General features: G+C 38.3%; 3 protein-coding genes and 1 pseudogene across 3 annotated transcripts; 3 read left to right on the top strand and 1 right to left on the bottom strand.

Moving 5' to 3' along the window:
- Positions 1 to 3,659: 3,659 nt before the first annotated feature.
- Positions 3,660 to 4,613, bottom strand: Or10a5 (olfactory receptor family 10 subfamily A member 5). Its single transcript, NM_001000203.1, is given in 1 exon segment — positions 3,660 to 4,613. A coding segment is annotated over 1 exon segment (954 nt).
- Positions 4,614 to 45,992: 41,379 nt separating this feature from the next.
- Or6a2 (olfactory receptor family 6 subfamily A member 2) lies at positions 45,993 to 46,976 on the top strand. The gene has a single exon (NM_031710.2). The coding sequence runs from the start codon at positions 45,993 to 45,995 to the stop codon at positions 46,974 to 46,976; it is 984 nt and encodes a 327-aa protein (NP_113898.2).
- On the top strand, positions 49,520 to 50,150 carry Or6i2-ps1 (olfactory receptor family 6 subfamily I member 2, pseudogene 1; annotated as a pseudogene).
- On the top strand, positions 60,587 to 61,531 carry Or6b6 (olfactory receptor family 6 subfamily B member 6). Its single transcript, NM_001000553.1, has one exon. It carries the CDS (start codon positions 60,587 to 60,589, stop codon positions 61,529 to 61,531), a length of 945 nt encoding a protein of 314 aa, NP_001000553.1.
- Positions 61,532 to 72,089: the final 10,558 nt, after the last annotated feature.

Here is a 72,089-nt window from a genome sequence, read left to right as displayed (position 1 = left end):
GAAATGAACCCACACACCTATGGTCACTTGATTTTTGACAAAGGAGCCAAAACCATCCAATGGAAAAAAGATAGCATTTTCAGCAAATGGTGCTGGTTCAACTGGAGGTCAACATGTAGAAGAATGCAGATTGATCCATGCTTATCACCCTGTACAGAGCTTAAGTCCAAGTGGATCAAACCAGACACACTCAAACTAATAGAAGAAAAACTAGGGAAGCATCTGGAACACATGGGCACTGGAAAAAATTTCCTGAACAAAACACCAATGGCTTATGCTCTAAGATCAAGAATCGACAAATGGGATCTCATAAAACTGCAAATCTTCTGTAAGGCAAAGTACACTGCGGTTAGGACAAAACGGCAACCAACAGATTGGGAAAAGATCTTTACCAATCCTACAACAGATAGAGGCCTTATATCCAAAATATACAAAGAACTCAAGAAGTTAGACCGCAGGGAGACAAATAATCCTATTAAAAAATGGGGTTCAGAGCTAAACAAAGAATTCACAGCTGAGGAATGCTGAATGGCTGAGAAACACCTAAAGAAATGTTCAACATCTTTAGTCATAATGGAAATGCAAATCAAAACAACCCTGAGATTTCACCTCACACCAGTGAGAATGGCTAAGATCAAAGACTCAGGTGACAGCAAATGCTGGCAAGGATGTGGAGAAAGAGGAACACTCCTCCACTGTTGGTGGGGTTGCAGACTGGTACAACCATTCTGGAAATCAGTCTGGAGGTTCCTCAGAAAATTGGACATTGAACTGCCTGAGGATGCAGCTATACCTCTCTTGGGCATATACCCAAAAGATGCCCCAACATATAAAAAAGACATGTGCTCCACTATGTTCATCGCAGCCTTATTTATAATAGCCAGAAGCTGGAAAGAACCCAGATGCCCTTCAACAGAGGAATGGATACAGAAAATGTGGTACATCTACACAATGGAATATTACTCAGCTATCAAAACAATGACTTTATGAAATTCGTGGGCAAATGGTTGGAACTGGAAAATATCATCCTGAGTGAGCTAACCCAATCACAGAAAGACATACATGGTATGCACTCATTGATAAGTGGCTATTAGCCCAAATGCTTGAATTACCCTAGATGCCTAGAACAAATGAAACTCAAGACAGATGATCAAAATGTGAATGCTTCACTCCTTCTTTAAAAGGGAAACAAGAATACCCTTGGCAGGGAATAGAGAGGCAAAGATCAAAACAGAGACTGAAGGGACACCCATTCAGAGCCTGCCCCACATGTGGCCCATACATATACAGCCACCCCATTAGACAAGATGGATGAACCAAAGAAGTGCAGACCGACAGGAGCCAGATGTAGATCGCTCCTGAGAGACACAGCCAGAATACAGCAAATACAGAGGCGAATGCCAGCAGCAAACCACTGAACTGAGAATAGGACCCCCGTTGAAGGAATCAGAGAAAGAACTGGAAGAGCTTGAAGGGGCTCAAGACCCCATATGTACAACAATGCCAAGCAACCAGAGCTTCCAGGGACTAAGCCACTACCTAAAGACTATACATGGACTGACCCTGGACTCTGACCTCATAGGTAGCAATGAATATCCTAGTAAGAGCACCAGTGGAAGGGGAAGCCCTGGGTCCTGCTAAGACTGAACCCCCAGTGAACTAGACTGGTGGGGGGAGGGCAGCAATGGGGGGAGGGTTGGGAGGGGAACACCCATAAGGAAGGGGGAGGGGGATGTTTGCCCGGAAACCGGGAAAGGGAATAACACTCGAAATGTAAATAAGAAATACTCAAGTTAATAAAAAAAAAAGGACTGTCAGTGAACAGTCAGCTATTAGGTCATTAATAAATTATCTTAATGCAAAAAAAAAGAAACAAAGTTAAAATGATGTCCAGAGAATCAGATTCCACCAGAAGAGAAAAAAAGACTATGTGTTGCAAAGGAAATACAAAGAAGATTCTCAAACATTTATTTAGTACCATTCAAAGATATTCATTACAAGTTCAAAGAGCTTAACAATTGATTGCTACCAACAACATGCTAAGGCACAGGTTAAGGTAGACAACTTGAGTTCAAAGGATCAAGGAAGACACCAATTCTATCCCATTTCCAAGTCCTCCACCTGGCCCTCATCCCTGTTTTATCTCACTGCAACTTTGCCCTGCAGAACCTTCATGAGTAGTATGGTGTTTTTCGATCTTTTTAGTGGAACATACATTTCCCTAATATGTTCTAAGTAAACCTTTCACCACACTGCATATGACTTATGGTACATAGTGATGGCTTTTGGGCTGTCTTCACCTATACTCTAGTATGAGACTCTTCTGGTTTCTAATGGCTTTACTGGTTACATGCATGTTTGTGCAAACCATCATTTATAAATATCACTCCTCACTTGACCTCGTCCAGTCTTAAGGTATGTAGAGAGTATGATAACCTTTGTACAAAAGTTTTAGTTTATCAATGTGTATCTTAAGTGAAGGATGTTTCAAATTTGTCTGATCATATATGGCATATTATGAGGCTGTTTGTATTGAATTCTTAAAGATAAAGCTGTATTTTGCTAATTTGGTCTAAGTGTGTATTAAATGGATGCTCATCATGTCTTTCTCAAACATGATCTTGCCCACTCACTTCTCTCTTAACCCACCCTTATAAACTATTGTTTTTACCATGACTCTGAACTAAATAATTTTCATATATTATATGGCAGTGAAAAAGTATAAAACTAATATTCAAACACTAGGGGTTTAGAATTGTATTCCAATTATATTGTTTAAACATTTTTGGTTTCACTTCCTCCGCAATAACATTCATTTGCTCTTAGCAATGGCTTCATTTGAATTCCTTTGAATAAACTTAGTTAACTTCAATATGGATTAACTTATTCTATCATGGTACTTTTTTGCCTTTTCATGCTCACAATGAATGTAACTTTGAGATGCAAAACCACTGAGTGTAATACAATAGCATTCTTAGAAGGACCTGTACTGGAGTCCGCAAAGATCCATGGAAAGCCTTGCAGAGGAGAGTATCATGAAGTTAGTATATAAAATTTTGCAACTTTTAAAACAAAGGTTTAGAGCCTTAAAATGGAATTTGTAGAACTGTAGACTGGGATTATTCTACCTGACAAAAAGAGCCTGAGTAAAAAGACAATGAGACTTTGATGTTCTATAAATATGCTTGTGAACTAGTAGTTTGCCTCCCTCAGTTTTAGGTCTCGAACTACCAACCTATGGAGATTGTCAAATAAAATGAAAGAACACAAGAAACATGCAGTAGAATAGGGATGTTCCTTTGCACCTGGATTCAGACGAGTCTAAAGCCAGACAAAGGGCAAGGATGACTTTTGATGTTTTTTACTGTATTTTCTCATATCTGTCTACAAGTACACATTTGGAATTCCAGACAGTGCACAATGGATGCCATTTTCATGCTGATTAGCAAAATAATACCTTGAATAAATTTGTCATAGAAGCACCAAAAAATAAAAAACTCTGTTGAGAAAAATAATGTTTATATAATGAGAAGGCAAAGAAATACAGAAAGATATCGATTACCTCTCTGACTTTTAGTCTCTACTGAGCTTCCTAACAGCCATCTCACAAGTGGGTATCATTACAATGGACATTTAAGGAGGAGAGAGGATGTTGATGTTTAAGTAATATGATTTCTGAGGGCCAGCGCCTTGTAGAAGGTCCTGCTGAGGGCATTCTTCACCTCATTATTTCTCAGGCTATAGATAATGGGGTTCAACATGGGAGTCACAACAGTGTAGGACAATGATAACAACTTTTTGCTTTCAGGAGAATTATTTGATTTAGGCCTAAAGTAAGTGAGGCTTGAAGACACATAGAAAAGAGAGACAACAAGCAGATGTGAGGAGCAGGTGGAGAAGGCTTTGTGCTTCCCTTGTGCTGATGGAATCTTGAGGATGGAAGCTACAATGAGAGTGTAGGAACAAAGGATCAGCAGGCAGGGTATCATGACCACCAAAATGGTTCCAACAATGGCATAGACCTCAAACCGTGCTGTGTCTGCACAGACAAGCCTCAGAACAGGTGGGCTGTCACAGAAGAAGTGGTTCACCTTGTTGTTGGCACAGAATGGAAAACTGAAGAGCCATGTGGTCTGCACAGTGGCTACAGGGAATCCTGGAAACCAGGAAGCAGCAGCCAGTCTGGCACGTGTCCCTTGGTTCATAATGACTGGGTAATGTAAGGGACTGCAGATGGCTACATAGCGGTCATAGGCCATGGTGGCCAGGAGGAAGCACTCAGCTACTCCAAAGAAGAAGAAGAAATACATCTGAGTGGCACAGCCTAGGAAGGAGATACTTGTGTCCTGGGCAATCAGAGTCCCCAACATTTTGGGTACAATGACCAGGTTAAAGCCAATCTCTAAGAAGGCTAAGTTCCTGAGAAAGAAATACATGGGGCTTTGCAGCATGGGGTCAGCCAAAGTCACCAAAATAATGAGACTGTTTCCCAGCAGAGTGACTAAATAGATGCTGAGAAATGCCAGGAAGAGCAAGGTCTGTATTTCAGTAGGCAGGGAAGAGAAGCTCATGAGGATAAACTCAGTTACTCTTGTCTGGTTTCCTATAGCCATGGACGTGGTTATAAATAACCTGTGTGCTCATGGAGATAGATTTTTGATCACACAAAACAGATTCTGGATTTATTTTTTCCACTTCTGATAGTTGTCAGGGAAACCAGATCTTTTGAAAGAATAAGCACCATGTGAAGCCTAACAATGAAGACAAAGGTATAGGCCAAACATCTAATTGCACAACCATATCTGATGGAAACAGTGAAAATCATAAAGCTACCTTCTTGACAAATATTCAGGAAAGCAAGCTGAGGGATACAATCACCGTCATGTTTTCTTCCACTTTTGGCCTTGATCTCCACAGGTTGCATGCTCAGGGGTGCTTTTAATATTTGCACAACTTGGAATATTTGATTGATAGAATTTTTTATGAGTAACTCCCTTCTTCCAGGAGTATTGCTCATAAGCTTCCCCAGCAAATCCCTGAACCTATTGCCGCTCCTGCTTTTAGGGAGATAACCGTATGTGGCCCTACTCAAAGGTCTTCTTTATGACCTGGAGGTTGTGACTCAGATAAGGCAACAGAGATCTTCTTATGAGGCTCTAACTCCATGACACTCTTGGAACATCTGCCCCTGTGATCACTCAGGAACAAGATAATCAGAACAGAGTAAACTTACAAAGTTTTTTTTTTTTTGGTTCTTTTTTTCGGAGCTGGGGACCGAACCCAGGGCCTTGCGCTTCCTAGGTAAGCGCTCTACCACTGAGCTAAATCCCCAGCCCGTAAACTTACAAAGTTAAACAAGATTCAATTGGCTAGAAGATTTGGCAGCAGGTCAGGTTAGAAGTTTCTTCTTACAATTCACACACAATTATATGGCATATAAAATTGGGGGCCTCATATGTTATACCCCTTGAGGGAAAGATACAGCAACAAAGTTAGATTTGCTGGTGTTTTCTCTACACAGGGGCTTCTCAGGTGGACAAAGAATGGTGTGCATAAATGATAAAAGAATAAAGTATTAAGACTCCCTTTCTTAGAAAAGTTAACTCATGCAGGGTCTCCATGATGATCTATGACCAAGGAACAATAGAATACCAAGATTAGACATACAAATAAATTCTACAATAAAATAAAGACATTGTTTATGGGCAGAAATTTAACCGTAAGTGCAGCAGCTTCAGCCTGAAGATTTTTCTTGTGTCTAATGATAATTGGCATTCTGATCATTAAGAGCTAATAGCACACTGCTCAGGACATGACAGTTTGCCCAGGTTGGTTTGGAGATATTCTGCCTGATGTCCTTGAAATCACAATATTCATAAATGTCGGGTTACTGGGTTAATGAGGGAAAATGATTATAAAAGACAACTCTGTTCTGTCACTGTTTATCAGTGGTGATGAAACTAATGACCAAGAGAAGTTAAAACCCATGTCCAGGGACAAAAATGATGTGATCTATGTTTTGGAACAACATGAATCTATCCATGCCTACTGAGTCCTGTATAAATGAAGCACTCCAACAGGCAGGCTGTACCAAATGCTATGTCTGACTCACTTCTCCCTCATTGACTCCTATCTCCTCTGTGGGACCTGGCTATCACTGGGACAGGTCTCCAGCACCTAACCATTGATCATTTCTTTTATTTTTCTAAAAATTATTCATTTTATAAAAGAAATTAAGCATTTCTATGTATTCCTATGGTTCCTTCACATTGAAAATACTTCATTAACTAGGCTGAATGGATAGGATCCTAGTAAAAACTAGCAAAGGACTAGAATCAAGTAAAAACTGGAAAGATTCTATTTATAATGTATCCATATCTATATCTGTTTCTATCTATCTACACACAGAGACACACACACATCTTAACAAATGTGTCATTATTTCAATTTTCATCTACTCACAAAATTAATAGTTATCATTATGATTGCCCTAGGGCCCATGTTTCTACAACTTTGACAAAGGATGAAGTTTTAAAAGGTGATTGTTTTATTAAATTTTGGTTTTTTCAAGGTGCTTCATGGAAGGAAAAGGAAGAAGTAATGCCTAGAAAACTAATTTAGGGGATTAGATAAATGCAACCCCTTCAATGGAGGAATTGCGGGCTACCCCAACTTTCTTACCTGAGTAGGTAGTTCAATCCTAGGAACTTCCTCTCCAGTGTACCAGAACACAGATTGGCAACTGGTTATCAGTTGTTGCCTGATTCATTGTGTATCAAAATTAAGGTCCTGAAAATAATTTAATATAAGGAAGTGGAATATTAATGTGTATAATAGACTTCCAATAATTTAAACTTGGCAACCTCTAAGTATCCCACAAAAACAAGCAACACCCCAAATGACAGATTTCTGAATTTTTGGTTAAACTTCTAAGAAACATTAGCATGAAGTTTCAGAGGCAAACATTCATCAGTAGTACATCAACCACCTGAAGGAAGAGGTATATTCTAAATGAAACTTCAATATTTATTCAATTCCTTTAGAGTAACTGATGTGATAATGTATGAGTGATCTTTGCAGTCTAGATGCTAACAAAAGATAGAATTAAATAATTTTAAACAACCAGGTACAAAATAACTGGTAGAGATGGCAATGATAAAATAGTATTCATCTGTGAATAGTAAATAATTTTAAGGCTGGAGAGCTGGCTCAGAGGTTAAGCACACTGGCTGTTTGTCGAGAGGTCCTAAGTTCAATTCCCAGCAACAACATGTTGACTGATAACTATGTATAATGAGACCTGGTGCCCTATTCTGGTCTGCAGGCCCATATGCAGGCAAAACACTGAATACATAATAAATATATCCAACAAAGCTTCAGAAACATAATTTTAATTAACTATAAAAGAAATATCTTGAATAGTATCTTTAAGGGCACATAGGAAGAATAAGGACATGCAACACAATCGCTTAATACTTTTTAGGCACTTTGAAAATAAACTTGGCTAAGACATAGGCATGAAAACCTTTATGTAATTATGAGATTGTTGCATTAAAAACAAATTCCAAAAATAGAAACAAATGAATTGTGGACATGCTTCATTACAATAATTTATGTACAAGAATAGCAAGTACATGGATAGTGCAATAAAGTGCTGCTAACTTCTCAACTCTTAGCATGCATTTGATATAGAAAATTATTTAAATGGTGAAACTGAACTGTCGACAATTGTGAAGAAAATGCACTCTAAGTTAATCCTAGAATGCAGATGTCTAAGCAGTATACTAAAGTAACATTCAAAAGAACAAAGGTGACTCAGCCCATGTAAAATTAAATATTTTTGAACACTAAAATCAAAATTTGAATGAAAATTAAAAATCAGGAAGATAACATGGCTATATGGCAAATTTCCAAAAAATAGAAATAAACCATGCAAAAAGACGTAAAGACAGATTTAAAGGCCAAGAGAATAGATTAGATAGAGAATCAAGAAATCAACTCGTGTTCACATAATGAAGATATGTGAAGATGTGTCATGGAGAATACAGTGTCTTCAATAATGAAAAGTATTGTACTCAAGCAGAGATGGGACAGATATTGGGATGTAAAGTAAATAAATAAATACATTAATGAAAAAAATGTTAAGGGGACTACATCATAGGTCAAATGCCAAATATGTTTTAAATTATATAATTAGAACATTTTGAGCTATGGATGCTATACAATTTTAGCTTAAGCTTGGAGACTTTTGTTTTTTAGAATTTGCCTCTTAATTTCCATTATGATATTGTAATATTAACCAAAGAATGAAGGAACAGACATAGCAACATTTTACATAAATTGAATTTCTATGAACTCCCATGTAATCATTAGAACTATGAAATAAATGAAGGTTTAATAGCTCTAGAAGGTATTCCAAGTGTTTAGTTCAGTAGATGATGCAAATATTATGTTCATTTAAAGCAAATATATTTTTAAATACAAAATTCTATCTATGAATATCAAAACTGCCACTGTATTCATTTCACTATTTTTTAATGATGCTATTGCATTTTATTCCATAATTTCCACATTATTCACCTTGGTATATTTTTGTATTTAGATTAACATGTAAGCAAAAACTACTCTCTGTGCAATATTTAAAAGAGAAGTGACAAACTTGAAGCCACACTTGTGGCAATTCAACAAAGAACAAAACATATTTGTATAACCAATTTATAAAGAAATCATATAAGACAGTGGTTAGCTTCAATTGCTCTTATTTTATCATTCCAGATGGAATAATATACTTGTATAATTTACTATTATATTCCATTCACAAGCTTAGTAATTGCAGGATGAAAATTTAGAGCCATTGAATAAACTTGCATGGCTGGTAAGAATAATACACATGGGTTGGGGATTTAGCTCAGTGGTAGAGCGCTTGCCTAGCAAGCCCTGGGTTCAGTCCCCAGCTCCAAAAAAAAGAAGAAAAAAGGAATAATACACATGATGTGAATCCAGTCATTTTAAACTTCATGCACTTTGTAAAGGGATAAAATTTAGTATAAGTGAGTAGATACATAAAAGTTTAAACTGAATTTTGAGTAGTAAGCTAGTTGGACTTACATGGCACACTGAGACAGTGTTTTACTCTGAAGATGCAGGAACACACAAGAATTTTGAGCATAGTAATGGCAGATTACTTCAAATGACTTAAAAATAAAATTTGAATGCATTGAAAAGGTTTAAATAGAGTGAGACATGTGTACATTTGAATCTTCATCATCACTGCAGGTAGAGGAACCAATCAGGAGTCTCCACCACTGATCCATGCCTAGGTTTCATCTTTACAGGAATGGGATCACTGTGCTCAGTTGTCCCCTTCCTTCCACAAAACCCTTGGTCCCATCATTTTATATCCAGAAACATAGTCTCTGGGACCTGCAAGTAGCCTGGAGACTGGTGGTTACTGCTGAGAGAAGTCCACTTTCTTCACTACAATGTGCTGTGTGTGGCTTCAACTCTGTTGTTACTGACTTCTGTCCTCAGTTTTCTCTGGGGCTTCATTATAAATGATGTACTAATGGACAGTTACTGGCTGTGTCTTCATTAAAAATTTATTAATGAGTCACTCTGATGCCAGAGAGCCCAGATGATCAATGATCCCAGTGGTCTACACTGAGGACGTGGAGGGAAACTTAGGGAAAGATCTTGAAGTTGGGCAATGACCCAGGCAGCCAAGATTAACTTCTTGATAAACTCACCTTGCCAAGAGTTATGTCCTTGGCCTACAGGTTTAGGGGAATGGCTTTTGTGCAGAGAGGCAGTGAATTTCCCCTGGGCTGTCATCTCTGCTTAGCACTGACTTTTCTCATCCACTGTGACATAGTGTTTTAGAGTCTGAAATGAAGAGGTGTCTGTATGGTGCTTTGAATATTTAACTTACGGACAATGATCTCAGTCTTCTGACTAGTTTCAGCCCCATTGTGGGAATCCCATTGTTAAAAATTCTTCACCTTTTGGCAACAGCAAATCTTGTAGCATATGGCTTACTATTTCCTTTTATTAAAATTTTTTATTACATTCATTAGTGTATGTGTCAGTGTGACCACAAACAACCTCACACTTTGGGGTCAGTTCTTTCCACCATGTGGGTTCCAAGGATCAGATTGTTAAGTTTGGTGCCAGGCACCTTTACCCATGGAGCCATTTCATGAGCCTCAAAAGTTGCCTTTAGATAGGAAGACCAGGCTCCTGAATGGACAGCAGAGGGTGTGGCTGGTATATAAGTTTCTCATCCAGCCTCAACCATGTTTTGCTGAGTAGCTTCTGGCTGGGCCTTACATTTGGAACTTGGTCTTCTTCCATGTAAAGTAGGGGTAGTCAGTGACACCTACTTCTCATACTGGTTGGAAGGCTTGGAATAGAGAGAACCTGATAGCTGTGTATCCTTCCTTAGAACTGTATTGAACAACTTTGATACTCTCTTTGGTGTCTTGTGGCCTGGTTCCCTACTGTCTGTCTAATCCAATGAACAGTCCATGCATCACACATCCACACAGAGCAGTATGATGGTTTGTAAATGTCTGTTTAATGCACTCTGACTGGGAGAGGCTGGGCATCTAGGCAAGGGTGGAAGAGTATTGATGTATATGTGGGCCACTTAGATCAACCCCAGCTCTAATGGGCACACATATCTCAATGATCAGCACCATCATATTTTTAATGGTTATTGCCAAGGTTGGCCCCTGGCCATGTCCTGGCTCCTGCTTCTTTTCCATGTAGCCCTTTATCGTGAGTTAGTTGTATGGATATCAGGCTCTCAATCCTGCATCTATGTGAATCCCAAGCACAGAATCACATAGGTCACTGGAAACAGGCCTTGAAACTGCAATGGCGTCAGGCTATAGGGCTAGTGCTTGGAGACACCATAAGATACCAGGGTCTGACTGGAAACAGGAGGGAGCAGTTCCCCCAATTTCCTAACTTCTTCCCTCACAGCACCTTTTCCACTCTACCAAAGACTATATCAAATCCTTTACTTTCAGTCTCAGAGTTGTTTTTTAAAATAGGATTTTTTACATTTCAAATGTTATCTATCTAGTTTCCCATCTATAAACCCCCTATGTCATACCCACTCGCTGATCCTATGAGGGTGATACCCCACCCACCCCTTCCTTCCTCCCCAGCCTGATATTTCCCTAAATTAGGGGGGGATCAAGCCTTGGCAGGACCAAGGTCTTCTCCTCCTATTAGTGCCCAACAAGGCAATCCTCTGCTATATATGTGGTTGGAGACATGGATATGTCTATGTGTACAATTTGGACAGTATGTTAGTCTGCATCTTTTTATTGGGGAATTGAGTGCATTGATGTTGAGAGATATTAGGGACCAATGATTGTTTTTTCCTATTATTTTTGTTTAAACCATAAAACAGAATTTCCAGTTCATGATGCCAGTTGAACATACAAATTCATTATATTTATTTTTCAAAATCACAGTAAAACAACTTAAAGACTACAAAAATATTATATTATGTTACTTTGAAAAAATAAAAGTGTGAGAAGTATATGGCAACATGCCAAAGATATGTAGGGATAATAAAAATATACCTGTGAATAAGTAAAATGTTGCTAAAAAATAAATTATGTAAACTTGTGTGTTCAGAGAAGATCCTCTATTGAAATGAAAACTGCAAATCAACTTTATGCTGCTTGTGAAGTATATGAAGACTCCTGAGATCTCTCAGACAGTGAGCCAGCAACCAGGCAGCATACACAAGTTAGTCCCAGATCCCCAACATATATACAACAGAGGACTGCATGGTCTGGCCTCAGTGGGAGAAGACATGACAAACCCTTGAGAGAATTGAGGCTCCAGGGAGTGAGGAGTCTTGTTGAGGGGGATGTTCTCTTGGAGACAGGGGAGAGAAGGAATGGTATGAGAAAATATGGGAGGGTAGATTAGGATGGGGGCAATGTCTGGACTGTAAAAAATAAAAGTAATAAAAATGAAAGAAACAAACACCACAAATTCAATTGCATTTGAAAATCCAGGGAAGCATAGAGATATGACATGGAAATTTAGTCAGCAATTCTATTAGTAGTAATCAAAACTTGATGAGTAATTATCAAAATACAAATATACTAAATACATGAAATTACCTTTAGATAAGTATATGACGTCTATATGAAGCATGAATGAATTTCATATTCAGGCATGGGTCTCATCTCCACGTTATTCTCATTGTATGTTGACAGATATTATTAAATCTGAAAAATTCCACAAATGAAACATTTAAAACACCAAGGAGTTATAGAAACAATAACTGACATATACACAACTGACTTTTCTATGCAAAGCCACTAATAAGGTTATGAACTGTGATGGTTTGAATAAGAATGCCTCTCATAGGTTGATATGTTTGAAAACTTAGTTCCCAATCTGTGGAACTCTTCAGGAAGAATTAGTAGGAGTGGCCATGTGAGAGTAAGTTTGTCATGGTCATCAGACTTTGAAAAGGCTTTAAAAGAAGCACATCATCCCAGTGTCTCTGACACCTACTTGTGGATCAATATGTGAACTTTCAGCTGTTCATGCTGCTATGCCCATTTTCTGCCATCATGGACTCTAACCTTCTGAACCCATTTTGTTACAGCAAATGATCAGTACCTAAGACACACATTCCAAAGATAGATATTATATAACTATATGAAAAAGTTACTTTTGGTAGATGAGAATGTGGGAATCATTTCCATTTAATTTTCTTTGATTTCTCTATTAAGTGAAAGTGTTGTATGGTAGATCTGATTGACTGAAAATGTGAGCTCAAAATCTCACACTGACTTTGTGATCTTGAGTAAGCTACATATTATGGCAATAGATCTTCATCTATATTGTAATGTTAGTTTTTGCATGCTATTATTATGAGTGTTTAATTAGGTAATACAACCAAGACATGATTGCCTTATATATGTACTCTGTATATTGCTACTGTTTGATGAACTCATTAATTTTAATTCTTACATTGGCTGAATAAAACTTCCTGGTAAGTGTTCTACTTCCATTACATTTGCCAAGATAAAATACACTGACAAAAACAACTTAAATGAGACAGTGTGTATTTCAGTTCACAAGTCCAAGTTATAGTCCTTCCAAAAGTCAAGGCATTAAAGCATGTAGTCACATCATACTCAGATGCATAGGTATTTTGGCTTTCTATCTCTTCTTCTTATACAATCCAGGACCCCAGACCAAGCTCTGGAACTACCCCAATGGGCTGAATCTTCCCATGTCAATTAACTCAGTTAAGAAAAAATCCCCTGGAAGCATGTTTACAGGCTACTTTGATCTCACTAAACTCTTACTGAGATTTTTATTCCAGATGATTCTAGGTTGTGTCAAGACAGTAAAAACTACTGCAATGTTATTTTTGTCAAGTTTCTCATAAACAATTCTTCCCACCCTCTCTCTTCCATTTAACTCTCCACTAATTCCTATTAATTATTTTCTCTGTATTTCTCATATGGCCATGATTCCCCATTCTTTCGATTATATGAGGGTTTTGTCATTTTTCATGTAGACTCCTGCTGTATCCTCCTGTATTAAATGTAGGTTTCCACATGTAGGTAGCTCATTTTTAGGTTTCTCAATACATAAGGAACAAAATAATAACTGGTGGTCACAACATTATCCCATCCTCTTTGAAAAGCTGTTTCCTTTTACTTTTATGGTTCCATTTCCATTTTGTTTTCATATTTATAATTCTGAACTCTAGTGATACCAAGTTATCTGAAGCTTTAATCAATAAGACCTTGACCCAGTGTCTTGTTGAAAACTTAAATATATTCTAGGGGAGAAATATAGAATCAACAGTGTGATTACTGTGCTAGTGTAGGTGCCTAGACTTTAGTAGGTGCACATTCAGCCTGGCCTCTAAATGTAGCTTATTGTTACTTAGTATCAGTTAGAAAATATCACCTCACTTTCATTTTTGAACACATAGAATATACATATATATATCTACACACACACACACACACACATATAGAATTATTTGACCTAAATTCTAAAAAGTTAGGTAAACAAAATTTAAAATATTCACAATAAAAACTCAGAGTCCTTAGGAGGTAATAGTCATAAAATAGTAACATATCTTATTTCTTGGAAATTAATCTGTATCTGTCACTCTCAGGGTTTGTTTCTATATATCATTTCTGTTGGGATAGATTTGATAGTCTTTGAATTACATGTTAATAATTTAATTATTTATTTGTATGTTTGCTTTAGAGAATATAATATGCATCCTTAATATATAACAATCAACTTGGAGGTAATATTATTATTTTAAATGTAAGTAATAATCCTTCAAAATAGACTTTGATTTTTTTGCTAATACAAAAAAATCATTATTGGATATTCTATAAGCTTCATTGGGCATTATTATTTTTGCCTCAAAATTATTGTGTCTTTTACTAAGTCCATCTATAGCTAGAAACCTTGAGTATTATGCAGAAAAAATGTGGGCTCTGAAAAACAGAATAAGAAATTTTCTTATGAGGAACTTTGTGGTCCATGGAATAAAACTCTATTTTCCTTGAGTTTGCTGTGGCTTTATGTATCTTAAGTCTGCTGTTTAGAAAAGCCAGAAATTTGGGAATGCTAACATTCATAGTCAGAAAGCCTTAACAAAGTTCACTTTATCTAGTCAACAACCTACAAAGGGGCATTCTACTAGGACACTAGTTGGATAGTAGTCATTCTACACAAGCATAGAACAACGTGAAAGATAATAACCTTATCCCCACCCTTAACCGTCAAAGGCTGGGTGGGGAGTCCAGACTTCTCCTTTCACTATATTTATTTAGAACTGTCAACATCTCTGGAAAGAAGTGAGCTTCTCTGACCAATTCCACTAGGTGTCTCTGGAGACATGGAGAGCTCTGAATTCTGCTCCCATCCAGCAGTAAGGAGGTACCCTCTATTCTCCTTCATTCTAAGTTATATAACAAAAGACATTATGGAGACTCAGAACTTCCAATATCTTCTAGTAATGACAAGGCTATCCACTTGTGGAAACCACATGGGAGGTCATAACTGATTAGGAAACTCTCAGTGGATGATTAAGGGTCTGAAATTCATGTCCGTTCCAAGAAATAATTAGGAATCCCCACATTTTAAAACAGTAGAAGGAAAACAATGAACCTGGTTTTCTAGCTGTGTACTTCCTTCCATTTTAGAGCAATTTCAAAGGTATAAATTAGATTCAAGGTGAGTAAAGGAACATTCAGTATGTCTTGGCTTAATATAAAATTTCTCAACATATTAAAAATCAGGAAGAACTGAATGGGAGAAGACAGTCAATAGATAGCAACACTGAGATTATAGAATGACAGTTTAACAGAGAGTTTAAAGTGATCATCACAAAAATCACTTCAAAAATTATAAATACACTGTACAAAATGAAAATACAGAAAACATCAATAAAAATAAAATATGCAAACTAATTACAAACAGTAACTTTAGAGCCATAAATAAATAGAATAATCTATCTAACTGATCTTAGTAGCAGAATGTAGAGAATAAAGAAATGTGTCAGGGTAGTTAAAAACAGAATAACAGAAGCAGCACAACTAGTATAGAGGGAAAGTAGTCTAAAAATTAGTAAACAGACATTGAGAATGAGTGGGCCTGCTGAAAAAGTCTCAGTTTTCAGGTTATTAGAGCTGAAAAAGAAGCAAAGAATCTATGGCTCTAGCAGGATATGTACAATCCACAGCAATTGTCACAATAATATCAGAAAATTTATTTACTAGGTTGGCAACCAGCATGCCTGTTTCTGCCTCCCAGGGACAGGGATTACTAGTGTATACCTTTAGGCCTGGTTTATTTTATAACCATTCAGGTCATAAAACTCAGGTCACTCTGCTTGTGTCACAAGTAGCTAGTTTACTAAATGAGTCATTTCCCCAGCCCCAGAAAGCAGTTTAAATTTCTGTAAAAATATAACAAAATATATTTGTGAAGAATTGTGTTGGGGCTTTGATGGGGATTGCATTGAATCTGTAGATTGCTCTTGGTAAGATAGACATTTTTACTATGTTAATCCTACTAATTCATGAGCATGGTAAATCTTTCCATCTTCTGAGGTATTCTTCTATTTTTTCAGGGATTTGAAGTTTTTATCATACAGATATTTCCCTTGCTTGATACGTGTTTGTGAATGGTGTTGTTTCCCTAATTTCTTTCTCACCCTGTTTATTATTTGTATAAAGAAAGGCTACTGATTGGTTTGAGCCACCACAAAGCTCAAGTTCAAGTGGATCAAGGACCTCAACATAAAACTAGATACAATGAATCTCATAGAAGAGAAAGTGGGAAAGAGCCTGAACTCATTGGAACAGGGGGACTTTCCTAAACAAAACTCCAATGGCTCAGACTCTGAGATCAGCAATTGATAATGGGACCTCATAAAACTGAAAAGCTTCTGTAAGGTAAAAGACACAGTCAATAGGACAAATCAGCAACCCTCAGATAAGGAAAAAATCCTTCACCAACCCCACATCCAATAGAGGACTAATATCCAAAATATATAAAGAACTCAAGAATCTAACATCCAAAAAAACTAAATAACCCAATTAAAAATTGGGATACAGATCTAAACAGAGAATTCACAACTGAGGAATCTTGAATGGCTGAGAAGTACCTAAAGAAATCTTCAATATGAAGATTTCTTCATAATCAGTAAAATAAATCAAAGTGATACTGAGATTCTACTTTACCCCAATCAGAATGGCTAAAATAGAAAACTCAGGTGGTAACAGATGCTGGTGAGGATGTGACACTCCTCCATTACTTGTGGGATTGCAAGCTGGTAAATTCACTTTGGAAATCAATCTGGTGGTTCTTCCCCCCGAAAATTGGAAATAGTGCTACCTGAAGACCTAGCTATTCCACTTCTGGGCATATACCCAAAAGATGCTTCAACATATAACAAGGACACATGCTCTACTATATTCATAGCAGCCATATATATATTTTTCAGAAGGTGGAAACAACTCAGATGTCCCTTTACAGAAGAATGGACACAGAAAATGTGCTTCATTTACACAATGGAATACTACTCTGTTGGGAGCTATGCCTTTAAAACCCTCCATTATTGATGTTAATATTATAGTCAGAGTTAAGTAAGATGAAATGGAAAATGCTAAAATGAAAATATGATGACTGGGTTCATTAAGAGGTCAGGGCGATGGAAAATCCACAGCCAGCTACAGAAGGCTAATACAAATCTGCTGGTCAGGTTGCCAAATGATATGAAAAACTTGTGACCATCCTGAGAAACCAACGTCCTGTTGATGCCAGTCACAAAAGCACGGTGTCCTTGTAAAAATTTCCTGCTTCCCCATCTCTCTGTTACCTGTGCTATGGTATAAATTCAGCCTTGGGGAATAATAAAATTTGTCATCTTGATCAGATTCCTGTCTTGACATCCTTCTTTGAGTCTCTTGTCCTCCATTCTCTTCTAGGTTGTCCACAACCTCTGCTAACTGCCCTGCAGGTTGGGGCACTACTCAGCTATTAAAAATAACAACTTCACAAATTTTGCAGGCAAATGGATGGAATTACATAATATCATCCTGATGAATAACTCAGACCCCATGGGACACATATGGTATGTACTCACTAAGTATATAATAACCCAAAAGCTCAGAATACTCATGGTACAACTCCCAGACCATATGAAGCTTAACAAGAAGGCCAAAGTGTGGATGCTTAAATTCCACTTAGAAAGGAGAACAAAATAATCATAGGAGGTAGAAGGAGGGAGGGTCCTTGGTGGGATGGGAGAGGGGAGGGAAAATGGAGTCAGGTTCATGTATGGGAAGAGACAAAGACATTCAGAGGCCAGAAGAATAAACAGAAATATCAAACCAACATGGGGAACCACTAGAAAGTCTCAGATTCCAGGGATGCATGAGGCTCCTGGGACCCAGTGGGGATGACATTAGAAAAAAGTCCCAGCAGAGGAGTTAGAACCTGAAGAGAACACCTCTAGTAGATAGGCATGGCCCCCAGTTGAAGTAAGGGGCAACTTACTGATCTCAGGTCTCAATGGTGATGACCTTAACCGAAATGCCCAACAGTGTGGAGTTGGAACCTGAAGAAACCACTTCCAGCAGGTAGACAGAGCCCCCAGCAGAGGGATGGAGTCACCAATCATCCTTCAAAAATTTTGAACCTGAATTGTTCCTATCTAAAAGAAATGCAGAGACAAAAATAGACCAGAGAATAAAGGAAAGGCCATCCAGTGAGCAACCCAACTTGACTATCCCATGGGCAGGTACCAAACACTAACACTATTACTGATGCCATGTTGTGCTTATAAAGAGGAGCCTATCATTTCTGTCCTCTGAGAGACTCTACCAGCAGCTGACTGAGACAAGATGCTGAGACAAGATACTCACAGCCAACCATTTGACTGAGGTCATATGGAAGAGTTAGGGGAGTGATTGATGGAGTTGAAGGGATGGCAACTCTTTTGGAAGACCAAAAGTGTTAACTAACCCAGACATCTGGAAGGTCCTAGGGACTAGGTGACCAATCAAAGTGCAGGCCTGGGCTCGTCTGTGGACCCTAGCACATATGTAGCAGAGGATTGCCTTGTCTGGCCTTAGTGGAAGAGGATTCACATAATTCTGTATAGACTTGCTGCCCCAGGGAAGGGGAATGCCCAGGGTGTGGGGTGGGGTTTGGTGGCAGCACACCCTTTAAGATGCAGAGCAGAGGGGCAATGGAATGAAGAACTCTGGGAGAAGGGATAAAGATATAAGACATTTGGAATATAAATAAAATATTGAAAAAATATAACAAAATAGACTCCATACTTGTCCCAAAGATAAGTGTCAACACAAAAGACATAGAATGTGTTTTAAATAACACATTCTAAACACAATGGAATAAAACTTGGCATGAGTAACAGAAAGATATCAGAAAAATATCTAAACTTTGGAGCCAAAACAAATCTTTTAAGTGATCAACTGATCCAGTAGTCTCAAACAAGATTAAGGATACATTGAGTTATTTCTGGATTAAGACAACAGGCAGCCTCTGTCACCAACGTAAGAAGAATCATTAAGAGATTCTACTCCAAAAAAAGAGATTCTACTCCAAATAGCTACAGAGAAAGAGCTTTGAAACTATTAAAAAACATAGAGGAAGGGTTGGGGATTTAGCTCAGTGGTAGAGCGCTTGCCTAGGAAGCGCAAGGCCCTGGGTTCGATCCCCAGCTCCGAAAAAAAAAAGAATAAAAAAAAACATAGAAGAAAATCAGGAATATGCTGGGGAAAATGGGTAATACACCTAAGCAACAAAAACTAAAAATGCTAGGCATCTTCAGAGCCCAGACCTCCCACCAAAGCAAAGACTAGATATTTAAACACACTGGAAAAGCAAGATTTGGATTTAAAATCACATCTCATGATGATGATAGAGGACTTCAACCAGTATAAAAATAACTCCTTTAAAGACATACAGGACAACACAGGTAAACCAGTAGAAGCCATTAAAGATGAAACACAAAAATCCCTTAAAGAATTACAGGAAAACACAACCAAACAGGTGAAGGAATTGAACAAAACCCATCCATGATCTGAAAATGGAAATAGAAACAATAGAGAAATCACAAAGGGGGACAAGCCTGGAGATAGAAAAACTAGGAAAGAGATCAGGAGTCATAGATGCAAGCATCACCAAAAGAATACAAAATATAGAAATGAGACTTTCAGGGGCAGAAGATACCATAGGAGACATTGACAAAACAGTAAAATAAAATGTGAAACACAAAAATCTCCTAATATGAAACATCCAGGAAAGCCAGGCCACAATGAGAAGATCAAACCTAAGGATAATATGTATAGAGGAGAGCAAAGATTCCCAACTTAAAGGGCCAGTAAATATCTACAGCAAAATGATAGAGGAAAACTTCCCTAACCTGAAGAAAGAGATGCCCATAAACATACAAGAAGCCTACAGAGCTCCAAATAGATTGGACCAGAAAAGAAATTCCTCCCATTACATAATAGTCAAAACACAAAATGCATAAAATGAAGAAAGAATATTAAAAGCAGTAAGAGAAAAAGGTCAAGTAACATATAAAGGCAGACCTATCAGAATTACACCGGACTTCTCACCAGAGACTATGAAAGCCAGAAGATATTGGGCAGATGTCATACAGACCCTAAGTAAGCACAAATGCCAGTCCAGGATACTATATGCAGTAAAACTCTCAACTAACATAGATGGAGAAACCAAGATATTCCATGACAAAACCAAATTTACATAATATCTTTCCACAAATCCATCCCTATGAAGGATAATAGACGGAAAATTCCAACAAAAGGAGGGAAACTACACCCTTGAAAAAGCAAGAAAGTAATCTTGCAAGAACCCCAAAAGCCACACAATTATAATTCCACCTCTAACAACAAAAATAACAGGAAACAATAATCACTATTCCTTAATATCTCAACATCAATGGACTCAATTCCCCAGTAAAATGACATAGACTAACAAACTAGATATGTAAAGAGGACCCAGCATATTGCTGCATACAGGAAACACATCTCAGGGACAAGGACAGTCACTACCTCAGAGTCAAAGGCAGGAAAACAACTTTCCAAAAAAATGTTCCCAAGAAAATAAGCTGGATTAGCCATTCTAATATCGAATAAAATCAACTTTTAACGAAAGTTATCAAAAAAGATAAGGAAGGACACTTCATATTCATCAAAGGAAAAATCCACCAAGATGAACTCTCAATCCTGAATAGCTATGCTCCAAATGCAAGGGCACCTACATTCATAAAAGAAACCTTCCTAAATCTCAAATCACACATTGCACCTCACAAAATAATTGTGGAAGACTTAAATACCCCACTCCAATCAATGGAGAAATCATGGAAACGGGCACACAGAGAAACTAACAGAAGTTATGAACCAAATGGATTTAACAGATATTTATAGAACATTTCATCCTAAAACAAAAGAATATACCTCCTTCTCAGCACCTCATAGTACCTTCTCCAAATTTGACAGTATAATCAGTCAAAAAACAGGCCCCAACAGGTAAAAGAAGATTGAAACAATACCATACATCCTATCAGATCACTACAGAATAAGGCTGGTCTTCACTTTCAACAAAAATGCCAAAAAATTCACATACACATAAAAGGTGAGCAACACTGATACTTTGATTAAGGAAGAAATAAAGGAAGAAATTAAAGACTTCTTATAATTTAATGAAAATGAAAGCACAACATACACAAATTTATGGGACACAATGAGAGCAGTGCTAGGAAAAAAATCATAGATCTGAGAGCCTCCAAAAAGAAACTAGTAGACACTAGCACCTTGACAACACTCATACAATCTCTAGAACAAAAACAAGCAAATTATACCCAAGAGGAGTAGACAGCAGGAAATAATCAAACTCAGGGCTGAAATCAATGAAGTAGAAACAAAAAGATCTATAAAAAGAATAAAAAACCAGGAGCTGGTTCTTGGAGAAAATCAACAAGATAGATGAACCACTAGCCAGACTAACCAGAGGGCACAGACAGAAGAGTATCCAAATTAAAATCAGAAAGAAAAGAGAGACATAATAGCAAATTCTGAGGAAATTTAAAAAAATCATCAGTCCTGACCTCAAATGCCTATATTCAACAAATCTGGGAAATCTGGAGGAAATGGACAATTTTCTACACAGATACCAGGTGCAAAAGTTAAATCAGGATCAGAGAAACCATCTTAACAGTCCCATAACTCCTAAAGAAAGAAATAAATTCAGTTATTAAAAGTATCCCAACCAAAAAAAAAAGCCCAGGACTGGGTTTAGTGGAGAACTCATTTAGAATTTCACAGGAGACCTTATACTAATACTGTCTAAACTATTCCACACAATTTGAAAAAGAAGGAACACTACTGAATTCCTTCCATGGAGCCACAATTATGCTTATACCTAAGCCACAGAAATACCCAACAAAGAAAGAGAACTTTAGAACAATTTCCCTCATGAATATCAACATAAAAATACTCTATAATTATCGAAAATTGAATCTAAGGACACATCAATACAATCATCCATGATGAACAAGTAGGCTTCATCCCAGGGATGCAGGGATGGTTCAATATATGGAAATCCACCAATGTAATCCACTATGTAAACAAACTCAAAGAGAAAAACCATTTGTTCATCTCATTAGGTGCTGAGAAAGCATTTGACAAAATTCATCGCCCCTTCATGATAAAAGATTTGGAATGAACAAGATTTCAATGCCCATATCTAAACCTAGGAAAAGGAATATACAGCAAACCAGTAGCCAACATTAAACTAAATAGAACTTCTGGGGGAATCACTGTCCCTGACCTAAGGCTGTATTACAAAACAATAGTGATAAAAACTGTATGGTATTGGCACAGAGACAGACAGGTAGATCAGTGGAATAGTATTGAAGACCCAGAAATGAACACACACACCTATGGTCACTTGATCTTTGACAAAGAAGCCAAAACCATCCAATGGAAAACGATAGCATTTTCAACAAATGGTGCTGATTCAACTGGAGGTCAGCATGTAGAAAAATGCAAATGGATTAATTCTTTTTTTCCTGTATGGAGGTGAAGTCCAAATGGATCAAGGACCTCCACATAAAACCATATACACTCAATGCAATAGAAGAAAAATGGGGAACACGTGGGCAATGGGGAAATTTCCTGAACAGAACACCAATGGCGTGTGCTCTTAAGATGAAGAATCAACAAATGGGACCTCATAAAATTGCAAAGCTTCTGTAAGACAAAGGACAGTGTCATTAGGACAAAACAGCAAACAACATATTGGGAAAAGATCTTTACCAGTCCTACATCCAGTAGATGGCTAATATCTAATATATACAAAGAACTCACAAAGTTAGATTCCAGAGAGTCAAATAATCCTATTACAAATGGAGTCCAGGGCTAAACAAAGATTTCTAAACTGAGGAATATCGAATGGCTGAGAAGCACCTAAAGAACTGTTCAACATCCTTAGTCATCAGGGAAATGCAAATCAAAACAACCCTGAGATTTCACCTCAGACCAGTCAGAATGGTTAAGATTAAACACTCAGGTGACAAAAGATGTTGGGGAGGATGTGAATAAAGAAGAACACTGTTTCATATTTGGTGGGATTGCAAACTGTACAAACACTCTTGAAATCAGTCTGGAGGTTCCTCAGAAAGTTGGACATTGTACTACCTGAGGACCCAGCTATACCTCTCCTGGGCATATACCCAAAAGATGCTCCAACATATAACAAAGACACATGCTCCACTATATTCATAGCAGCCTTATTTATAATAGCCAAATGCTATTGAACCCAGATGTCCTTCAACAGAGGAATAGATAAATAAAATGTGATACATTTACACAATGGACCACTACTCAGCTATCAATAGCAATGACTTCATGAAATTCATAGGCAAATGGAAGGAACTAAAAAATATCCTGAGTGAGGTAACCCAATCCCAAAATCACACATAGTATGCACTCATTGATAAGTGGATATTAGCCCAAAAGATCATATTACCCAAGATACAGTCCATAAACCATATGAAGCTCAAGAAGGATGATCAAAGTGCAGATGCTTTAGTCCTTCTTAGAAGGGTTAACAAAAATATTCATAAGAGGAGATATAGAGACAACGTTTGGAGCAGAAACTGAAGGACTGGCCATACAGAGCCTACCCCACCTGGGAATCCAGTCCATATACCAAAGCCATCAAACCCAGACAATATTGCTGATGCCAAGAAGTGCCTGTTGACAGGGGCCTGATATAGCTGTCTCCTGAAAGGCTCTTAAAGAACATGACAAATATAGAGGTGGATACGTCCAGACAATTACTGAACTGAGAACAGGGTCCCCAATTGAGGAGTTAGAGAAAGAATGGAGGGAGCTGAAGGGGTTTGCAACCCCATAAGAACAACAAAACCAACCAACCAGAGCTTCCAGTGACTGAACCACCATCCAAAGAGTACACATGGACAGACCCATGGCTCCAGCTTCATATGTAGCAAAGGATGGCCTTGTTGGGCACCAGAGGGATGAGAAGTTCTTGGTCTGGCCAAGGCTTGATGCCTCACTATAGGGGAATGTTAGGGCTGGTAGTTAGGAAGGGGTTGTTGAGTGGGGGGATGGGATGGGGGTTTATGGACAGAAACTGGGAAAGGGCATAACATTTGAAATGTATCTAAAAAATCCAATAAAAATTTTTAAAAAAGAATTCTTTTGGTTGGGGATTTAGCTCAGCGGTAGAGCGCTTGCCTAGCAAGTGCAAGGCCCTGGGTTCAGTCCCCAGTTCCGAAAAAAAAGAAAAAAAAAGAATTCTTTTAACTATTCTGGGTTTTTTGCCTTTCCTGATGAATTAGTGAATTGCTCTTTTCTTTCTTTAAGAATTGTATTGGGATTTTTTTGGGGACTGCATTGAATATGTAGAGTGCCATTGATAAGATGGCCATTTTTACTGTGTTAAATCTGCCAATCCATAATCATTGAGATCTATTAATTTTCTGAGATCTTCAATTTTTTTCTTGAGAGATGTGAAGTTTTTATTGTAAAGATCTTCCACTTGTTGGGTTTGAGTTACCTCAAGATATTTTATATTATCTGTGGCTATTATAAATGGAATTGTTTCCATAATATCTTTCTCAGAAAGTTTATCATTTGTATAAAAGAAAGGTACTGATTTATTTGATTTAATTTTTTATATGGCCAGTTTGCTTAAGTTGTTTATCAGCTGGAGAAGTTCTCTGGTAGGTTTTTTGACTTTACTTCTGTATACTATCATACCACCTGCAAATAGTTACACCTTTAATTCTTCTTTGCCACTATGTATTCCCTTATCTCTTTGTTGTCTTACTGTTCTAGCTAGCACTTCTAGTGCTATATTGAATAGATATGGGGAGAGTGAGCATCCTTGTCTTGTCCCAGATTTTAGTGGGATAGCTTCAAGTACCTCTCCATTTAATTTGATATTAGCTGTTGGTTTACAGTAAATTACTGTTATTATGTTTATCTTGAATTTTTTATCTCTCTAATACTTTTAACATGAAGAGGTGTTGTATTTTGTCAAATGCTTTTTCTGCATCTGAGGAAATTATCCTGTGATTTTTTTCTTTGAGTTTGTTTATATGGTGGATTACATTAATGGATTTTCATATATTGAACTAAGCTTGAAACCTGGGATGAAGCCTACTTGTGAGTGGTGAATGGTGGCTTTGATGTGTTCTTGGATTTGGTTTGAGAGAATTTTATTGAGTATTTTTGTATCAATATTCTTTTTTTTTATTAACTTGAGTATTTCTTATATACATTTCGAGTGTTATTCCCTTTCCCGGGTTCCGGGCAAACATCCCCCTCCCCCCTCCCCTTCCTTATGGGTGTTCCCCTCCCAACCCTCCCCCCATTGCCGCCCTCCCCCCATAGACTAGTTCACTGGGGGTTCAGTCTTAGCAGGACCCAGGGCTTCCCCTTCCACTGGTGCTCTTACTAGGATATTTATTGCTACCTATGCGGTCAGAGTCCAGGGTCAGTCCATGTATAGTCTTTAGGTAGTGGCTTAGTCCCTGGAAGCTCTGGTTGCTTGGCATTGTTGTACTTTTGGGGTCTCGAGCCCCTTCAAGCTCTTCCAGTTCTTTCTCTGATTCCTTCAACGGGGGACCTATTCTCAGTTCAGTGGTTTGCTGCTGGCATTCGCCTCTGTATTTGCTGTATTCTGGCTGTGTCTCTCAGGAGCGATCTACATCCGGCTCCTGTCGGTCTGCACTCCTTTGCTTCATCCATCTTGTCTAATTGGGTGGCTGTATATGTATGGGCCACATGTGGGGCAGGCTCTAAATGGGTGTTCCTTAAGTCTCTGTTTTAATCTTTGCCTCTCCCTTCCCTGCCAAGGGTATTCTTTTTCCTCATTTAAAGAAGGAGTGAAGCATTCACATTTTGATCATCCGTCTTGAGTTTCGTTTGTTCTAGGGATCTAGGGTAATTCAAGCATTTGGGCTAATAGCCACTTATCAATGAGTGCATACCATGTATGTCTTTCTGTGATTGGGTTAGCTCACTCAGGATGATATTTTCCAGTTCCAACCATTTGCCTACGAATTTCATAAACTCGTTGTTCTTGATAGCTGAGTAATATTCCATTGTGTAGATGTACCACATTTTCTGTATCCATTCCTCTGTTGAAGGGCATCTGGGTTCTTTCCATTTTCTGGCTATTATAAATAAGGCTGCGATGAACATAGTGGAGCACGTGTCTCTTTTATATGTTGAGGCATCTTTTGGGTATATGCCCAAGAGAGGTATAGCTGGATCCTCAGGCAGTTCAATGTCCAATTTTCTGAGGAACCTCCAGACTGATTTCCAGAATGGTTTTACCAGTCTGCAATCCCACCAACAATGGAGGAGTGTTCCTCTTTCTCCACATCCTCGCCAGCATCTGCTGTCACCTGAGTTTTTGATCTTAGCCAATCACACTGGTGTGAGGTGAAATCTCAGGGTTGTTTTGATTTGCATTTCCCTTATGACTAAAGATGTTGAACATTTCTTTAGGTGTTTCTCAGCCATTCGGCATTCCTCAGCTGTGAATTCTTTGTTTAGCTCTGAACCTCATTTTTTAATAGGGTTATTTGTTTCCCTGCGGTCTAACTTCTTGAGTTCTTTGTATATTTTGGATATAAGGCCTCTATCTGTTGTAGGATTGGTAAAGATCTTTTCCCAATCTGTTGGTTGCCGTTTTGTCCTAACCACAGTGTCCTTTGCCTGACAGAAGCTTTGCAGTTTTATGAGATCCCATTTGTCGATTCTTGATCTTAGAGCATAAGCCATTGGTGTTTTGTTCAGGAAATTTTTTCCAGTGCCCATGTGTTCCAGATGTTTCCCTAGTTTTTCTTCTATTAGTTTGAGTGTGTCTGGTTTGATGTGGAGGTCCTTGATCCACTTGGACTTAAGCTTTGTACAGGGTGATAAGCATGGATCGATCTGCATTCTTCTACATGTTGCCCTCCAGTTGAACCAGCACCATTTGCTGAAAATGCTATCTTTTTTCCATTGGATGGTTTTGGCTCCTTTGTCAAAAATCAAGTGACCATAGGTGTGTGGGTTCATTTCTGGGTCTTCAATTCTATTCCATTGGTCTATCTGTCTGTCCCTGTACCAATACCATGCAGTTTTTATCACTATTGCTCTGTAATACTGCTTGAGTTCAGGGATAGTGATTCCCCCTGAAGTCCTTTTATTGTTGAGGATAGCTTTAGCTATCCTGGGTTTTTTGTTATTCCAGATGAATTTGCAAATTGTTCTGTCTAACTCTTTGAAGAATTGGATTGGTATTTTGATGGGGATTGCATTGAATCTGTAGATTGCTTTTGGTAAAATGGCCATTTTTACTATATTAATCCTGCCAATCCATGAGCATGGGAGATCTTTCCATCTTCTGAGGTCTTCTTCAATTTCTTTCCTCAGTGTCTTGAAGTTCTTATTGTACAGATCTTTTACTTGCTTGGTTAAAGTCACACCGAGGTACTTTATATTATTTGGGTCTATTATGAAGGGTGTCGTTTCCCTAATTTCTTTCTCGGCTTGTTTCTCTTTTGTATAGAGGAAGGCAACTGATTTATTTGAGTTAATTTTATACCCAGCCACTTTGCTGAAGTTGTTTATCAGCTTTAGTAGTTCTCTGGTGGAACTTTTGGGATCACTTAAATATACTATCATGTCATCTGCAAATAGTGATATTTTGACCTCTTCTTTTCCGATCTGTATCCCTTTGATCTCCTTTTGTTGTCTGATTGCTCTGGCTAGAACTTCAAGAACTATATTGAATAAGTAGGGAGAGAGTGGGCAGCCTTGTCTAGTCCCTGATTTTAGTGGGATTGCTTCAAGTTTCTCTCCATTTAGTTTAATGTTAGCAACTGGTTTGCTGTATATGGCTTTTACTATGTTTAGGTATGGGCCTTGAATTCCTATTCTTTCCAGGACTTTTATCATGAAGGGGTGTTGAATTTTGTCAAATGCTTTCTCAGCATCTAATGAAATGATCATGTGGTTCTGTTCTTTCAGTTTGTTTATATAATGGATCACGTTGATGGTTTTCCGTATATTAAACCATCCCTGCATGCCTGGGATGAAGCCTACTTGATCATGGTGGATGATTGTTTTGATGTGCTCTTGAATTCGGTTTGCCAGAATTTTATTGAGTATTTTTGCGTCGATATTCATAAGGGAAATTGGTCTGAAGTTCTCTTTCTTTGTTGTGTCTTTGTGTGGTTTAGGTATAAGAGTAATTGTGGCTTCATAGAAGGAATTCGGTAGGGCTCCATCTGTTTCAATTTTGTGGAATAGTTTGGATAATATTGGTATGAGGTCTTCTATGAAGGTTTGATAGAATTCTGCACTAAACCCGTCTGGACCTGGGCTCTTTTTGGTTGGGAGACCTTTAATGACTGCTTCTATTTCCTTAGGAGTTATGGGGTTGTTTAACTGGTTTATCTGTTCCTGATTTAACTTAGATACCTGGTATCTGTCTAGGAAATTGTCCATTTCCTGAAGATTTTCAAGTTTTGTTGAATATAGGTTTTTATAGTAAGATCTGAGGATTTTTTGTATTTCCTCTGAATCTGTAGTTATGTCTCCCTTTTCATTTCTGATTTTGTTAATTTGGACGCACTCTCTGTGTCCTCTCGTTAGTCTGGCTAAGGGTTTATCTATCTTGTTGATTTTCTCAAAGAACCAACTTTTGGTTCTGTTGATTCTTTCTATGGTCCTTTTTGTTTCTACTTGGTTGATTTCAGCTCTGAGTTTGATTATTTCCTGCCTTCTACTCCTCCTGGGTGTATTTGCTTCTTTTTGTTCTAGAGCTTTTAGGTGTGCTGTCAAGCCGCTGACATATGCTCTTTCCTGTTTCTTTCTGCAGGCACTCAGCGCTATGAGTTTTCCTCTTAGCACAGCTTTCATTGTGTCCCATAAGTTTGGGTATGTTGTATCTTCATTTTCATTAAATTCTAAAAAGTTTTTAATTTCTTTCTTTATTTCTTCCTTGACCAGGTTATCATTGAGTAGAGCATTGTTCAATTTCCACGTATATGTGGGCATTCTTCCCTTATTGTTATTGAAGACCAGTTTTAGGCCGTGGTGGTCCGATAGCACGCATGGGATTATTTCTATCTTTCTGTACCTGTTGAGGCCCGTTTTTTGACCAATTATATGGTCAATTTTGGAGAAAGTGCCATGAGGAGCTGAGAAGAAGTTATATCCTTTTGCTTTAGGATAGAATGTTCTATAAATATCTGTTAAGTCCATTTGGCTCATGACTTCTCTTAGTCTGTCTACATCTCTGTTTAATTTCTGTTTCCATGATCTGTCCATTGATGAGAGTGGGGTGTTGAAATTTCCCACTATTATTGTGTGAGGTGCAATGTGTGTTTTGAGCTTTAGTAAGGTTTCTTTTACGTATGTAGGTGCCCTTGTATTTGGGGCATAGATATTTAGGATTGAGAGTTCATCTTGGTGGATTTTTCCTTTGATGAATATGAAGTGTCCTTCCTTATCTTTTTTGATGACTTTTAGTTGGAAATTGATTTTATTTGATATTAGAATGGCTACTCCAGCTTGCTTCTTCTGACCATTTGCTTGGAAAGTTGTTTTCCAGCCTTTCACTCTGAGGTAGTGTCTGTCTTTGTCTCTGAGGTGTGTTTCCTGTAGGCAGCAGAATGCAGGGTCCTCGTTGCGTATCCAGTTTGTTAATCTATGTCTTTTTATTGGGGAGTTGAGGCCATTGATATTGAGAGATATTAAGGAATAGTGATTATTGTTTCCCTTTATATTCATATTTGGATGTGAGGTTATGTTTGTGTGCTTTCATTCTCTTTGTTTTGTTGCCAAGACGATTAGTTTCTTGCTTCTTCTAGGGTATAGCTTGCCTCCTTATGTTGGGCTTTACCATTTATTATCCTTTGTAGTGCTGGATTTGTAGAAAGATATTGTGTAAATTTGGTTTTGTCATGGAATATCTTGGTTTCTCCATCAATGTTAATTGAGAGTTTTGCTGGATACAGTAACCTGGGCTGGCATTTGTGTTCTCTTAGGGTCTGTATGACATCAGTCCAGGATCTTCTGGCCTTCATAGTTTCTGGCGAGAAGTCTGGTGTGATTCTGATAGGTCTCCCTTTATATGTTACTTGACCTTTTTCCCTTACTGCTTTTAATATTCTTTCTTTATTTTGTGCGTTTGGTGTTTTGACAATTATGTGACGGGAGGTGTTTCTTTTCTGGTCCAATCTATTTGGAGTTCTGTAGGCTTCTTGTATGTCTATGGGTATCTCTTTTTTTAGGTTAGGGAAGTTTTCTTCTATGATTTTGTTGAAGATATTTACTGGTCCTTTGAGCTGGGAGTCTTCACTCTCTTCTATACCTATTATCCTTAGGTTTGATCTTCTCATTGAGTCCTGGATTTCCTGTATGTTTTGGACCAGTAGCTTTTTCCGCTTTACATTATCTTTGAGAGTTGAGTCAATGATTTCTATGGAATCTTCTGCTCCTGAGATTCTCTCTTCCATCTCTTGTATTCTGTTGGTGAAGCTTGTATCTACAGCTCCTTGTCTCTTCTTTTGGTTTTCTATGTCCAGGGTTGTTTCCATGTGTTCTTTCTTGATTGCTTCTATTTCCATTTTTAATTCCTTCATCTGTTTGATTGTGTTTTCCTGGAATTCTTTCAGGGATTTTTGCGATTCCTCTCTGTAGGCTTCTACTTGTTTATTAATGTTTTCCTGTGTTTCCCTAAGTGTGTTCATGTCTTTCTTGAAGTCCTCCAGCATCATGATCAAATATGATTTTGAAACTAGATCTTGCTTTTCTGGTGTGTTTGAATATTCCATGTTTGTTTTGGTTGGAGAATTGGGCTCCGATGATGGCATGTAGTCTTGGTTTCTGTTGCTTGGGTTCCTGTGCTTGCCTCTCGCCATCAGATTATCTCTAGTGTTACTTTGTTCTGCTATTTCTGACAGTGGCTAGACTGTCCTATAAGCCTGTGTGTCAGGAGTGCCGTAGACCTGTTTTCCTCTCTTTCAGTCAGTTATGGGGACAGAGTGTTCTGCTTTCGGGCGTGTAGTTTTTCCTCTCTACAGGTCTTCAGCTGTTCCTGTGGGCCTGTGTCTTGAGTTCACCAGGCAGCTTTCTTGCAGCAGAAAATTTGGTCTTACCTGTGGTCCCGAGGCTCAGGTTCGTTCGTGGGGTGCTGCCCAGGGGCTCTCTGCAGCGGCAGCAACCAGGAAGACCTGTGCCGCCCCTTCCGGGAGCTTCAGTGCACCAGGGTTCCAGATGGTCTTTGGCTTTTTCCTCTGGCGTCCGAGATGTGTGTGCAGGGAGCAGTCTCTTCTGGTTTCCCAGGCTTGTCTGCCTCTCTGAAGGTTTAGCTCTCCCTCCCACGGGATTTGGTTGCAGAGAACTGTTTATCCGGTCTGTTTCTTTCCAGTTCAGGTGGTGTCTCAGGCAGGTGTCCTGCTGCTCCTGGGCCCTCCCCCACGGGAGCCCAGAGGCCTTATACAGTTTCCTCTTGGGCCAGGGATGTGGGCAGGGGTGAGCAGTGTTGTTGGTCTCTTCCGCTCTGCAGACTCGGGAGTGTATCAATATTCTTAAGTGAGATTGGTCTGAAGTTCTCTTTTTTTTGTAGGATCCTTGTGTGGTTTAGTTATCAAAGTAATTGTAGCTACATAGAATGAATTAAGTATTGTTCCTTCTGTTTCTATTTTATAGAATAGTTTAAGGAATATTGGTATCAAATCAAAAAATGGGGTATAGAACCAAATTGAGAATTCACAATAGAGGAATCTTTAATGGCTGATATGCACTTAAAGAAATATTCAAAGTACTTAATGATCAGAGAAATATAAATCAAAACGACCCTGAGATTCCACCTTACACCAGCCAGAATGGCTAAGATCAAAGCCTTAGATGACAACATATGTTGGTAAGGATGTGGCGAAAGAAGAACATTCCTACATTGCTGGTGGGATTGCAAACTGGTACAACCACTCTGGAAAGCAATTGGCAGGTTCATCAGAAAATTGGATATAGATCCAACTAAAGATTCAGAAATACCACTCTTGGGAATATTCCCCAAAGATGCCCACCATGCCACAGGGGCATTTGCCCCACTATGTTCATAGCAGTCTTATTTATGAAAGCCAGCAGTTGGAAACAAGCCAGATGTCCCACAACAATACCACTTGGGAGGGAAAAGAAAGCAATCATGGGGGAGGGGAGGAAAGGACCTGCCTGGGTAGGAAAGGGGATACGGAGGGGAAAGGGGGAGACATGATTTTGTATTGGGAGGGGTAAAGGACTGAAGCCCTGAGGGCCAGCAGAAAGAATGGAAACAGGCAACTTTGGGAGGTGGGAGGTGAAGAGACCCTTCAGAATGTCCCAGAGACCTCACTACAGTGGGGAGGGAGAACTTGTAGAGCCCACCTCCAGCAGAAAGATGGGACATCAAGTGAGAGATGTGGTTGCCATTCCACAGTCAAAAAGTCTGACTATAATTGTTTCTGTCTGAAAGAACTGCAGGTATAGCTGGGTCCTCAGGTAGTTCAATGTCCAATTTTCTGAGGAACCTCCAGACTGACTTCCAGAATGGTTGTACCAGTCTGCAATCCCACCAAAAAGAGGAGTGTTTTTCTTTCTCCACATTCTTGCCAGCATCTGCTGTCGCCAGAGTTTTTGATCTTAGCCATTCTGACTGGTGTGAGGTGGAATCTCAGGGTTGTTTAGATTTGCATTTCACTGATGACTAAAGATTTTGAACATTTCTTTAGGTGCTTCTCTGCGATTTGGCATTCCTCAGCTGTGAATTCTTCGTTTAGCATTGAACCCCATTTTTAATAGGGTTATTTGTCTCCCTGCAGTCTAACTTCATGACTTCTTTGTATATTTTGGATATGAGCCCTCTATCAGTTGTAGGATTGGTAAAGACCTATTCCCAATCTGTGGGTTGCCATTTGGCATAGCAACAGTGTCCTTTACCTTACAGAAGCTTTGCAGTTTTATGAGATTCCATTTGTCAATTCTTGGTCTTACAGCATAAGCCATTGGTGTTTTGTTCAGGAAATTTTCTCCAGTGCCCATGTATTCGAGGTTCTTCCCCACTTTTTCTTCTATTAGTTTGAGTGTATCTGGTTTGATGTGGAGGTCCTTGATCCATTGGACTTAAGCTTTGTACAGGGTGATAAGCATGGATCGATCTGCATTCTTCTACATGTTGCCCTCCAGTTGAACCAGCACCATTTGCTGAAAATGCTATCTTTTTTCCATTGGATGGTTTTGGCTCCTTTGTCAAAAATCAAGTGACCATAGGTGTGTGGGTTCATTTCTGAGTCTTCAATTCTATTCCACTGGTCTATCTGCCTGTCTCTGTATCAATACCATGCAGGTTTTGCTCTATAATACTGCTTGAGTTCAGGGATAGTGATTCCCTGGGAAGTCGTTTTATTGTTTATGATAGTTTTAGCTATCCTGGGTTTTTGTCATTCCAGATGTATCTGCAAATTGTTCTGTCTAACTCTATGAAGAATAGATTGGAATTTTGATGGGGATTGCACTGAATCTGTAGATTGCTTTTGGTAAAATGGCCATTTTTGCTATATTAATCCTGCCAATCCATGAGCATGGGAGATCTTTGCATCTTCTGAGATTTTCTTCAATTTCTTCAGAGGCTTGAAGTTCTTTTTTTTTATCTTTTTTAACTTGAGTATTTCTTATTTACATTTTGGTTGTTATTCCCCTTCCTGGTTTCAGGGCCAACATCCCCCTAACCCCTCCCCTTCCCCTTCTATATGGGCTTCCCCTCCCCATCCTCCCCCCATTACCACCCTCCCCCTAACAATCACATTCATTGGGGGTTCAGTTTTGGCAGGAACAAGGGCTTCCCCTTCCACTGGTGCTCTTACTAGGCTATTTATTGCTTCCCATGAAGTTGGGGCCCAGGGTCAGTCCATGTATAGTCTTGGTAGTGGCTTAGTCCCTGGAAGCTCTGGTTGCTTGGCATTGTTGTTCATATGGGGTATCCAGCCCCTTCAAGCTCTTCCAGTCCTTTCCCTGATTCCTTCAATGGGGGTCCAATTCTCAGTTCAGTGGATTGTAGCTGGCATTTGCCTATGTATTTGCTGTATTCTGACTGTGTCTCTCAGGAAAGATCTACATCCGGTTCCTGTCAGCCTGCACTTCTTTGCTTCATCCATCTTATCTAGTTTGGTGGCTGTATATATATGGGCCACATGTGGGGCAGGCTCTGAATGGGTGGTCCTTCTGCCTCTGTTCTAAACTTTGCCTCCCTATTCCCTCCCAAGGGTATTCTTGTTCCCCTTTTAAAGAAGGAGTGAAGCATCTGTTCATCTAGGGTAATTCAAGCATTTGGGCTAATATCCACTTATCAATGAGTGCATACCATGTGTGTTTTTCTGTGATTGGGTTACCTCACTCAGGATGATATTTTCCAGTTCCATCCATTTGCCTATGAATTTCATAAAGTCATTGTTTTTGTTAGCTGAGTAATATTCCATTGTGTAGATGTATCACACTTTCTGTATCCATTCCTCTGTTGAAGGGCATCTGGGTTCTTTCCAGCTTCTGGCTATTATGAATAAGGCTGCTATGAACATAGTGGAGAATGTGTCTTTGTTATATGTTGGGGCACCTTTTGGGTATATGCCCAAGAGAGGTATAGCTGGGTCCTCAGGTAGTTCAATGTCCAATTTTCTGAGGAACCCCCAGACTGATTTCCAGAATGGTTGTACCAGTCTGCAATCCCATCAACAATGGAGGAGGGTTCTGCTTTCTCCACATCCTTGCCAGCATTTGCTTTCACCTGAGTTTTGATCTTAGTCATTCTCACTGGTGTGAGGTGAAATCTCAGGGTTCTTTTGATTTGCATTTCCCTTATGACTAAAGATGTTGAACATTTCTTTAGGTGTTTTCCAGCCATTCGGCATTCCTCAGCTGTGAATTCTTTGTTTAGCTCTGAACCCCATTTTTTAATAGGGCTATTTGTCTCCCTGTGGTCTAACTTCTTGAGTTCTTTGTATATTTTGGGTATGAGCCCTCTATCAGTTGTAGGATTGCAAAAGATCTTTTCCCAATCAGTTGGTTGCCATTTTGTCCTAACATCAGTGTCCTTTGCCTACAGAAGCTTTGCAGTTTTATGAGATCCGATTTGTTGATTCTTGATCTTAGAGCATAAGCCATTGGTGTTTTTTTCAGGAAATTTTCTCCAGTGCCCATGTGTTCGAGATGCTTCCCCACTTTTTCTTCTATTAGTTTGAGTGTATCTGGTTTGATGTGGAGGTCCTTGATCTACTTGGACTTAAGCTTTGTACAGGGTGATAAGCATGGATCGATCTGCATTCTTCTACATGCTGACCTAAGGAAATGTCAACATCTTTAGTCATAAGGGAAATGCAAATCAAAACAACCCTGAGATTTCACCTCACACCAGCGAGAATGGCTAAAATCAAAGACTCAGGTGACAGCAGATGCTGGCGGGGATGTGGAGAAAGAGGAACACTCCTCCATTGTTGGTGGGATTGCAGACTGGTACAACCACTCTGGAAATCAGTCTGGTACATCTACACAATGGAATATTACTCAGCTAGCAAAAACAATGACTTTATGAAATTCATAGGCAAATGGATGGAACTGGAAAATATCATCCTGAGTGAGGTAACCCCATCACAGAAAAACACACATGTTATGCACTCATTGATAAGTGGCTATTAGCCCAAATGCTTGAATTTCCCTATATGCACAGAACAGTTGAAACTCGAGAGGGATGACTAAAATGCTGATGCTTTTCTCCTTCTTTAAAAGGGGAACAAGAATACCCTTTGCAGGGAATAGGGAGTCAAAGTTTAAAACAGAGGCAGAAGGAATACCCATTCAGAGCCTGCCCCACATGTGGCCCATATATATACAGCCACCCAATTAGATAAGATGGATGAAGCAAAGAAGTGCAGGATGAGAGGAACCAGATGTACATATCCCCTGAGAGACACAGCCAGAATACAGCAAATACAGAGGCGAATGCCAGCAGCAAACCACTGAACTTAGAACGGGACCCCCGTTGAAGGAATCAGAGAAAGGACTGAAAGAGCTTGAAGGGGCTGGAGACCCCATATGAACAATGCCAAGCAACCAGAGCTTCCAGGGACTAAGCCACTACCCAAATAGTATACATGGACTGACCCTGGGCTCCAACCTCAGAGGTAGCAATAAATAGCCTAGTAAGAGCACCAGTGGAAGGGGAAGCCCTTGGTCCTGCCAAGACTGAACCCCCTGTGAATGTGATTGTTGGTGGGAGGGCGGCAATGGGGGGAGGGGAACACCCATATAAAAGGGGAGGGGTAAGAGTTAGGGGAATGTTGGCCCAGAAACCAGGAAAGGGAATAACAATCAAAATGTAAATAAGAAATACTCAAGTTAATAAAGACAAAAAATTGTTTTAAATTGAAAGTAAGAAAAATAAGAAGAGTGCCTAGAAAATGACAGGGATTCAACATTACTGGACTGTCTTCTGACTCAATGTAGATGACTTCTTATTTCAGCGACAAAAGATGCTCTGAATTGAGTTTGAGGTTTCCAGAGTTTAATCACTTATTTACAGTTTATACTTCATTAATCCAGAGGTCTGTTATGCATGTTTATTTCCTCTGAAATGTGAGAATATGTGTCCAGTGCTGGAAATTAAATGAAAGTATGAAAATACTTAGCAACTACTAACTCTTACAATAGAGAGATTAAAAATGTGAGGTTCAGTGTCACACTGCTTGTGACAAAGCATGACCCTGGCAAAATTAATCAAACTCTGTATCTCAGCTGTATGTTCATCTGCAATATATCAATGAGTAGAATACTTTTCTGATAATTCATCAAACTAAATGAATTAGCAAATGGATGGGAGTTTCTCAGAATCACAACATCTGGAACACAATGTTATTGTTAGAGAAATGGGTGCTGAATCTGAATGTTAGAAAAATAAAATGAGTTGCAAAGCAAAAATAAAAAATGAAAAATCTTTGAGATTCTGAGTATAAGTGGGATTCTCCAAAGTATTTGGGTAATTGTTTTCTGGTTTTATACTTATTGCTTTATCAGTGATACTCTAATAACCCCCCTCTCATGCACACACACACACACACACACACACACACACACACACACACACACACACACATGCATAAGTGACAAGAAAAAAGAAGAGCCTGAGATCTTGTTTTATGATAGTAATCAAGAGTTATAAGGAAGCAGTCAGTATTAAATAAAAATACTACTCTCTGATGTTAGATACTTTTCAATACACCATTGGCAAGGAAGGCTCCAGAGACTCCCAGAATAGTGCAGGCTATCCTCATTGCTGTTCATTGTTAATCAAAACCAGCTATGAAAGACCCATTGCTGAACACATCCCACACTTTGGTTGCATGCTATATAGAGATCTAGCTAGAACTGAACTAGAAATCTCCCCCGTCAGTGGCTAGCTTTCACAGTGCTAGAAGAGTGCTGGAAGAGATGAGTCATCTTACCCAAATGTGATCACATGAGCTAATAAGACCTGCCAGGGAAGATATGCTCACTTTGTAATAATAGTAAGACTACTGCATAGGTAACCAGATGCTTTCAGATTTAGTTCATGGCCAGCTCCACATGAGGAAACTCATGCCTAAAACTCAAAATCTAGTTGAGAACCCATATCATGAAGATCATAGGCCTTAGTAGGGAACCAACTATTGCTGCTTTGTTAAATGAACATGTCAAAATATCTTCTAAATACTGGTGTTCAAATCTATAGATGAGTACTGCCATTTACATGGCTCAGATGAAATGCCTTATTTGATGGATTGTGGTTAAAGCTAAGAGACATAGCTAGTCAAAGTGCTGTGAATAAGAGAGTATAGAGTGCTCAGCCCTAAATAAATTATCTATGCCAACCCCATCAAAGACTCAGGAAATATTGCAGTGGGTGTAAAAAATTTAGCCAAAGGACAGGGAGCAGTGATGGGAGACAGTGCCTTCAGGACATGAAAAGGCTTTTAGACTCATGAGCTTACTTGACTGTAGTTACCTAAATAAGACCTGCACAAAACTGGGCCCATCAACACTGCAATATGCATGGAGAAGGAGCTCATAAGACCCCATTCACCACTGTGGACCATGGGCAATTAATGGTTGCTGGAGAGGTGGCTATCATTTAGTTGTGTAGCCACCAAAATGTTGTTTTTTTTTTTTTGTATATAATCCCTACCTATATACCTATATCTGAATATAACCAGACTCTTGAAAGCACCTAATTTGAACACAGTGGCCACAATAAATGACATCAAAGTAGGAGGTATATTTGTTAGAAAGAAAGGCTTCAGCTACTGCTTCAATACTACTCAGCTATTAAAAACAGCGACTTCATGAAATTCCTAGGCAAATGGATGGAACAAGAAAATATCATCCTGACTGAAGTAACCTAATCCCAAAAATCACACATAGTATTCACTCACTGACAAGTGGATATTAACCCAAAATCTGTGATTAATCAAGATCCAATCTACAGACCACATGAAGCTCAAGAAGGACAAACAATGTGTGGTTGCTTCAGGCTTTCTTAGAAGTGGAAACAAAAATATTCATAGGAGGAAATATGGAAACAAAGTTTGGAGCAGAGACTGAAGTAATGGCCATTCAGAGATGCCCCACTGGAAGATCCAGCCAATATACATAAAGCTACAAAACCCAGACAATATTGCTGATGCCAAGAAATACTTTCTGACAGGAGCCTGATATAGCTGTCTCCTGAGAGGCTCTGCCAGAGCATGACAAATACAGAGGTGGATGCTCACAGCCAACCATTGAATTGAGAACAGGGTTACCATTGGGGGAGTTAGAGAAAGGATTGAAGGAGCTGAAGGGGTGTGAATCCCCATAAGAACAACAATACCAACCAACCAGAGCTCCCAGGGACTAAACACCCATCCAAAGACTACACATGAACAGACCCATGGCTCCAGCTGCATATGTAGCAGAGAATGAATGGCCTTATTGTGCACCAGAGGGAGGAGGAGTCCTGTCAAGGCTCAACACGCCTTCCCAACATCCAGTGTAAGGGAATGTCAGGGCGAGGAGGTGGGAAGGAGTGGGTGGACTGCAGGGGAACACCCTCATAGAAGAAGGAGAATGGGGCATGTGATGGGAATTTATGGATAGGAAACCAGGAAAGGGGATAACATTTGAAATGTAAATAAAACATATGCAAGAAAAAGAAGAAAAAAAAGAAAGGCTTCAGCTAGAGAGGGCAAGTGATGAGAGAGGGTAATGGGGAGGTTGGGTAATGGGGAGGTTAGAATGACGAAATTTATTTTGGTCAAACAAACAGAGAGAGAGAGAGAGAGAGAGAGAGAGAGAGAGAGAGAGAGAGAGAGAGAGAGAGAGAGAGAGAGAGATATTTGTCAATTGTTTTAAGAAAGTAAAGCACATTATTGGTGCTTTATTTAAATACTACACTCTTGGTTTAAAAACTATCAACACAGCTACTAGTTGAATTGGAATTCACTTGATGGTGAAAGAGGCACTGCTTAAATAAAGAATGTGTGCAAAATGTTACATTATAGATGAGTGCCAATTTTCCTTTATAACAGACTCATTGATTGTAGTGTTGATTTTCATTCATACAGATAATATGTTTTTAGCGTGCACTCCATCTCTATGTTCTCTCCCATTTTCCTACTTTGCTGGTAATTTTTCTCCTTTTTCTATACCTATAATTTTGTTTTTTGTTTTTTTTCTCCCTAAAAGTTTACTTGAAAAATAGTTTGCTTTGATTTGCATGTACCTAAAAGCAGTTGATGCAGGATCAGTCCTTCTATTTTTAGTTTTATTTTTTTCTCAGATTTATTTATTTATTTTTATACTCCAGATTTTATTCTCCTACTGCCTCCCCAGGTTCCACATCTGATACCTCCTCCTCCTTGCCCCCCTACACTCTCCTACCACCCTGTCTCCACAAGGATGTCCCCACCCCATGTAATCCCCAGGATCTTTAAACTTCCTGGGGCCTCCAGTTTCTTGAGGGTTAGGTGCATCTTCTCTGACTGAACCAGACCTGGGAGTCCTCTGCTCTACATATGTTGAAGGCCACATCTCAGCTGGTGTGTGCTGCCTGGTTGGTGATTCAGTGTCTAAGAGATCTCAGGGTCCAGGTTAATTGAGACTGCTGGTTCTCCTACAGGGTTGCCCTCCTCCTTAGCTTTTCCCAGCTTTTCCCTAATTCAACCAGAGGGGACAGCAGCTTCTGTTCATTTGTTGGGTTCACAAATATGCCTCTGACTCAGCTGCTTGTTGGGTCTTTTGGAGAGCAGTCATCTTAGGTCCCATTTTGTGAATGACCCGTAGCTTCAATAATGGTGTCAGATCTTGGCACAACCCCTTGAGCTGGAACCCACTTTGGGTTTCTCATTGGACATTCTCTTCCTCAGTTTCTTCTCCATTTCCATTCCTGCATTTCTTTTAGACAGGAAGACTTATGGATCAGAGCTTTGGCTGTGGGATAGCAACCTCATCCCTCACTTGATGCACTATCCTTCTGCTGCACGTAGATTCAACAAATTCCCTCTCCCCACTGTAGGGCCTTTCATCTAAGGTTCCCCCCTTTGAATCCTGAGAGTCTCTCACTCCCCAGGTCTCTGGTATATTCTAGAGGGTCTTCCCAACCACCTTCCTCCTGAGATCGCTTGTTTTCATTCTTCCTGCTAGCCCTCAGGGCTTCAATCCTTTTCCTCCACCCAATAACAGATACTATTTTCCCCTCCCCCGACCCTCATGTACTTTTCCAACCTTGTTCATTCCTCCTTTTAGCCTTGTGGTTGCTTTCTTCTGCCTCCCAAGTGGAACTGAGGCCTCCTCACTTAGGCCTTTCAGCTTCTTGAACTTTTTGACTTATGTGGAAGTTATACTGGGTATTCTGTACTTTTTTGGCTAATATCCACTTATTAGTGAGTACATATTATGCATGTAGTTTTTGGTCTGAGTTACCTCACTCAGGATGACATTTTCAAGTCTCATCCATTTGCCTGCAAAACTCATGTTGTCCTCATTCTTAATAGCTGAGTAGTATTTCATTGTGCAAACGAACCACATTTTCTGTATCCATTCTTCTGTTGTGGGACATCTGGGTTGTTTCCAGCTTCTGGCTATCACAAAAACGGCTGTTATGAACATAGTCAACACATGCCTCTGTGGCATGGTCAGGCATTTTTTTGGATATAGGCCTAAGAGTGGTATAATAGGATATTCAGGGAGTTCTATTTCCAATTTTCTGAGGAATCTCCAGATTGATTTCCAGAGTGGTTGTACCAGCTTGCAATCTCAGTAGCAATGGAGGAGGGTTCCTCTTTCTTCACATCCTTGCCAACATGTGCTGCCACCTGAGGTTTTGAACTTAGCCATCTTGACTGGTGTAAGGTTAAAAAATCTCAGGGTCATTTTGATCTGCATTTTTCTGATCACTAAGGACTTGAACACTAAGGACTTGAAGTGCTTCTCAGTCATTTGAGAGTCTTTTGTTGTGAATTCTTGGTTTAGTTCTAGATTCCCCCCTTTTGTTGGATTGTTTGATGTTTTGGTGGCTAGTTTCTTGAGTTCTTCATATGTTTTGGATATTAGCCCACTATCAAATGTGGGGTTAATGAAGATTTTTTTCCCCAATTTTTGCCCATTTTTCCTATTGACTATGTCTTTGCCTTAAAGAAGCTTTCCAGTTTCATGAGGTCCCATTTATGAATTCTTGATCTTAGAGCATGAGCCGTTGGAGTTCTGTTTAGAAAATGTCTTCCTGTACGTTATTATTTATGGTAGAATAAAACTCCCTTGCCACATATATACCACATTTTCTTTATATATTCATCTGTGGTGGATTCTATGTTTGTTCCATATTTGGACTACCGTGAATAGTGTTTCAATAAAGAGGGGTGTGTGTGTGCAAGTGTCTCTGGTATGGTGGCTTTGAATATGACTATATATTTGAGTATAGCTGACTCATATCATGGTTCTGTAATATTTACTCCCTCAATATCTGCCTGAGATGTTAACATTATTACATAGATTAAGGATATAAAGTTCAAAAAAGAAATGTAAATTTTTCAAGCATTCCAGATTGTCATGGTCAAAAGCTGTGGTACCCTTTTTTTTTTTGTTCTTTTTTTCGGAGCTGGGGACCGAACCCAGGGCCTTGTGCTTCCTAGGTAAGCGCTCTACCACTGAGCTAAATCCCCAGCCCCTGTGGTACCCTTTTGATCAGAAATACATCAAACAAGAAAGTAATGAAGACTGCCAACCAGTGAGAGGCTAGGAAAGAAGCTATAAGACTACTTGTGGGAGAACTAAAACACCATCTCTTTCATATAGCTTTCCTGATAAACTATTTCCCAAGTTTGCCAAAAATTCTTTCTATGTCATTTATCTTAGTCTTTTTGTTTTCCATCTCATATTACTTCTGGTCTCTTGGGCTCCTGCCTCAGTGTCATCCCAAAGCATCAGAAGTGGGAGGGAGGAATCAGGGCTGGGGGAAGGAGGTAGTGTATAGAGGAATCTTTTCTATTTTTTTCAGAGTTCTCCGATCATGAAGGAAGAGACGGTGGAGTCTCCATAACAGCTTTTTCCCTTTTCCCTTGACTTTTCATTTATTCCATAAGTCCTCTTCTATCAAAAAGGCCAGATCTTAGAGTAATTCTCATAAGTTAAAGACATATGAAAAAGTAAGTAGATTCTATTTTGTTATAGTTCTTATGCATATGGTTAATTCTCCCACCATTTCTTTATTTCTACAAAGAATACCTATCTAACTATTCCTCTTTATACCTAAACAAATCGCCAAAATTTAGTTAATATTATCTATCTCTTCCACCCTATGAATGGTAATTTCTTATCTTTTTCACTAAATTCTTGGTATCATTTATATTATATTATTCTTGTCTTCCTTCAGCCTTATGATCTCTGTTTCTACTTCATGTTTTCCATAAACTAGATATCATCACACAGTCTTCTCTCCTTGACACTATTGCTAGAAAGTAAGTTTACTTTACCTACATATTGTACATTTAATCTAGAGAAAGTCTTCTTTCAGTGTGCTCAATCTAACTTTGTGGTTTTTAAAATTGTATTATTCTTTATTCTTGATATTTTATACAGATATACAACGAAATATAATCATATCTATTCCTATTTTCTCCTTCAGTTAATACACAGACACACACAGACACACAGACACACAGACACACAGACACACAGACACACAGACACACACACACACACATATATATATATATATATATATATATATATATATATATATATATATATGTATCCCTGTATGCTCCCATCCAAACTTAATGTTAGTTTTTTCTTTTTGATATCCACAAAATCCAATTGGTACTGCCCATGTGTCTGTGAGGTTGGACTACCTACTGGTATATGGGAAACCCACCAGTGGGAATGTTTTCTCTGAATCTCTCAGATCTATAGTCAATGTAGATTTCTAAATGTGTCAATTCTCTTAAAGATCTAAATTTTCTCTTAAAGATTTAAATTTTCTATAGATCATCATTTCCACACAAATTATTCACATACTTGACCTGCACTTTATTCTGTTCCTTCACCCTTGACTTTATCTGTCCTGTCCATGTTATATCTTCCTTTATTTTCCACCCAGCAACTATATTCTCTTTGTTAATCATTGACTAAAACAACCCACATAAAAAATACTGACAGAAGATGCACAGTGAGGTAGTATTCCTTATGTTAAATATGGATAGCTTTGGAGGGACAATAAGGGACTAAATATGAATGATAAAGAGTCTTTGTGAAAGTTCCAGTGTTTTAACAGAGAAAAGTATGTGTGCCATGTCACAAAGTACAAGAATACCCTGGCAGACTTAGAAAGAATAATCAGTGATGGATGACTGGATTATGGTGAAAAAGTAAGAAGAAAATGCATTTTGAAACTTTATTGGAAGGTTTTGGATAGTCACACTGCCATAGGAGGGGAATAGAAAAGAAAGGATAGATAGCATTCATATGAAGTCATGCTCCTTGAACAAAGATTGAGTCAGCTGTGCTGATGGAAACTCAAGCAGGAACAGAGCTGTGCAGTGACACATACAATTGTGCTTCATGATACAACTGTTCCTCATGACAAGACAGAATGTTTTGTAAAAGCAATGGAAGATGATGAAATAGCCATTTATTTTGTTAAAGATTTTGGATGTCATTGTGGAGCCAATAGGGCACCATGGATTTGTTCTAAAAAGAGGAGTAAAATCTAATGATTTGAATTTTAGGAGACAGATCATAGGTATAGAAAATTTTAATTCATATCTAAAATGTTGCTTTTCTTTTCCCAATGTGTAAGTATGAATATACAAAATATTAAATATTGAAGATGAAGTTTTGAGACTAAGGAAGTCAAAGAACATTGAGTGGCATACAAGGAAGATGGATGTCAATGGTCACATCTAAGGTTATGAAGGACAGTTGTAGCTGTTAACTTTCCATATAAGAAGCTAGCATACCAACTGGACAATGGTGGTACATGTCTTTAATTTCAACAACTAGGAAGGAGAGGCTGGCAATTTCTGAGGTTGAGGTCAGCATGGCTTACAGAGTGACTTTCAGGACAGCCAGAGTTACATAAAGAAAGTCAGTATACCAAAGCAAAACAAAACAGAACAAAATAAACAAACAAAATGAAGTTAGCATGTCAGTAACATTCTTACTGAGAAAAATGTCAAAGACTCAAGGATTAATAACCTAGAATAAAAAGAGAAATACAGCTCTGAAAGCATTATTAGAGTTTGTGAATACATTTTCTCCTATCTATAGGGTCAGGCAATAAAAGAGTCAGGGAAGAAACTTCTGGGAGCAAAACCACTCAGATATCCAGAAGACTCTGCTTAATTGTTCATTGCGATCTGCCTTCCATCCTTATGCCATATGACCATAAAGGCACTGACTGAAAACAATCTTTGTTCACATGAATTGTTAGGTGGGGATGCCAACTTCTCTCTCATTCAGAGAATACTTGAGGATTTGGAAGAAAAAATTCTGACTTTGTTATTAAGTTTTTAACAAAGGGGAGGTCTCTACTGACTATTAAATTTGTCTTGATGCTAAAGGAATGGCCTTATTGGAAGAGAGTTAGCCAAAATTTCAGAACCAGTGGACTTTCCGGGACTCACACCATCCAATGCCTACTTCATGTCCTGATATCTGGGTGAGTTCTAGACGTTCTTAAGTTTTAAGTTCTTAAGTCCCATAGTTGCTGTAATTCTTGGTTTTCTGCCTTAGCCTCCTTGCTTTGCAGGAAAAGGTTGTGTTCCTAGCTGAACTCACAGATTCCCTCTCTTGAATGTAAATCTAGAATGCATGCTGCCTAAATATTTTACAGGTTTTTAAGTTCCACATTCCTGGTTCCACTTTTTAAAATCTATATGACTAGGAACAGGTCATTTTATTTTCTGTGTTTGTTTAATTACTTTTATGAGATGAATCAAGCTTATGTTTTCACCATCAGCATTTATGGCTTTGATTTCTTCTTGTCTTTGCATAGGATTAAAATACATACATTGGGACTGTTGCCTCCCCCCTGCCCTGTGCTATTTCTCAGTGCATAATTCTCCAAGGCTCGAGGCATTTTTACAGTGTCTATAATACACAGTCATTTATTTTTGTCTCTGTTTTTTTGGCTTATCACTCAGATCATCAAATAGCTATTGTTAATTGTACATACCACGAGCATTGCAACCTATCAGAGTACAGTCACTAAGCTAGAATCTTGCTGCTGCTTTTATGAGATACCTTGGTCTCATCTCTTGGAGAGTAGTGAACAAGACTGAAATCATGGAGCGAAGGAACCACAGTGGGAGAGTGAGTGAATTTGTGTTGCTGGGTTTCCCAGCTCCTGCCCCACTGCGAGTACTACTATTTTTCCTTTCTCTTCTGGCCTATGTGTTGGTGTTGACTGAAAACATGCTCATCATTATAGCAATTAGGAACCACCCAACCCTCCACAAACCCATGTATTTTTTCTTGGCTAATATGTCATTTCTGGAGATTTGGTATGTCACTGTTACGATTCCTAAGATGCTCGCTGGCTTCATTGGTTCCAAGGAGAACCATGGACAGCTGATCTCCTTTGAGGCATGCATGACACAACTCTACTTTTTCCTGGGCTTGGGTTGCACAGAGTGTGTCCTTCTTGCTGTGATGGCCTATGACCGCTATGTGGCTATCTGTCATCCACTCCACTACCCCGTCATTGTCAGTAGCCGGCTATGTGTGCAGATGGCAGCTGGATCCTGGGCTGGAGGTTTTGGTATCTCCATGGTTAAAGTTTTCCTTATTTCTCGCCTGTCTTACTGTGGCCCCAACACCATCAACCACTTTTTCTGTGATGTGTCTCCATTGCTCAACCTGTCATGCACTGACATGTCCACAGCAGAGCTTACAGACTTTGTCCTGGCCATTTTTATTCTGCTGGGACCGCTCTCTGTCACTGGGGCATCCTACATGGCCATCACAGGTGCTGTGATGCGCATCCCCTCAGCTGCTGGCCGCCATAAAGCCTTTTCAACCTGTGCCTCCCACCTCACTGTTGTGATCATCTTCTATGCAGCCAGTATTTTCATCTATGCCAGGCCTAAGGCACTCTCAGCTTTTGACACCAACAAGCTGGTCTCTGTACTCTACGCTGTCATTGTACCGTTGTTCAATCCCATCATCTACTGCTTGCGCAACCAAGATGTCAAAAGAGCGCTACGTCGCACGCTGCACCTGGCCCAGGACCAGGAGGCCAATACCAACAAAGGCAGCAAAAATGGTTAGGTAGAGAGGGGTTGATAATAAAAAACTTGGGTTTGGTTTGTTTTCTTTTCCTTCCTTCCTTCCTTCCTTCCTTCCTTCCTTCCTTCCTTCCTTCCTTCCTTCCTTCCTCCCTCCCTCCCTCCCTCCCTCCCTCCCTTCCTTCCTCCCTCCCTTCCTTCCTTGCTTCTTTCTCTTTTGAAGTCTAAATTAGGGGACTATATTAGGAATCAGCTTCTGGGTTCTGCAACTTAGTCCAGCAGAAAGGAAAAAGCAAAGATTCCAAGGTAGAGTCTGGATTTCTGCAAGATAGTGCTCCAGTTTATGGGTAAGGCCTGGACCAGTATTATGAATACACAAATCAATTTTCATTAAATGAAGCATGGATTATAAGAAGGAAAAGACACAGACCAATAACTGCTCTGTGAAGTAACAGAGGCTCAGAAGGTAAAAATTCTGGAGTGATTTTTAAAAAAGAAGATAAGAAACTAAGACGGATTTTTATGCACTTTGTGTTGTCATTGAATTTTCTATGTAACAAAAGAACTTTTGGATTCCTGAGCCTCCTGACTCCAACTCTGAAGTGTTGGCATTGAAGCTATGTGCCCCAGGAAGTGAACCAAGGCTTTGCGTTTGCTATGCAAGCACTCTACCAACTGATCTACATTACCAGGCCAAATTATGAATTTTTGTGTTGGTTATTTTTGAGTTGCATATGATCTCTTTCTGGATTCATTTCTAAATTTATTGATGACATTAAATTAGTGGCTTAGTACTGTTTATTCTTTAATCTTCTGCAGCTTTAATTATACTACAGATATTATGGAGACACAGTCACATTTTCTTATCATGGTACAGAAAAATATCTACCACATAACTGCTATAAATACATATAAATATATTAATATAGTGAGGGGCCCTATAGATGAGGCTTATGTGTGAAGCCTATAGTTGGATTCAGTAGGTACAGGAACTAAACCTCTCAAACTTCACTAGGACGTGAATGAAGAGGTATAGATTATTCCAGTCTTGCTGGAAAGAAATTGTAACAGAAGCTTTACAAAATTGAAAGAATTTGAGTGTAAATATTTTTATTTATAATGAAATGATTGAAATATATTTAACATTTACAAATAAGGACATTAAGGAAGTTATAGTTCACATTAAATGCAATCTTAGAGACAATGATGCAACATGATCTAAATAGCATTAATGACTCAAAAAATTTTAATTTAGTAAGTTATTATGTTATCTAACAGTATCAAAACCTGATTTAGTTTTTTTTAATTTTAACTACGATTAGAACAAATTTGATTAAAATGTTAATAGACCTCCTTTTCATACAAACTATTTTTTCAGCAATGTTTTGTGAAAAACATATTCATGTAAATAAGCTTTTCTTATCCTTTAAGATATATAACATTATCCATATGGGCATAGATAATAAGAGGGTAGTCAGTACACTCCTACTATTTGCCCAAGAGCCAGAAACCTAAAGACATAAAGTTCATGTTTTCTGGTGTCCTTCAGGTGTCCTTTTTATAGTTGTCTTTTGTCTAATCAAACTTGTAAAAAATTATGAAAAGATATAATTTGTTATTTTTTCTCATGCTTCCCTCTTGCCTGAGTTTGACAGTATTGTATGTTATTTGCTAGTCTACATTGATGAAATGAAAATCATATAAAACTATTTGTACCAAAGATGTTACTTAACCTTATTACTATCATGTTTACAGGTCTATAAATGACTATTCCTGTAGAAGTTGTTTCTGAGTGAGTCAATGATCTGCAGGGGGAGTGCCCTCCTCTGGGCATCGTAATTTTAGTTGTTACATGGATTGATTTTTAGTTCCAGTTAATAGGAAGGTAAAATAAAATGTTGGTTTCCTCACTGTATTTTTCTCATGTCTTATATTTTTTTCTAAAATACACTAATTTTCCAATGCAAAGAAATACATACAATGTGGACTTGAAACCAAAGACTTCAGATTTAGCAATACTTATTATGATGTCCTTCATATAACATCTATCATTAGTTAATGAGTGCAAGAATATTTGATTCTTATGAGCTATAACAACATTGGGACTTCTTTTACTGATCTTTTCTAGGCATGGCCCATATTGAATTTGAGATCAATAAAACTTAAGTTTTTTTTATTAAATTTAGTATTAGTTATCTGACTTTATCCATTTTTCTCTATAAATATATATGTTTTATCTCTTTTCCATATGAGTCTACTTGTTTTAGCCCATCTTTATATTCTGTCAGTCTTTCCACCTTTTCATGACCCCATATTCAATGGCATGGGCCCATAATTCGCATCTTCTTGGGGGGCGGTATCACTGATCTCATGTAATAATATAGGAGCTACTTCAACCATTCAGACATAAGCATTGCCCAGAATGGCAGGAGGTAGTGGACATGTACAGGCAAACAAAGATCAACATAGATTTTTTGTCCAGTGTTCAGTGATGTTGGATAACACAAAGTTTCTTAATTTGCCTTTCAAATCTCTCTAAGATATCCTATTCTCCTACAGGAATGGTACATCTCTTTCCCAGGTTGCATGACTTTTTTCTACTTTTTAAAAAATCTCATTTACATACACAGTGTGTGCTCATAGCAGTTATGTCCTATAACTTCTATGTGGCCATCTGCTACCCTCTCCAAAACCTAGACTTCATGACAAGTTATTGTGTGCAGCTGGTGCCTTTTACTTGTGTGTCTGGGTCCATGATTATCATGATCAACATCTTTCATTTTCATATGTCATTTATGTGGCCCCAATGTAATGAACCACCTTCTCTGTGATATCTAGCCAGTCCTCAAACTTGCATGCAAAGATATGCTCACTGCTGAATTATTAGATTTTTTTGGCTATTATAATCCTTAACTTCTCTGTCATAATCACTTTCTTCTCTTATGCCTATATAATGTCTGGAATTCTGTGTATATCCTCCACCAGGGGATGAATACCTTTTCTCCTATGCCTCCCATCTCACTATGGTCATAATTTATTACACAGTCATGATTTTAATGTAAGACTGACCTAGGGCTATTGCTGCTTTTAATTCCAGCAAACTGATCTCAGCTATGTTTGCACAGCAGTCTTCATACCCATGCTGAATTCCTTTACCTACTGCCTAAGGAACCAAGAAGTCAAGGATGCTATCAAGAAGACCTTAGAAGGTAGCTAGTGCTTCTTGCTCAGGCTATCACTCTGCCTTGAGAAGGAGATATTGCCCCATCCCCAATATATCATGACAGTGACTGTGGACCTGTTCTTCACAGACATAAATTCATAATGAAATCACAGTATAAAAGCACACAAAACAAAAACTTAACTCAAAATGGAAGCCAGACATTACATATTGCTATAACTGGAAAAAATTAGTTTTTGTAGAGACATGTCAGTAACTTACAAATGATATAATGATTCAATATATTGAATATTGCTTACATATTTATTGCACATAATTATATGTTTAGCATTTATTTAATATATGTACAATGTTAAAATAAAACTAATATTCTCTAAAAATATCTATTGGTTCCTTCGAAATTTGAATAAATTCCAATATCCTTACTTGCCCTTTCAAGTTTTTAAGAATGGTCTTCATGATTGTGTTCGTAATTTTATGTTGTTCACATGTTGAAACTGTAACGACAAATCTAATGTTGTTATTAATACCATTAAATCTCACATTTGTGATCCAATATTTTAAAATATATACTACAATTTCATATTGAAGAGAGTCAGGAACCAAATTTCAAAATTTTAGATATAGAGTATCTAAAATTGTAACTCATTTTTAGTTATGAAACTTTTAATTTGTTCATTAAAATACTTTAGGAAGAAAAAATACCAGTAAATTATGACTAAAACCTAGCAAAACATATTGGTTAAGAGTAAAGTGCCAGTTTTGATTTCTTGTCTTTTTTATTTTTTATTATAGATTTACTTATTTTATGTATGTAGGTATTTTGCTGCATGTATGTATTATAATGTGTGTATGCCCAATGCCTGTGAAGTTCAGAAGAGGACATCAGTTCCTCTGCATCTAGAGTTATGAATTGTTATGAATCATCATATGAGTGCTTGGTATAGAATACAGGACATATTAAAGAGCAATAGATGAACTATCTATCCAACTTCAGATCCTTGTTTTTTTTTTTTTGAAAAGTTTTAATGCCACTGAAACATGGTTTTAAAGGGAACTAAAACTTAATGATGGATGTATGAGAACTATCTTTTTTTATCATTGTAAACTGTTCTATAAATTTCAAATAGCTCAAAATTAAATGTGTCTTAAAAACAAATGTTCTGAGTATATTAATCTAGGTTAATCATAATAGACTTTTTGTTTTCTGAATATGTGGTTTATTTAATTTACATTTTGATTGCAGCTTCCTCTTCCTCCTTTTCTCCTAATCCCCCCCTCTCATCTCACTGTTCCCATTCACACCTCCTCCCCAGAAAAGGGGAGGCCTTCCATATGGATATCAACAAGGCTTGACATATCAAGTTGAGTAAGACTATCTGCATCTCCTTGTATTGAGGCTATATAAGGCAGCCCAGTAGGAAAAAGGTATCCAAAGGCAGGAAAGGCAGTCAGAGAGAGCCCCTGCTCCTGTTTTAGGAATCCCACATAAAGACCCAGCTGCACAACTTTTACATATGTGCAGAGGGCCTAAGTCTGTCCCATGCACACTTTCTGGTTGGCAGTTCAGTCTCTATGAGCCCATATGGGCCCAGGTTATTGATTTTATAGGTTTTCTTAGGATATCCTCGATGCCTCTAACTCCTTCAATCCTTTCTTCTCCTCTTCCACAGGAATCCCCAAGCACCACTTAATGTTTGGCTGTGGGTCCCTGCATCAATTCCATCAGTTTCTAGGCTATTGTCTACAAGTATAGCAAAATATCATTAATAGTGTCAGGGTAGTTTCCCTTTCATGGCATGGGTCTCAAGCTGCACCAGTCACTTGTTGACCCTTCCTTCATTCTGCTCCAACTTTTACCCCTGCATACCTTGTATGCAGGACAGTTTTGTTGCTGGGTTGGTGTCCTAAGCCCTCCATTGGAAGTCTTGCCTGGTTACAGGAGATGGTCTGTTCACCCTTATAGATTCCCAGGGGTTTCCATTGTTGTAGGTTTCTAGCTCATTCCAGAGATGCCCCCACCAATCCAGTTTTCTCTCCCAGTATTCTTTCCCTCTATCCTCCCCACCTCTTCCTCTTCTCATTCCTACCACTTCTCTACCTAGTTCCCTCTCTGCACCACTCTTGATGTCTGTTTTCCCCTCTCAATGAGATTCAAGCATGTCTCCTTGTTACTTAGCTTCTTTGTGTCTGTGGTTTGTCGCATGACTTCCATGTACTTTATGACTAATATCTACCTATAAATGGGAACATATTATGCCTGTCTTTCTGTGTCTGGATTATCTCACTCAGATCAATCTTTTTTAGTTCTATCCATTTGCCTGTAAATTTCATGATATTGTTCTTAATGGCTCAGTAATACTGTGTTGTGCAAGTATACCACATTTTTTACAAATCTGTTCTTCAGTTGAGGTTCATCTAGGCTGTTTCCAGTTTCTGGCTATTATAGATAAAGCTGTTATGAACACTGAGTGAGTAACAGTACTTGTAGTGTGGAGGAACTTCTTTTGGGAATATGCTCAGGAGTGATGTAGCTGTGTCTTGAATTAGATCTATTTTATGAGAAATCACCAAATTGAGTTCCAAAGTAATTGTACAAGTTTGCACTCACACCAGAAATGGAGGATTGTTCTCCTTGTTCTATATCCTCACCAGCATGTACTGACACTTGAGTGTTTGATCTTTGCCATTCTGATGAGTGCAAGATGGACTCTCAGAGCCATTTTGATTTGCATTTTACTGATGAATAAGGATTTGAACATTTCTTTAAATGCTTCTCAGAAATTAGAGATTCCTCTGTAAACAATTCTCTATTTAAAGTTCTGACCCAATTTTTCAATTGGGTTATTTGATTTGTCAATGTCTAGTTTTTTGGTTTTTTTTTTTTTTTTGAGTTCTTTATATATTATGGATGTCAGACCTCTATGAGATGTAGGATTAGAGAAGATATTTCACATTCAGTAGGTTGCTATTTTGTCATATTGACAATGTCCTTTGTTTTACAGAGGCTTTTCAGTTTTTGATGTCCCATTTATTAATTGTCGATTTTAGTGCCTGCATTATTGGTATTCTGTTCAGAAAGTTGTCTCCTGTGCTACTGAGTTAAAGGATATTCCCCACTGTTCTTTTTTATTTAGTGTGTTCATTTCTATGTTGACATCTTTGATCCAATTGGATATTCCCCACTATTCTATTAGATTTATTGTGTTCATTTTTATGTTGAGGCCTTTAATTCACTTGGACTTGATTTTTGTCCAGGGTAATAGATATGGATCAGTTTGCATTCTTCTACTTCCAGATGTTATTAGACCAGCACTATCTGTTTAATGTGCTTTCTATTACCTATTCTATAGTTTACTTTGTGGGTTTTTTTGGGGGGTTGTTTGTTTTTTGTCAAAAATCAAATGTCTGTAGGTGTGTGGATATACTTCTTTTTTTCTCCATCTTTATTAAATTGGGTATTTCTTATTTACATTTCAATAGTTATTCCCTTTCCCGGTTTCTAGGCCAACATTCCCCTAGCCACTCCCCTTCCCCTTCTATATGGATGTTCTCCTCCCCATCCTCCCCCCATTACTGCCATCCCCCCAACAATCCTGTTCACTTGGGTTCAGTCTTGGCAGGACCAAGGGGTTCCCCTTCCACTGGTGCCCTTACTAGGATATTCATTGCTACCTATGCAGCTGGAGCCCAGGGTCAGTCCATGTATAGTGGCTTAGTCCCTGGAAGCTCTGATTGGTTAACATTGTTGTTCATATGGGGTCTCAAGCCCCTTCAAGTGCTTTCACTCCTTTCTCTGATTCCTTCAATGGGGGTTCCGTTCTCAGTTCAGTGGTCTGCTGCTGGCATTTGCCTATGTATTTGTCATATTCTGGCTGTGTCTCTCAGGAGAGATCTATATCCGGTTCCTGTCAGCCTGCACTTCTTTGTTTCATCCATCTTATCTAGTTTGGTGGCCATATATGTATGGGGCACATGCAGGGCAGGCTCTGAATGAGTGTTCCTTTAGCCTCTGTTTTAAATTTTGCCTCCCTATTTCCTCCCAAGGTTATTCTCCTTTGCCTTTTAAAGGAGTGAAGCATTTACATTTTTGTCATCCTTCTTGAGTTTCATGTGTTCTGTGCATCTAGGGTAATTTGAGCCATGGGTGAATATCCATTTATCAAAGAGTGCATACCATGTGTGTTTTTCTGTGATTGGGTTACCTCACTCAGGATATTTTCCAGTGCCATCCGCTTGCCTATGAATTTTATAAAGTCATTGTGTTTGAAAGCTGGGTGGTATTCCATTGTATAGATGTGCCACATTTTCTGTATCCATTCCTCTGTTGAAGGGCATCTGGGTCCTTTCCAGCTTCTGGGTGTTATAAATAAGGCTGCAATGAACATGGTGGAGCACGTGTCTTTGTTATTTGTTGGAACATTGTCTGGGTATATGCCCAAGAGAGGTATAGCTGGGTCATCAGGTAATGCAATGTCCAATTTTCTGAGGAACCTCAAGACTGATTTCCAGAATAGTTGTACCAATCTGCAATCCCACCAACAATGGAGGAGACTTCCTCTTTCTCCACGTACTCCCCAGCATCTGCTGTCACCTCGGTTTTTGATCTTAGCCATTCTCACTGGTGTGAGGTGAAATCTCAGGGTTGTTTTGATTTGCATTTCCCTTATGACTAAAGATGTTGAACATTTCTTTAGGTGTTTCTCAGCCATTCAGCATTCCTCAGCTGTGAATTCTTTGTTTAGCTCTGAACCCCATTTTTAATAGGGTTATTTGTCTCCCTATGGTCTAACTTTATGAGGTCTTCGTATATTTTGGATAAAATCCCTCTATCAGTTGTAGGATTGGTAAAGATCTTTTCCCAATCTGTTGGTTGCTGTTTTGTCCTAACCATAGTGTCCTTTGCCTTACAGAAGCTTTGTAGTTTTATGAGATCTCATTTGTTGATTCTTGATCTTAGAGGATAAGCCATTGGTGTTTTGTTCAGGAAATTTTCTCCAGTGCCCATGTGTTCGAGATTCTTCCCCACTTTTTCTTCTATTAGTTTGAGTGTATCTGGTTTGATGTGGAGGTCCTTGATCCATTGGACTTACGCTTTGTACAGGATGACAAGAATGGATTAATCTACATTCTCCTATGTCTGACCTCCAGTTGAAGCAGGACCATTTGCTGAAAATGGTATCTTTTTTCCATAGGATGGTTTTGGCTCCTTTGTCAAAAATCAAGTGACCATTGGTGTGGGTTCATTTCTTGGTCTTCATTTCTATTCCACTGGTCTATCTGCGTGTCTCTGTACCAATAGCATACAGTTTTTATCATTATTGCTCTGTAATCCTGCTTGAGTTCAGGGATAGTGATTCCCCCCAGAAGTCCCTTTATTGTCGAGGATAGTTTTAGCTATCCTGGGTATTTTGTTATTCCAGATGAATTTGTAAATTTTTCTGTCAAACTCTATGAAGAATTGGATTGGAAATTTGATGGGAATTGCATTTAATCTGTAGATCTCTTTTGGTAAAATAGCCATTTTTAATGTATTGATCCCGCCAATCCATGAGCATGGGAGATCTTTCCATCTTCTGAGATCTTCACTTTCTTTGTTCAGAGGCTTGATGTTCTTTTTTTATCTTTATTAACTTGAGTATTTGCTATTTACATTTCGATTATTATTCCCCTTCCCAGTTTCCCAGCCAACATCCCCCAGCCCCTTCCCCCTCTATATGGGCTTACCCTCCCCATCCTCCCCCCATTACCACCCTCTGCCCAACAATCATGTTCACTGGGGGTTCAGTCTTGGCAGGACCAAGGGCTTCCCGTTCCACTGGTGCTCTTACTAGGCTATTCTTTGCTACCTATGAGGTTGGGGCCCAGGGTCAGTCCTTGTATAGTCTTTGGGTAGTGGATTAGTCCCTGGAAGCTCTGATTGGTTGGCCTTGTTGTTCATATGATGTCTCAAGCCCCTTCAAGCTCTTCCAGACCTTTCTCTGATTCCTTCAATAGGGGTCCCGATCTCAGTTCAGTGGATTGCTGCTGGCATTCGCCTATGTATTTGCTGTATTCTGGCTATGTCTCTCAGGAGAGATCTACATCCAGTTCCTGTCAGCCTGCACTTCTTTGCTTCATCCATCTTGTCTAATTGGGTGGCTGTATATGTATGGGCCACATGTGGGGGAGGCTCTGAATGGGTGTTCCTTCTGCCTCTTTTCTAAACATTGCCTCCCTATTCTCTGCCAAGGGTTTTCTTGTTCCCCTTTAAAGGAGTGAAGCATTCACATTTTAGTCATCCTTCTTGAATTTCATGTATTCTGTGCATATAGGGTAATTCGAGCATTTGGGCTAATAGCCACTTATCAATGAGTGCATACGATATGTGTTTTCTGTGATTGGGTTACCTCAATCAGAATAATATTTTCCAGTTCCATCCATTTGCCTATGAATTTCATGAAGTCATTGTTTTTGATAGCTGAATAATATTCCATTTTGTATTTTTGCTGTTCTGGGTTTTTTGTTATTCCAAATGAATTTACAAATTTCTCTTTCTAACTCTATGAAAAATTGAGTTGGAATTTTGATGAGGATTACATTCAGTCTGTAGATTGCTTTTGGCAAGATGGTCACTTTCACTATATTTTTTCCTGCCAAACCATGAGCATTAGAGATCTGTCCATCTTATGAGATCTTCTTTGACTTCTTTCCTCGGAGACTTGAAATTCTTGTCATACAGATCTTTCATTTGCTTGGTTTGATTCACACCAGGGTCTTAGACAACCATTGGACTGAGAACTGGGTTCCTAAGGGAGGAGTTAGAGAAAGGACTGAAGTAGCTGAAGGGATTTAAGGGATTTTTAACTCCATAGGAAGAACAACATCAACCAACCAGACACTCCAGAACTCCTAGGGACTAAACCACCAACCAAAGACTATACATGGAGAGACCCATGGCTCCATTCACATATGTAGCAGAGGATGGCCTTGTTGGGCTGCAAAGACCCTTGGTCCTGTGAAGGCTCTATACCCTGGGAGGGATAGAGGATTTCTGGAGGGGAAACCGTCAAAGGGGATAACATTTGAAATGTAAATAAAGAAAATATTCAATAAAAAAGAATATATAATACTAAAGCCAGAGATACAGTTTAGTAGTTAGGAACACTTTTTGCTCTCCAGAGGCCCAAGCTTAAGTTTCCAGTGTTATGTCTTTTTCATGAGCCCCAAAAGACCACCAAGGAGCTGACTCTGAGGCAATCGCAGTAGTGTCTTTTTTATTCAAGCTTGAGCTCGTGCTCACTTACTAGTGACCCTGACCCAGCAGCCTGGAAGGTGAGATAGCCTTAAGCCTTCAGTGGGGCAGTGCTTTATAGGAATGGTGAGCAAGCAAGGAGGTTTCCAGCCTGGCAAGCATATAATTGAGAGACTGTTTTAAGGGAACAGGTGGATGCTCTGAAGCAAAATCATGAACACTCTCTAATGGTTTGAAAGTATATCTGAATAATCAGACTAATCTTGTTCAGCTGTTGCTAAGAAGTAGCTTAGGTAGTAACTCTGGGGTATGGGCCAAACACAAGACCTGGGGTCCTTCCTAGTACTTGATTATAGCTTCAGTTCAGCTGTGCCTCAAGGCCTAAGGCTCCTTTTCTTTTACGATGGATGCCAGTCCCAAGATGGAGTAGGTTTAGCCTCTCATAAGCACCCACTTGGCAGCTTATATTTCTTGGAAATTCTAGTTCTAGGGGATCCAGTGCCCCCTTTAGGTGTCCATGGTTTCAAGGTATGCATGTGGTATGTGTATATACACATACACAAAGTCAAAGTACTCCTATACATAAATGGTAAATTCTTTTAATAAAGAGAGTAAATAATGTTTTATTGCATGAATAAACCATAATCCTTTACTAATTTGTTCATTGTTGCTTACCTTCACTGATACTTTCTTAAAAATAATTTTTAGTTTTTATTTCATTTATGTCAGTTCTAGCATTTTAAATTTACTTTTCACCTGTAGTTTTAAATTTAGGCTACTTGATTCTCTCTAGTTTCTTGATACATAGTATAAATTTTTGTGATTTTTATCTACTCCACATTCATAAATATAAATAATTATGATTGTATTTAAACAGAACTTAATACATAGACAGAGGTTCAGTTTCTCAGGTTCTTTGCAGAACAAATCAAATTTACCTACAGCCAGGACAGAATAATCTAAGTAGGTCCTTGGGGAGAGGGCATGATAGAAAAAGATATCAACAAGTGCTGAATACATTAGCCTGCCTCTTCTTGTCTTCATATCTTGAAGTTACTATAGCTGCCATGCAGACTGCAGACCTGTCTGGTTCTTTAAGAACTGTAAGATTTCACAAACAAGCTCTTTTTCTCATAATCTCTATAGGTGTCTGAAGAATTTTCCATCTCAGAGTAAAGAAAGGTGGATAATAGTTAGTGGTTGGTGATACCAAAAGAGGTTGACCTGTCTAAAAGAAGGTTCCTAGGAAGATGAGAAGAGATTCAGCAGCTACAGGTTGTATTCTTTAACGAAAGAAAGGGTAATTGGGGGATACAAAATGGGTATTGAACAGTCAACACCTCTTTACTTAAAGTTGGGACAATTGCGACATGTGTGCACCTTGTAGCTGTAGAGGCACAAAAATACTATATATATATATATATATATATATATATATATATATATATAATTTTAGAAGAGGTCAGTAGTGTTGGTATCCTTTAGAATAAGAAGATTTAGGACTGGAAGACTGGAAGAGTCAAGACTAGAATGAAAGGGCATTCTTCTGTAGGGCAGCACAAGAGACCAGAGTTTAGTGTCTTTATTTTTAAACAAAGATCATAGGAAATGATTCTGTATTCCTAAAGCTTTATACTAGGACATAAAATATTTAAAAAGAATTCAATGTACTGGAATAATAAAATTCATTAAAAATAAATTAGGAAAAGAAATGAATGATCTATATTACAGAGGTTTTTTTTCATGGATGCTGTAATTCAATTTTCTAACAAAGTCTGATTATTTTATTCCCTGGACCTTAAGAGAAAAAATAAGCAAAAGAAAGAGAAGAAATAACTCTAGGTGTCTATGAGTACACATGAGTGAAAACATGCATATGTTTATGATTGAGTAAAAATCTATATGCTCACGTAAGTCAATGATAGTACCTTGTAACAGGAAATGTCTGTGAATTGAGTCTATGTTAAATGTCTCCTAGGCACTGTTTTATTCAGTTCTTACATCTCAACTGAAGTTGATATGTGTTTTTATGACTGTTCATTTTGTAGGAAAGGAAACTGGAGGGTATACTTGTTGAGTGATGCAAAAAAAAAAACTACTAGGTATTATAAAGACAAACTTTTCCCTGACTATAAAGTCCATGCTCTTAAATTTCACATACAGGTGAGAAGGAGTTAAAGTGTGTGGCTCATGGCAAAAGTGTAGATAAATTGTTATATGGGAGATGAGTTTACATCAGATGACTCAGTGAATTTTCTTTAGTTTAATGCAGATCACTTGTTGAACCTGGAATTTGTTGTTACAATATTCTGGCTAGCCAGTATGCTCCAACTACTCACTTTCTTTGATACTAGCATGCTTGAATTATAGACAGGTCACTATGCACACCTTCTACTTAAATTGGTGTTGTGGATCTGAACTCAGGTCCCCATGCTAATGACAAAACACTATAGTCACTGAAAAATCATCACAGCCCCTTGATGAGGTTCCTGTAGAAGTATACTGAGTACACACTTTCAAGTTACTATCATATACAATTTTCCATAGACTCCAACTGAAGACTTTGTGGTGGGTCTAACAAAGGACTATAGCTAAAATACCCCCCCCACAAAAACCCTAAACTTTTGGAGAATTTTCTGATTAAATGATAATCTCCGTCATTTTATTTCAACAATGAGTAAATATTTGTTCAGTAATTTCCAAAATAGAATAGAATCTACTTGGAGGGGCAATGAGTCTATCTTCTCTAACAAAGGATTCAGGAATGGCATTGAAATGTCAACCACTGTCTATAGATAAGAGTGTTATGGTAGAAGTGATTTTATTTTTTCAAACAATATTTCTTTATTCTCATTTCTTCAAACATTTCTCTAAAACAGAAAACACTCACAAATTAAGTCATCAAAAGAATACTCCTTTCAGTTATTTTTAGATGTTCTTGAAAGACAAATTATATGATCCTAGCCAAACTTGAAAGTATGGGGAACTCAAAGACAGGTGTGAGTCTGGTGACTTCACCATGGTAGGTTAGTGTATTGCCAGTGACAAAAGTGTACTTGTGTCTGGAAAGCTTTTCTAAAAATATTTATATGGAGATTGTTTCATCACATTGATATAATTTATTAGTATAAATTATATTATGAATCTTATTCAAAAGAAGAGTAAATTACTAACTTGTTTTTTATTTTTTGGTCTGATGCCATAGACATTGCCCTTATTTGTGGTGCCACAGAAGATTATGTTGGATATGAACATTACTCTGGTTAGTGAGTTCATCCTGGTGGGCTTCCCTACAGCCCCTTGGCTACAGGTCCTCCTTTTCTTCATTTTCCTTGTAGTCTACATGTTGATTATAGTAGAAAATCTTGTAATTATATTCACTGTCTGGTCTACCAGCTCCCTCCACAAGCCCATGTACTATTTCTTAAGCAGTATGTCCTTTTTAGAGATCTGGTATGTCTCTGTAACAGTTCCCAAGATGCTAGATGGATTCCTCCTGCAGAGACGACACATCTCCTTCACAGGCTGTATGACCCAGCTCTACTTCTTTATCTCACTTGCATGCACAGAGTGTGTACTCCTGGCAGCTATGGCCTATGATCGCTATGTGGCCATCTGCCACCCTCTTCGATATCCAGTCATCATGACCACAGTTTACTGCATGCAGCTAATGGCCCTTTCCTATTTCAGTGGTTTCATGGTCTCTGTTGTCAAAGTCTATTTCATTTCACATGTTGCTTTCTGTGGCTCTAATGTCATGAACCACTTCTTCTGTGATATCTCACCGATCCTCAAATTGGCATGCAAAGATATGTCCACAGCTGAGTTAGTAGACTTTGCGTTGGCTATTGTCATCCTTGTCTTCCCTCTCTTCACTACTGTCCTTTCCTACATCTACATAGTGTCCACCATTCTGCGCATACCCTCCACCCAGGGAAGGAAGAAGGCCTTCTCTACCTGTGCCTCCCATCTCACTGTGGTCATAATTTATTACACAGCCATGATTTTCATGTATGTCCGACCCAGGGCTATTGCATCTTTTAATTCCAACAAACTCATTTCAGCTGTGTATGCTGTCCTCACACCCATGCTTAATCCCTTCATCTACTGCCTAAGGAACCAGGAAGTCAAGGATGCAATCAAGAAGACTCTGGGAGGTGGCCGGTGCATTCTGCTCTGCTGATCCTCTTGCTATATAAAAAGACATTGCCCATGTACTTTATGAGAATCATTGTGATAATTTTATTAACAGTTTTCCTTCATAAATTTGGATTTGTAAAGAAATCATAGTATAGGCAAAACAATAATAAATAAATAAGTAAAATAAATAATAAATAACTAAATAATGGATGGAAGTACTTAATCTTTGTCACTCGAACCAATAAGCAGTTATTAACAACTCTGGATAGTTATAGCATCCTGAAATGATGTAGCACTAACAGACATATAACATTTAGAAGCTATTCTTAGTATTTTACTCAAAATAAACTTTTTAATTCTCAGAGCTCATTATAGTAAGCTGGCTGAGATTGTGAATTGATAAAATGAAATATGACGAAGTTAAATAAATTTTCCATATTCGAAACTATATTAACATCAAAGCCTTTACCTGAGCCCAGGTAATCTAGCTCAAGAATGCATTTTGTCATGTTCACTCTGAATCTACAATCTGTGATAAGAGCTCAGGAGAAGATTAGCCATCAAACAGTAATTTCTATAAGGGAAAATACAATCTAGTGATCAGTATACAGAAAGATATGTGATGATAACTGGTAATAGTACTGAACTAATTGTAGTATTTATAACTACAATGGGTTCTTGATGGTGAGTACCATTGGCCTAGATAATATTTATAATTTTATTTTCTATGCTTAGCTCTGTTTATCAAATGTTGCAACTCATTTTTATCTATAGAGCTTAAATAAATTAGTTCATACTTAAAAATGATATTCCTGAAACTTCTATCATATTTACCGTAGTTACTGTAATGATACAGAAACAAGATGAGTTGACACTTCAGCTTTGGCTGTGGCACCTTGTCATTATATATGACAGAGTCTCAGCTGTCAGTTTGCATTTGACCTCGCTACCATAGTACAAGCCTTTTAAGGGTTGAATGTAACTCCTTTATTTTTACAATGCTTCTCATGCTTGCTTAGGTTGTATCCTCTTATGTATTCGACACACTTTAGTTTACATTTATGGAAGAATTTTCTAAATATATTGCTCCTAGTGCTTTTATTTATTTATTTATTTATTTATTTATTTATTTATTTATTTATACATTTATTTTTACACTCCATATTTTATTCCTCTCCCTATTTACCTCCTCCCTGAGGGTTTCATATCCCATACCTCCTCCCCAATCTCCCGAACTCCCCCCATTTCCACAAGGATGTCCCCGCCCCAGCCACCTCACCAGACCTCTAAACTTCCTGGGTCCTCCAGTCTTTTGAGGCTTAGGTGCATCTTCCCTGACTAAACCTAGATCCAGGAGTCCACTGCTGTGTATGTGTTGGAGGCCTTATTTTGGCTGGTATATGCTGCCTGGTTGGTGATTCAGTGTGTAAGAGATCACAGAGGTCCAGGTTAATTGAGATTGCTGGTCCTCTGCATGGTTTCCGTCCTCCTTAGCTTCCTCCAGCTTTTTTCTAATTCAACTAGAAGGGTCAGCAGCTTCTATTTGTTGGTTGAGTGTACGTATCTGCATCTGACTCTTTCAGCTGCTTGTTGGGTTTTTTGGAGAGCAGTCACGGTAGGTCTCTTTTTATGAATGCCCCATATTTTCAGTAATGGTGTCAGGTTTTGGGACCTTCCCTTGAGCTGGAACCATTTTGGGTGTCTCATTGGACCTTCTTTTCCTCAGGCTTTTCTCCATTTCCATCCTTGCATTTATTTCAGAGAGGAAAAATTATGGGTCAGAGCTTTGGGTGTGGTATAGCAAACCCATCCCTCAGTTGATGCTTTGTCTTTCTGCTGGAGGTGAACTCAATAAGTTCCCTCTCCCCACTGTATGGCCTTTCAGCTTTGAATCCTCAGAGTTTCTCATTCCCCAGGTCTCTGGTACATTCTAGAGCTTCTTCCCAACCTCCTTCCTACGAGATCACCTGTTTCCATTCTTTCTACTGGCCTTCAAGGAGTCAGTCCTTTTCCCACACCCAATACAAGATCATGTTCCCCTCTCCTCCCACCCCCATCTCCTTTCCCTCCCTTGTCCTTACCTCCCTCCTGCCTTGTGGTTGCTTTCTTCTCACTCCCAAGTGGAACTGAGGCATCCTCACTTGGGCCCTTCAGTTTGTTGACCTTTATGAGTTCTGTAGATTTATCTTGGGTATTCTGTACTTTTATTTATTTTTTGGCTAATATCCACTTATTAGTGAGAACAGATTGTGCATGTACTTTTGGGTTTGAGTTACCTCATTCAGGATGATACTTTCTAGTTCTATGCATTTGCCTGCAAAACTCAGATGTCTTCATTCTTAATAGCTGAGTGATATTCCATTGTGTAAATGAACCACATTTTCTGTGTCCATTCTTCTGTCATTGGACATCTGGGTTGTTTTCAGCTTCTTGCTGTCACAAATAAGGCTGCTATGAACAACATAGTGGAACATGTGCCCCTGTGGCACGGTTTAGCGTCTTTGAAGTACATTCCCAAGAGTGGTATTTCTGGATCTTTAGGTAGGTCTATTTCCAATTTTGTGAGGAACCTCCAAATTGATTTCCAGAGTGGTTGTACCAGTTTTCAATTCCACCACCAATGGAGGAGTGTTCCTCTTTTTTCACATCCTCGCCAAAATATGTTGTCACTTGAGGTTTTGATCTTATCCATTCTGACAGGTGTAAGGTAGAATCTCAGGGTCATTTTGATTTGCATTTCTCTGATCACTAAGGACTTTGAATATTTCTTTAGGTGCTTCTCAACCATCCAAGAGTCCTCTGTTATGAATTCTTGGTTTAGTTCTATACCCCCAGGTTTTGATTGGGTTGTTTCGTTTTTTGGGGGCAAGCTTCTTGAGTTCTTTATATATTTTAGGTTTTAGTCCTCCATCAGATGTGGAGTTAGTGAAGATATTTTTCCCAATCTGAAGGATGCCGATTTGTCTTATTGACTATGTTCTTTGCCTTACTGAAGCTTTCAAGTTTCACGAGGTCCCATTTATCAATTCTTGATCTTAGAGCCTGAGACATTGGAGATCTGCTTAGGAAATTTCTTCCTGTGCCAATGAGTTCAAGGACTTTTCCCACTTTCTCTTCTATTAGATTGAGTGTATCTCGTTTTATGTTGAGGTCCTTGACCCACTTTGACTTGAGCCTTGTGCACAATGACAAATATGGGTCTACTTCCATCATTCTACATATAGACATCCAGTTAGGCTAGTATCATTTATTGAAGATGCTTTCTTGTTTCCATTATACATTTTTGGCTTCTTTCAAAGATCAAGTGTGTGTAAATGTGTGGTTTTGTTTCCGGGTCTTCAATTCTATTCCATTGATCAACCTGTCTGTCTCTGTACCAATACCACACAGTTTTTTTATCATTATTGCTCTGTGGTAGAGCTTGAGGCCAGGGATGGTGACTCCCCGAGACATTCTTTTTTTTTTTAATTGGATATTTTTTTATTTACACTTCAAATGGTGTTCCCTTTCCTGGTTTCCCATCCATAAGCCACCATCCCATCTTCCTCCCCTTCTTCTATAAGGCTGTTCCTCTTCCCCAACCAGCCCCTTCCTGCCTCCATGCCCTGACATTCCTCTACACTGGGGGTTCAACCTTGGCAGGACTAACTGCTTCTTCTCCCATTGGTTCTTTTACTGTTAATAATTTTTTCACTATTCTTGGGTTTTGCTTTTCCAAATGAATTTGAGAATTGCTCTTTCCATGTCTTTGAAGAATTGTGTTGTGATTTTGATGGGGATTGCACTGAATCTGTAGATTGCCTTTGGTAGGATGGCCATTTTCACTATGTTAATTTTGCCAATCCCTGAACATGGGAAATCTCTCCATTTTTCTGAGATCTTCTTCAATCTCTTTCTTGGGAGACTTGAAATTCTTATCATAAAGGTCTTTCACTTGTTTAGTTAGAGCTATCCCAAGTTATTTTATATTATCTGTGGCTATTGTGAAGGGAATTGTTTCCCTAATTTCTTCCTCAGCCTGTTTATTATTTGTATAAAGGAGAGCCACTGATTTGGGTTAATTTTATATCGGGCCCCTTTGCTGAAGTTGTTTATCTACTGGAGAAGTTCTCTGGTAGAATTTTTGGGGTCACTTATGTATACTATCATACCATTTTCAAATAGTGATATCTTTAATTCTTCTTTGCCAAATTTGTATCTCCCTGATCTTTTTGTTGTCTTATTGTCCAAGTGCTTTTAATTCAATCACCAACTTTCACTATATTTTAGTATGAAATGTATATTAAATTACTCCTTTGGAAACTGAGTAAGTGGGAAAATATTGGGAGAATGGATGAATATTCTAGGCCAATATTACCTTAAGACTCTTGAACTTCAGATTCCACAGTTGGTGAAGTGCTGGCTACACAAGTATGAGGACCCAAATTTGATTCCCAGTACCTTCGAGAAAAAAAAACTGGATATGGTAGGACATGCTTATCATCCATGTGGTAGGGAGGCAGAGACAGATCAATTCTTAGAGCTTTCTAGTCAGTTGGCCTAGTCAAACTGGCAAGTTCTAGGTAAATGAAAGTCTTTGTCTCAAAAAAGAATAAATAAAAAACGACCTCGAGAGATGACACTTGAGATGTCCTTTGGCTTCTACATGCATGAGTACATATTTGCATTCACATGTACCTACTATATTCACCCATATACACAAAGACTTTGGTGTTTCATGTTGTTAGCTCTGTAACCTTCAAAGGTCATTAGGATTTCAGTTTCCTTCTCTGTAAAACTGGTATTATAATATCTGCATTTGAAGTTGGAATACAGATTAAAAGAGAATGCATATGTAGAAATGAGTATGTAGAAAACATCATGATGCTTAGTATATATTCTTCTAAGTTATTTTTTTTTAGATTTATTTATTTATTATATATAAGTACACTGTAGCTGTCTTCAGATACACCAGAAGAGGGCATCAGATCTCTTTACAGATGGTTGTGAGCCACCATGTGGTTGCTGGGAATTGAACTCATGACCTCTGGAAGAGCAGTCGGGTGCTCTTAACCGCTGAGCCATCTCTCCAGCCCTTTTTTCAATTTTTTTTTGTTTTTTTTCTTCTAAGTTATTTAATGAATTGCAATATAAGTTGAAAGTTTCAAAAACATTGTTTTAGGAATCATCACTTGGGAGGTCCATGAGGCTGTCTTTTTCCCCTCCTAGTTCCCAGACTGTAGTGATTGATACAACCATACCTGTCAAGAAGAATTCATGCTACTTTTGCTTGATGTCCATTTGGTGTAACAATATCTGAATTATAGCCTTATATCCTATGGATCACCATTTAGTGAAACAATATCTCAATTGTAGAATTCTACCCCATGGATAAGTATTTAATGTAACAGTATCCCAATTATAGCATTCTTTCCCTTGGATAACCAGTTAATGTAATGTTATTTCAATTACAGCATTCTAAACTATGAATAAACAGTTAATGCAATAGTATTTCAATTATAGCATTCTAACCTATCATTTGGATGCACATAACTTCTCAATAAGTTTCTTATACATCTATAAATTTCCAAAATTAAACTTGATTGTTTTCAATTGTCAATTAACCCTGTCATAATTATAATATTTTAAATTTATAGACAACATGCCAGTACCTTCCAAAATTTCTTGCATATCTCCAATTTTCAAATATTATACTCTTACTAAGTGCTTAAAATTTTAATTCAATGACTGATGTAAATATCCTGAATTTTTTGTATCTGTTTCAAACATGTTTTATAGATAGATTGCAAAGCTTAAAACCTTAGTTATAAGTTCGTTGCTTATCTTTAAATACTTCTCCAAGACTTCATATTATTATGTTTTAAATTTATTTGAAAATTATAAGAATTTATTGAGCATAATAGGTTTGTCATAGATTTACGGTGTGGAATGATTAAGGCATGTCTCACTTGTATTTTTGTCATAAATGAAAGCACATTCTAACATTTCAACAATTCTGAAGTTCAGGGTGTAATTCTATGATATTATCACTGATCTGAACAATAAGCCACTAAAACTTATTCTTTCCCCAGTGAGCCTTTACAAGGGAAGGTCTTGTCATATGAGACCATAAGGGTAAACTTTGAGGACAGTATGCTAAGTAAAATAAGCCAAGTATAGGAGGACAAAAGATACATAGTATTATATATATGCAGAATCTATGTGAGGTGTTGACTCACACACGGATTCCATGTAGGGGGTAGGGTGTGGGGAATTTCCTAGCTTGTGTGAGTTCAGGCCAGTGTATTAACTGGCCAGTCATCACCAACTGTAACTCTCCCTACTATGGCTGGGATAATGGAGTTCTCGAGTTGAAAGCTATCTCTGACATTCAACCCAAAAATTCTACTCCAATCTTCATAGGAATACTATAAGTACTAAATTCTCCTTTTCCTTAATTGAATCAGAGTGGATGTTGCCACTAAAATATTGCTAATGCAGACACAAAGGAAAATATTTGTTTTGATTCAGTGTTTTTAATCATGAAACAGAGCATTAAATTAGATAATGCAGATCTGAAGATTTTGTCATGGACAAGGAATATCAATTACCAATATTTGCCTCAGTTTATCTATCTATCTATCTATCTATCTATCTATCTATCTATCTATCTTTCTTTCTTTAATGTTGGAGTGTTCTATCTGCATGCACACCTACAAGCCAGAAGAGGACACCAGATCTTATTATAGATGGCCATGAGCCATTATGTGGTTGCTGGGAATTGAACTCAGGATGCCTGGAAGAACAGCCAATGATCTTAACTGCTGAACCATCTCACCAGGTCCATTTGTTTTTGTTTCTTGTAAATGGTTTCTATGATGCAGCCATGGTGCTCTTATGACCTTGTTATTGGAAGGCTCATGTCTTCATAAAAGAGACAATCTTAGTCATCTCAATATCTGAAGAATGGTATGGTCAATAAATCACATGTTATATTATTTCAAAAGGTCTCTGAAATATCTGAAATATTCCACAGTGTCAGTGTTTCAATTATTAATAGCTGTAGTAAGCTTAAGAAAGATGTTAAATAAGCTCTTTTTAAGCATTAGAACAATATCATATTATATTCCATTTTAGAAGAAAAAAACAACCTATTACAGTAGTATAATTTTTGTTGAATTTTTAAATGTTTTGTTTGATATAAAAGAAAGGCTTTTGGTTGAACAAATAAGCTGATAAGTTATTTATACTGTTATGAAAACAAATTCACTACGCAAGATGCAATTCACAGACCACAGGAAGCCAAGAAGAAGGATGACCAAAATATGGATGCTTCAGTCCTTCTTTAAAGGGGAAAGGAAAATATTCATAGGAAGGAATATGGAGGCAAAGTTTAGAGCAGAGACTAAAGGAATGGCCATTCAGAGCCTGCCCCACATGTGGCATGCATATATATATATATATATATATATATATATATATATATATATATATATATATATATATATATTCAAAACTAGGTAAGATTGATGATGCTAAGGAGTACATGCTGACAGGAACTGGATAAATATGTCTCTTGAGAGCCAGAGCATATCAAATACAGAGATGAATGCTAGCAGCAAACCACTGAATTGAGAATGAGACCCCCGTTGGAGGAATTAGAGAAAGGATTGAAAGAGATGAAGGAGCTTGCAACCCCATAAGAACAACAATGCCAACCAACCAGAGCTTCCAGGGACTAAACCACTACCCAAAGACTATACATGGATTGACCCATGGCTCCAACTGCATATGTAGCAGAGGATGGCCTTGTTGGGCACCAATGGAAGGAGAAACCCTTGGTTCTGCCAAGGTTGGACCCCCAATGTCAGGGAATGTTGGTATGGTGGCGGTAAGGAGGTGTGGATGGGGGAGGGGAAGCCCTTATAGAAGAAGAGGGGAGGGGATAGGGGGCATGTGGATAGGAATCTGGGAAAGGGAATAACATTTGAAATGTAAATAAATACCCAATCAAAAAAAAAACCAAAATCACATCTTTGTTTTTATAGTTAGTGCCAAATGTGTTTACATGACTGCTATAAAGATCACGCTAAATTTTTATTAGCCAAATATCTCTTAGTCTTATCTAATAGAATAACAATTAACAGAGAAGAAAATAACAAGACCATATATAATATTCTTAAACTTTTGCCATTTAACTTGCTGTTCTCAAATAGAGGTATATGCAGAAATAAGGTTGTAGGCTAAGACACATTTTGTTACACATTTTTGAGGATCTATGACCTCCATTTGTTAATTGATGACCATGTCTGGATTATTTCTGACCATATCTGGACTACATCTAATAAACAAGGTCGTTTTTCATTTCAATCTCCCAATTATCAAACTCTGAAACAAAAACATTTTTCTTATTCTTTTTTCTTGATCCAAAGTCTAACTAGGCTGACTGCCTAGTTTATATCATTATGAAAAGAACAATAAAGATGGAAAGGTTGAATTAAAGAGAGTAAAATTTGCAAAGCAATTAGAATGAAAAATATGGTGAGCTATTTGCTCTCTGTGTGCTTTGTCCTTTCCTATAACCCTTTGCTCTGCATTCTCTTTGCTGTCCTCTTGGACCTCTAAGAATGGATATTCCTGTTACCATACTTCTAAAGAGAATAGGCAAGATAATTCTTTTTAAAAGATAAGAGGGGCTGCAGAGATGGCTCATCTATTAAAAGCTATGCTCATAACCAAAAAATATAAAAGATAAGAGGGTCAACATCATGTGACAAAGAAGACAGAACTGTCAAATGCACTTCATCTCCAATGCTCACTTTCCTATCTCTGAGTGAAAATGCTTATTTTAATGGTTAACAAAAGGGTGTGGGCATAAAGCTTTATTTCTTCCTGGAGTCTACTCTGCATCAAAAATTCTATAAAATTCTTTTATGTGTGCTTTAATCTCCTAATCTATAACCTATTTCAAATAATATTAATACATTAAGGAGACATAGTGACTATCACACAGAGGGAGGAAAATAAAGGCTTGGGACCTATTCAGGTCTAGGTCTACCTGGGTGAGATAGAGGGAGGAGTCAACATATAACGTGTCCAGGGAGAAAAGAGATTGTTGGAAGAGAAATAGGTCAAGAGCAAGAGTTAGAGAAAGAGTGAGAGAGGACTAGGAAAGGCAATGAGCAGTGATGTAGTAAAACCACAACAATAGAAAAATCTCTTCTATGCTGGCCTCAGGAGTATCAGACAAGCCCAGTAGTAAGAACATATTTTAGATTTCAGTCTTTTTCATAAATACAAAGTAAAGCAATGTTTCATTTTTCCTGAATCAATAGCAGAATAAGTTACTATTTTCTTGGGCTCTAGATTTTGTAGTCTTTTTTAGTGGAAAAGAATAAAAGCTTTATGGGCTTTATAGAGAGGCAACTTTCCAACTTTCCAGGATAGAGAACAAGCTATTCTAGAGCTGCTGCTTTATCTCTTTTTCTCTTTATCACCTTCTGTTTTCAATCCCTTCCAGATCCAAAGACAAAGATTCATATGTGACAAAGTTTGTGTTCTTGAAGACACCTGCCCATCAGTCTGGTAAATGAAAAAACCAAATCAAGATCTCTAAACAGGGCTCAATTTAGATGACTTGCTCCACCATGACAGCAAAGAAAGGAATCGATAAGACGTAGTTTGGTGAGATATCTGGTCTTAATGACATTTCACAACTAATTTGCTTATCAGGGGTCAAACACAACCCAGGGACTACAATATGTATTAGAGATGATAAGGTAAGTCAAAAATGAAACACAGATGGTATTTTCAAGGTGTACACAAATCTAATAAGGACAGTAAAGCAAAATAAATGTTATCATATAATTCTGAAAGGGGCAAAATGTTATAAAGTCAGAGGTTGTGTGGAAGATATCTGGAGATGAGAAGGGTGTGGGGAGGAAAGTAGATGGCGAGGGTTGGTTTGACAGAGAATAATATTTGAATTGGAGCTTTCCTAGAGACCTGAGTTAGAAAGTTTCGGGCCTGAGAAAAAGTATGTGTAACTGTATTATTGTAAAGAGTGACATAAGGAAGCTCTTCACACTCTTCAGAGTTGCTCAAGCTTAGGGTGAGTTGTTAGCAAAGAAAGACTAGTAGGATTTAGAGGAATATGGGACTGAGTGTCAAGGAAACACTCAGCAGTTTGGGGACTACAGGAAGAACTAGATGTGATTAATGAACATATTCATATTCGTATTTAAGCAAGGTCACTCAAACTGCAGATAAAAATGATATTTAGTATTGTCTTAAACAATCAGTAGATATTCTGACAACATCTGTAGAGGCCCAGAACATTTCTCTGTACTATGTTTTCTCCTTAGACTTGCACCTTAGCTTTTCTTTTTAATCCTGCCTTCCACCCAGGGTAAACAAAATCTCCCCCTGTGTCGTATCTCTCTAGGTCTCAGTTCATCTTTTCTTCCTTCTTCAGAAAACCTGCATCTTACTTGGAACATCTTCTGGGTCAGCTGCATGAGTGTTTTGTTATTAACTCAGAAGGTGAGCCATTGCTTTTCTCTGAGCCAACATTCCAATCCCAACAAATACTTTTCAGAGTTACAAAGTAGATGGGCATAACT

Source organism: Rattus norvegicus, chromosome 1 (assembly GCF_021556685.1).
Source record: "Rattus norvegicus strain SHRSP/BbbUtx chromosome 1, alternate assembly SHRSP_T2T, whole genome shotgun sequence".
In the NCBI taxonomy this organism is placed as follows: Eukaryota; Metazoa; Chordata; class Mammalia; order Rodentia; family Muridae; genus Rattus; species Rattus norvegicus.
This window is presented reverse-complemented; position numbering and strand designations above follow the sequence as displayed.

Excerpts from the sequence above, each read along its gene's own strand:
- Or6a2 (NM_031710.2), top strand. The coding sequence starts at position 45,993 with ATGGAGCGAAGGAACCACAGTGGGAGAGTGAGTGAATTTGTGTTGCTG.
- Or6b6 (NM_001000553.1), top strand. The coding sequence starts at position 60,587 with ATGTTGGATATGAACATTACTCTGGTTAGTGAGTTCATCCTGGTGGGC.